At 41.9% G+C, this 61,284-nt stretch overlaps 1 protein-coding gene across 1 annotated transcript; it reads left to right on the top strand.

Annotated features, from left to right (window-relative positions):
• The first annotated feature begins 620 nt into the window (after window positions 1-620).
• Window positions 621-15,157, top strand: LOC108411757 (platelet glycoprotein Ib alpha chain-like). Its single transcript, XM_017683491.1, has 3 exons — window positions 621-638; window positions 5,001-5,166; window positions 15,052-15,157. Coding segments are annotated over exons 1-3 (273 nt in total). The 5' UTR covers window positions 621-637.
• Window positions 15,158-61,284: the final 46,127 nt, after the last annotated feature.

Here is a 61,284-nt window from a genome sequence, read left to right as displayed (position 1 = left end):
TGTTCACAGTGGTGGTGATAGGAACCAGACGTCTACCTCTAAAACCTCCCTCACAGAAAGTGATATATATATATATATATATATATATATATATATATATATATATATATATATATATATATATATATATAAAATTGTTCCATAATTTGAAAATGCCAGCTCCCATGTACACTGTGTCAAAATATCAGGACGTATAGAACAAAATTGGTCCAAATATAAGAATATTATCTTGATTACCTTACATTAAAAGTTTTTTTCCCTTCTGCTTTAAAGTTACTTTTTTGAAAATACATAAAACCTCACAAAGATGGATTTTGGATAGTATAGTAAATAGAATGGCTATATTTGTGTTGTTGTCATGGTGACCCCCAGTTCCCAACACCACCACTGTAAAGACTTCTGAGTCAGTAAGCTTCTCTACAATCAACCATTACACAGACTTTTTCCAAAAATAAAATTTCCCTTTTAAGGTGTTTAAAATCTAGTCTCTTTAAACTTTTTTAATACTTTTTTTCTGTGTTGAGAGTCAGTTTGTTTCATTTTTTAAAAGAGGACTTTTATTTTGACAGAATTTGGAAGTTACTCGAAGTCCAGTGCTCTGAGTGAGAGAGAGAGAGAGAGATGGCCACAGAGGGAAAGTAAGCATGGTCTTCTGCACATTGCAATAGTGATATTTGCATGTAATTATATCTATCAGCCTTAATATTTTAATATTTCAGCTTGTGTGAGTTGTGTTCAGTGAGTTTTCCTCATACAGCTGCTTTGTTTATTCGTCTTGATGCAGTGTGGACTGATTGCCTGAAGGCCAAGTTTGTTGCTCAGCTCTGCGTCCTGTTAGATGGTGAAAGTATCCGTGTCTGTGCTTTCTTATTCCTCACTAACTTCTAAAACAACAAATTTAGAAAGAAATAATGGGATTTTTTGAAAGGTTTGGTGATGCTTACCTTCTAAGTTTGTTAAAATGGCTAAGTGTTGTAAATAAGCTGGTTGTATTTCTTGTCTAAGCAGAATTGGTTCAGTTATTAAACTGTTTCTTTGCATAAACTGATACATATGGGAGCGGCATCTGAATAAGAATGTTTCTACTGAATTCTGCTTTTATTTACAATACTCTTTTCAGTACGTTGCTCTGCAAACATGGGTGAAACCCACAGTAAACCACCTAAATCTAAATATATGTCAGCATTTTTCTCCTGAAGACTTTGTTTTTAGAGAGATTTAGTAAAATAAGTCTACAACCACACATGGTTTTTAGAATATTTATGTAAAAAAAAGTAAAGTTGTCAGGAGCATTTCATCCTTTAAAGGGTGCTTGCACACGTTCTAAGTCTAATTAACTTCTAATACATTTTTTTTATTGCAATGATCAATGTAAATCTGTTATTTGTTGCTAAATCATGTAATCACTGATATACGCCTATATTCTATATTCATTATTTGTGTGCAATTTCAGAAAATGCTTAAATTCCCAAGTGACACTGATGGAGCCAATAAACCCACTGATCCATTTCCTCAAGTCATTTGCCAATAAAGTATTTAATTTAAGCCTAATGTTTATAAGAAAGGCAAGTTGGCTGCTTTTCATGTTCAGAGATTAGGTTGAATGAAAAGGCATTATAGGGAATACATAGTTTGCTGTTTAAAATGTGAACTTAAAATATAACACTATGAAATTTGACCACTGTGGAGTTCTGATCGTGACATCCCTTCCTAATCCAAATAATGTGTGGCCATGACTTAGTACAGTATGGGTACAAGTTAATTAAGTCGTGATTATTAAGTCTTGGCCATGACATAGTAAGCCAAGATTTTATTGACACAATTTGATTATCTTGGATCCAAGCCTTACAAAATTAGTGTCCGTGGGTATTAACTCTCATCAGGACAGGTAACATAACATCTTCAAGCAGGACAGGTAGTGTAAACCTTCCCTCAGGACGGGCAGAGTCCCACCTTTCCCTCAGGACGGGCAGAGTCCCACCTTTCCCTCAGGACGGGCAGAGTCCCACCTTTCCCTCAGGACGGGCAGAGTCCCACCTTTCCCTCAGGACGGGCAGAGTCCCACCTTTCCCTCAGGACGGGCAGAGTCCCACCTTTCCCTCAGGACGGGCAGAGTCCCACCTTTCCCTCAGGACGGGCAGAGTCCCACCTTTCCCTCAGGACGGGCAGAGTCCCACCTTTCCCTCAGGACGGGCAGAGTCCCACCTTTCCCTCAGGACGGGCAGAGTCCCACCTTTCCCTCAGGACGGGCAGAGTCCCACCTTTCCCTCAGGACGGGCAGAGTCCCACCTTTCCCTCAGGACGGGCAGAGTCCCACCTTTCCCTCAGGACGGGCAGAGTCCCACCTTTCCCTCAGAACAGGTAGTGTGAATCTCCCCTCACAACAGGTGGTAGAACTCCACCTCCCCTCAGGAAAGGCAGGGTTCCACCTCCCCTCAGGACAGGGAGAGTAACACCTTCCCATTGGACAAGTAGAGTTCCACCTTCCATCAGGACAGGCAGTGTAAACCTCCCTTCACAACATGAAGTAGAGTCCCATGGTCCCTCTGGACAGGCAGAGTCCCACGGTCCCTCTGGACACGCAGAGTAACACCTTTCCATGGGACAGGCAGAGTAACACCTTTCCTTTGGACAAGTAGAGTTCCACCTTCCATCAAGACAGGTAGTGTAAACCTCCCCTCACAACAGGAGGTAGAGCTCCACCTCCCCTCAGAACAGGTAGAGTAACACCTTCCCTTGGGAGAAGTAGATTGAGATCTCTGTTCAGGAAAGGTAATGTAACACTTCAGAACACGTAGAGGAACACCTCATCTCAGAAAATGTAGAGTACTACATCCACTTAGGACAGGTAGGGTAACACTTTCACTAACAAAACGTAAGGTAATACCCCCCCTCAGAACAGGTAAGTTAACTCCTGCCCTTAGGAGAGAAAGGGCATTCCCTTCCATGAGGACAGGTAGAGTAACAGATAGGTTAACTCATAACTTCGCATCAAGTAGTAAAGTAAGGCAACTGTTAGTCCTCCTTGACTGTAGGTTCCTTGTTTAGATTTTCACTGAGACTTCAGATGATTAAAGCATTCATATTTTATTTATGTTTTTTTCATATTGAATTCAGGGCAGCACACTTTCAAAACTAATTTACTCATAAATAAATGAACACAAGTAATTTCATTCTCTCTAACACATTTGTTTTTTTTTAATGTGTTGATTTCCTCATTTGAATAAAGCGGCCTTCGCCCCGTTTAATTGCAAATTCGTCCGTGATCATTAAGAAGTAGACAGGAGAATAATAGAAAACAAACACAAGGGCAGCAGCCCAGTTATGGAATATATTCTACTTGCTTTGCACAGTCGCTTATGAAACATTACCATATTGAGATAAATCTGGGACAACTTGTGTTATTCATCTGAGAGTGAGAGTGTCAATCAAGGGTCATTTCTGCGATTAAGATCACCATAAGAAAGCCAGATATCTGATCCTAGATCAGTACACCTGCATCAGAATCTTTATCAGTTCAGACACTGTACGCCAGTGGAATTTAAAGTCGATCTGGGTATGGTGTCTTATGCTGTGTGTTGTGAGTCATCGAATGTTGCTGTACCAAAGCAGTTATTTTCAGCAAAGGTAGTTAGCAGTTGACTTGGAAGTAAGTCTTATGTGATGCTCTTTTTATGCCCCAAATATTCCAGTACCTAAATAGCTGGTCAGATCAGTATCCATGAGACAATAAGCTTTGTTTGTTAAGATTGATTTACTGATCCATTGATTTCAATATTTGACTCATCCATTTGATTCATTATCTAAAAGAAGGCCACACAGATATACACTACATGGACAAAAAGTACTGGGACATGTACATGTTACACCCATGGGAAATCCATAGCATTTAATATTGAGTTGGTTCCTCCATTCACAGCTATAACAGCTTCCACTCTTCTGGGAAGCTTTGTACAAGATTTTGGAGAGTGTCTGTGGGATTTTTTGCCTGTTCATCCAGAAGATCGTTTATGTGGTCAGACACAGATGTTCGATGAGAGGTCCTGGCTCACAATCTCAGTTCTAGTTCATCCCAAAGGTATTTAATGTGGTTAAGGTCAGGGCTCTGTGAGGGCCAGTCAAGTTCTTCCACACCAAACTCACCCAGCCAGGTCTTTATGGATCTGGGGCTCAGTCATGCTGGAACAGGAAAGGGTCTTCCTCAAACTGTTCCCACGAAGTTGGAAGCATACAACTGGCCAAAATGTCTTTGTCTGCTAAAGTGTTAAATTCCCCTTCCCTTCCACTAAAGGGTCTAAGCCAACCCCTGAAAAACAACCCCATATCATTATCCCTCCTCCACCAAACTTTATAGTCGGTACAGCGCAGTCATGCTGGTCATGTTGTCCTGGCATTTGCGAAAACCCAGACTCATCCATCAGGCTGTCAGATAGAGAAGTATGAGTCGTCTCTCCACAGAATGAGTTTCCACTGCTCCAGGGGCAGCGCTTTACACCACCCCAGCCAAAGCTTGGCATTGGCATTGTGCATTTTCATCTTTGGCTTGTGTGTAGCTGCTCAGCCATTTAGTGAAGCTCTTAACATACTTTTTTTTTTTTTTTCTGCTAATGTTGCTTCCACAAGTGATTCGTAGTTCTAGTGAGTGATTCATCAGAGGACAGGCATGATGCACTTCAGCACTCAATGGCTCCATTCTATGAGTTTGTGTGGTCTACTGCTTCGTGGCTGAGCTGTTGCTTCTAGACAAGATAATTAATTTGTGATTATTAAGTCTTGGCCGTGACATAGTAAGCCAAGATTTTATTAACACAACTTGATTATCTTGGATCCAAGCCTTACAAAATTAGTGTTGGTGGGTCTCCCCTTAGGACATGTTAAGTCCTCCACTTGCTTCTAGATGCTTCCATTTTGCAATAATAACACTTATAGTTGACAGGAGCAGCTCTGGCAAGACAGAAGTAGTATTTCGTAGTATTTATAAAGTACCCCTTTTGCTTTAGTGACAGAGAGTCCCACCTTCCCTCAGGACGGGCCGAGTCCCACCTTCCCTCAGGACGGGCCGAGTCCCACCTTCCCTCAGGACGGGCCGAGTCCCACCTTCCCTCAGGACGGGCCGAGTCCCACCTTCCCTCAGGACGGGCAGAATGACATCTCTCTTCAGGAAAGGTTTTTTTCAATTTGTCCTAATCACCAGCTTTAAATTCACCAGCTTGGATTAACTTTCTGTTCCGCTTTAAATGAAGCAGCAATACCGCGTAACTGCTTCTCCATTATTTGAGATTTCAAATAACTTCAGATATCCATGAGCCAATAAGCTTTGATTGTTAAGATTGATTTACTGATCCATTGATTCAATATTTGATTCATTATCAAAAAGAAGGCCACACATATTTTCTGTGGTCTGCAGTGATCTAACAATATGCAAATTTCATGATATGATGCATATTGTTTTTGCATCAGGATACAATATGTTTTTGATGCACAATTAGAAAACAAAAGGTAACAACTTCAACATTTACTTCACTGGCACATGGCAAAAAATGATAAACTCTAAGACATGAACTGAGCACTACACGTTAATTTACAATATGTATTGTGTTTTTATAAAAAGTGTGGCTGAAATGAGTGAGACGAGATTGCCTAACATGGATCAATCACTCCCTGCAAGCTGCAGGATCCACAACCAGATAGAGGGCCCCCTTAACTGAATAGAGGTGGACTCTAAAACTAAATAGAGGTGGAATATAAAACTGAATAGAGGTGGAATATAAAACTGAATGGGGTGGACTCTTAATTGAAACAAAGATAGACTCTAAAACCGAATAGAGGTGGATTCTAAATCTGAATACAGGTGGACTCTGAAACTGAACAGAGGTAGACTCTACAACAAAACAGAGGTGCACGTCAGTCTCTCTTAACATCCCTACAAAGCGAGTAATTTGCTTTGCCTGTTCAGAATCAACAATAGCACACGTGTCAGGCTCCAGTCTTCACGGGCCAGAACACTTCGGACTTCAGCACATTACCTCATTAAACAGAACTGGATCAGCTCACCTGCGAGACCTTCATGAACTGAATTCAGAGCGTTTCAGGGTCTGGAAGGTCCCCAGTTGACATGTTTGACTTATTCAGACTTCTTGCTTTTGCGTGGTGTGAGAGATGTGGCAGCATGAGGCTGCGTGAGAAGCAGCAGACACCCTGACCCTGAAGCAGTGCAGTATTCAGAGAACAGTGCTGATCTTTTTCTGCAAAAGGCACTAAAATGATTGAAAATTAAACAGAAAACCACATACAAAGTTAAAAATGCTATTTAATGTAATTCATGATGAAATATTAGAGAAACATTTTGTCACAAGTCAGCATGATGAAAACCAGAGACAGTAACAAACTACAGATTCCAAAAATGAGAACTGACAGGATCCGAAAGTCACCTATTCCTCTCTTTACAAGAATATTAAATAAAGATGTATAGATTTATAGTTTGGTGCACTACACCTCAGACATGCTGGCCTATTATACATACAGCGTTTGAGCTACAAAGCAGAGCAGCGAGAAAGTTAAAAGAAACAGGCAGTCATTTTTACAGATGAATAGGTGGTCATATCAGAGGGACAGTGAAGGTGGAGCAGTTTGGAGATAAAGCCAGAGAGGCCAGGTTGAGATGGTTTGGACATGTGTTGAGGAGGAATAGTGGATAAATTGGGCAAAGAATGTTGGAGATGGAGCTGCCGGGTGGAAGGAGAAGAGGTAGACCTCAGCGAAGGTTTATGGATGTAGTGAAGGTGGACATGGAGATGGTTGGTGTGAAAGTAGAGGAGGCAGTGGATAGGGCAAGATGGAGGCAGATGATCCGCTGTGGCGACCCCTAAAGGGAGCAGCCGCAAGAAGAAGAAGAAGATGGTCAAATCAGTCAATGTGCTCAAAAAAACAGAATTCATGAAAGCGCTAAATTGATATATTGGCTTGTCCTGGACGTCATTCTCCATAGAATTTCTTCTCACGCAGCCTGTATGACCAGTTAACATGGTTGGCTAAATGAAAAGCATTACATTACGCTCATGCCAGACGCAGTAGGTGTGAATCGGGCCTTAGAGACTACTTGAACCCTTGTATCCAGCGTCCGGTGTCAACCAGAGGAGGTTGGGCTCCCCTTCTGAGTCCTGGTTCCTCTCAAGGTTTCTTCCTCTTTTAGGATGTTTTTCCCTGCCACTGTCACCACTGGCGACGCTCATGGGGTCCTGGACCTGGATTTTTCTTTATCTCTCTGTAATTCTGATTGTTCTGTAAAGCTGCTTTGTGACAACACCTGTGGTAAAAAGCACTATATAAATAAACTTTGCTTGCTTGCCTTGTGAAGGAGTAGCTGCTGATGTTGGCTTACTATTGGAGCAGCGGTAACAGGTAACTGCTACTTCATTTAAGGGGGAATGTCTAAATGAAATAACTTCAGCTTTGTGTTTTCCTCTTTGTACGCTGTCACGCTCTCGATACACTCTCACGCTCTCGGTACACTCTCACGCTCTCGATACACTCTCACGCTCTCGATACACTCTCACGCTCTCGGTACACTCTCACGCTCTCGATACACTCTCACGCTCTCTGTACACTCTCACGCTCTCGGTACACTCTCACGCTCTCGATACACTCTCACGCTCTCGATACACTCTCACGCTCTCGGTACACTCTCACGCTCTCGGTACACTCTCACGCTCTCGGTACACTCTCACGCTCTCGGTACACTCTCATGCTCTCGATACACTCTCACGCTCTCAGTACGCTGTCCTTTTCTCATTTTTCTCAACCGAGAACCCTTGCCATTTCAAACAGCTTCAGTAATCAAACATGCAAGATAGGCTAAACAAACCAGTTAACATGATGACCACCTCCTTGTTTCTGCGCTCACTGTCCATTTGATCAGCTCCACTTACTGTATAGCTGCGCTTTATAGTTCTACAGTTACAGACTGTAGTCCATCTGCTTCTCTGATACTCTGTTACCCTGTTCTCCAGTGGTCAGGACCCCCATGGACCCTCACAGAGCAGGTGCTATTTGGGTGGTGGATCTTTTTTTTTTTTTTTTTTTTTTGCAACTTTTAATTTTATCTTCTTAGTCTGGATGAAACGGAGCCTCTACGTGTTTCCCCTCTGGTAGCTGCCTTTTATATACATCTTGATTCATGAGGGTCATTACAGTACTCAATGTATGGATCACATCATATTATACTGCGTTGAAAAAGGCATAGAAATGTAAATGTTTCACATTTTCTCCATTATCCTGTGTTGTATCAGTCATCATACATGTATTGTATTCGGATGTCGATGCTGTAGTGCACTTTCGACACACATCACTCTCTGAATGTCACTGCGGATACACGTATATAATTGAGCCTCTGAATAGCCTGCGCTGCTATAATGAGCCACTATGGAGAGGATGGGAACTGAGAGGAGATCGACTCAGGCAGAGCTTGCTGTCAGCTTTTAAATCAGAGCCATTACCATTCTTACTTTCAAGGTATTGTAGTAAAAACCTCTGCCTTTAATGATAAGAAGCCGAGTCAGTTTAATGCAAGACGTGACAGCTGAGTCGCTCTATTGTACCTGATTAGTTGGTTATGAGGGCTACGAGAATAGAAGAGGCTCATTATTCGCAGGCATAGCAGGTGCATGCGGTTTAAAACAGGCTTAAAGCAGCTGTGCTCAGCATGAAAGTCCAGTGGCATTGCCTTCTGGGAGGGGGGGGGGGGGGTTCTGGAAAAAAATAGATGGAATATTATATAATACAGGTTCCGCAAATTAACTCAATAAGCACATATAAATCAAATAATATGTCAATTAATGTTGTTATGAAATATATGGGTTTGCAAATGCAGCCCATGATGCGATATACAGAAATCCACCTATAGACCACAAGTCATTGTGGTCCCCTACCCCTTGTTTTCGAGTGTCATCTTAACCCCTTGGAACGGAGTTACACAGGGTAGTGGTTGAAATCTTGCGCTACAAAATGGGACCATCACATTTTAAAAAAACTTTCTTCATTATCACGCTTTTAGCTCTGTAGGCGACCTGGCCTGAAGGGTAAAGTTCAGCTCCTCACTACTGGGCATTTAGAGCATCATATGCTTTCAAATTGGGGGGGGGTGGCAATTATTTATTATCACCCAACACTAATTCTCAGATATTCACCAGCTTCTTATTCAGATTTTCCCATTCCACCTTAAATGGTGCAGCAGTTACATTCTGGTGCTTCAGGCATCAACACTGCTGGGCTATTTAAGGTGGAACGGGAAAATGAGCTAGCTTGCTCCCAAGACTTTAGCATGCTATCAGCAATTTTTATGCTTGTAATGAAGAAAACGTCGAAATAATACATTGAACCGACATTAGACAAAGAAAATACAGTGGTTATCATAATTTTTTAAGAGAGAACATTCTCACGTTTGTGGGTTTCTTTGGTCTCCTGCTCAGCCGCCTTGCAGCTTTTTCTTTTTTTTTTTCATAACTGTCTCTGAAAAACCTCCGTTTGGAGAGCCACGTAGCCCCAACACTTCGCCCCTCTATCTCTACAAAAGCACCCTAGATGTGAACGTGCAAAACAGAGGGCTAAAGGCTAAGTGGAAGGGGTAAGGGGTGAAATGGGACTGGACCGTTCTGTAGTCCACGTTATGTCCATATTAGGAACGCCGGGTTTGAGCTCCATTTCTCTGCGGCCAAAATAAAAAACGTTTTTGAAAAATCGCCTCTTTTAGTCCCTGCGTTAAATAAAAACGTTCAGAACTGGATACGTTTAGTCGTGTGTACATTTTTCTCCCAGATATCACTGGATCCTCCGACTTATGAGGTCGTTAAAGAGGCTTAATACTAATATTGCTACATGCAGGCCAAAGCTACTGCGCATCATTTTGGTGTCACTAAGCTGCATGAAACCAAGGTGGGCTGTGGCGGTGCTCTGAGTTGTGCTACCTTATCCAAATGTTCTACCGTAGCACATTTTAATAGGTATGCCCGTAAATATAAGCTCAATGTAGAATGTTTAAAATCTCCTTATCAAAAAATACTACCAGTGTTAAAACTATGAATCTGAGTTTAGCTTATTTTTCACCAACCAACTTGTTCAAATGTTCCAGTTCCACCTTAAATGGTGAAGCAGTTATGATTATCACAAACATTAGCAAACAGGACAAAACAGCACTGACCAGCAAAAATAGGTTAATGATACTAAGCTGTTAAGTGGAAATAGAGAAACCTCCTCATATCATGCCTTTAAACCCTCGATGAAGCTGAAGTCGGCTGCTTTGTCCCTAATGGTTTGCTCGAATTTTCCCTTTCCGTCTTTAAGGTGGAGCAGGGAATTTCATATAAGAAGCTGGAGAATCTCCTGAGAAAATGTCCTTAGAAAATGTTTAGCTGAGTCTGCACTGGAGGGGGCAGTCGTGGGCTGGAGGTTAGGGATCTGGCCCTGTAACCGGAAGGTTGCCGGTTCAATCCCCAGGGCCGACAGTCCATGACTGAGGTGTCCTTGAGCAAGACACCTAACCCCCAACTGCTCCCCGGGTGCCGTGGATAGGGCTGCCCACCGCTCTGGGCAAGTGTGCTCACTGCCCCCTAGTGTGTGTGTGCTCACTAGTGTGTATGTGGTGTTTCACTTCACGGATGGGTTAAATGCGGAGGTGGAATTTCCCCGTTGTGGTATCAAAAAAGTATCACTTCACTTAACCTGAGTTTAAGTACGTTTGGAGAGCTTTTCAACTTCATTTATGTGCAGAACAGAACATTTTATAGCGTTTCTTTGTGGTGACACACATGGAAATACAATAACACACTGATAAAATCTGCATAAGGGGGCTGCCAGTCTAATGACCTCAATTTAGTGCATAGTAGCGTTAGCTTACATGTAGCAATATTCATATTTCAACTGTTTAACGACCTCGTAATTCAGAGGATCCGGTGATATTCGAGAGAAGAATACTCACAGGTTCTGGACATTTTTATCCACCTCAGAACACTATAGAGGCGACTTTTCAAAAACCCTATTCATTCTGGCCGTAAAGAAATCGAGCTTAGCCCCGGATTTCCTAATATGGGCATAAGAGCATGATGCCAGGCACAAAATGACGTCATAACTACAGTGGTCTATTCAGCCTACAGTGGTTTCTCCCCACCCAGTGAAGCTGAGGTTTTAAGTAAGGTTTCAGACTGCTGTTTGACTGAGGCACAATACAGCGTAGCCAATCAGAACACAGCTTGTTTACATGTATCAGTCTTAGGGACACAGTAACAAAAACATGTAAAATATAGAACGTGGGCCCTTTAAGACAACCCACCGCCCACCCCCCACCATCCCCAGTGAAGGAGTTATTTTCCGTACCTTGAGAGTGATGTCACTGATACAGATTTGACCCCTAGGCCTTTTCCAGACGTTCTGAAATGAGGTTAGTTTCCCAAAGGCACCATAGTGCAAAGATCATCATAAAACAGTATAGCCAGTGTCACTTTCAGCACTCTCTAATAGTTAAAATGTGCTTAACACCAGGAGGCTTTGGGGAAATCGGACCTACATTGGGCAAATATTAGGCTAAAAATACCTTAAAGGTACAGTAAGCATAATTTCCCATTAAATGCTGTGACAGAAATACAGATTAGAAAGGGCAGCACCGGAGGCCAGCTGTGTGACCGTAAATGTGCCAGTAATGTTTGAGTTCTATCAAAGCTCACGCTGCTTACTGCACCTTTAATGTGATCTCTGTCCCCTCAGGAGACTCCAGTGGTACAATCCTGTCAGCTGTTCACCGCAACGCATGAAGTTTAGTTTTAAAGTGCCTATAACTGCATTTTTCTTGCAGTTTTTTTTTTGTCCTTTGTGGGGATTGATGCACTAAACACAGTCACAGTTCATTTCTACAGAATCGGTTTCCAAAGTCTCTCTGTCTCCTTAAACTAAACCACTTTTGTTACTGTGCCTTTAAGACTCATTCAAAAAGCATCCCAGGCTGTAAATAAGTTTGCTTTGGTGACATCACAAAAACAGTTAATGCAAAATACGCTGTTTTTGCAGGTTATTTTCGAGCGGTGATGCTAGTCAGCCAAGTAGCAGCAATATTAGACAATTAGCACTCAGTAAAAGCAATACTAGCCAACAAGTCAGTACTCAGTAGTAGTAGTGCTAATTAACCAATCAGCACTTAGTAGCCTTAATGCAAGCCACCCAATCAGCACTCAATAATAGTAATGCTAGCCTAATCAGTTCTCAGTAACAGTAATGCTAACCAACCAATCAGCAATTAATAGCAGTACCGTTAGCCCAATCAGTATTCAGTAGCAGTCATGCTAGCCCAATCAGTATTCAGTAGCAGTAATGTTAGCCATCAGTTGGAGCCCAGCATAGCCATAGTGCTAACAAATCAATCAGTATACCGTAGCATAATGCTAGCCAACCATCAGCAATCAGTAGCCGTTATGCTACCCGAATCAGTACTTATTAGCAGCAATGCCAGCCAACTAATTAGTACTCAGTAGAGATCAAGCTAACCAATGAATCAGTACTCAGTAGAGGTAATGCTCGTCTAATTAATACTCCGTAGCAGTAATTTTAGCCAATTAATCAGTACTCAATAGAAGTAATACTAACCAACAAATCAGTACTCAGTAGCAGTAATGCTAGCCAACCAATCAGTACACGGTAACAGTTATGCTAGCCAACTAGTCAGTACTCAATAGAAATAATGCTAACCAATGAATCAGTACTCAGCAGAGGTAATGCTCGTCTAATTAATACTCAGTAGCAGTAATTTTAGCCAACTAGTCAGTACTCAATAGAAATAATGCTAACCAATGAATCAGTACTCAGCAGAGGTAATGCTCGTCTAATTAATACTCAGTAGCAGTAATTTTAGCCAACTAGTCAGTACTCAATAGAAATAATGCTAACCTAATAAACCACTCATTAGCGGTAATGCCAGCCAATCAATTAGTACTTAATAGAAGTAATGCAAACCAGTGGATCAGTACTCAGTAGAAGTAATTCTAGTGCAGTCAGTAGTCAGGAGCAGTAATGCTAGCCAACCCATCAGTACTCAATAGAAATAACGCCACCCAATCAATTAGTACTCAGTAGCAGTAACGCTACCCCAACAGGCACTAGGCAGAAGTCATGCTAGCCAACCAATCGGCGTTCAGTAGCCATAAGCTCTGCTTACTACAGCTCGAATCCTTCCCTGTAGATAAACGTTAAGATACTGGTAAGTTTTCATTGGTTTCTTTATGTGAATTCTACTTTCTTGCACAAGAAAGACTAGAAAAAAACATTTACTTAACATTTTGAACTGTTAAGCTCATTTTTTACCCCATTAACTGAGATCGCTTTGCTATCATGCTTTTAGTACAGCGGTGTTCAAGTTACAAAGGTTTACACTCGAAATTTCAGGCCACTGCAAGGCTGCAATGGGGACGATTATTGCAGAAAAGAATGTAATTTTGATTTCATAAATTTTGCTGTCAAAAAGCCAGTGAGGCTGGGCCTTTAGTCTTTTTTGAATACATGTCACTCTTTCTCTGAAGCCCGGGAAAGCTGATGGTGACCCTGCTGAAAGCTGTTTTGAAGTTGAAGAGGCAGGAACGAAATTGCGGACAGGTTTGACACTGGCGGGAGAGAGTATCTATTTCACCAGCGGGGGTCCGTCAGCCTGGTTTGTCACACTGGGCATTTAGGCCATAGGCTCTGTGAATTTAAATGGCTTTAATCGGCCTAACTCATGCCCCCGCTACCCAGGAGACCATCCATCTCACGCACGGCTTTGTGCTAATTATGACAGAGCGGCTACTGGATTTATATATTTATATATATTTTTTTCCTTTTTCTACTGGAAGGACCACTGACTCTGTCTCTGTGAGGGCCAGTCAACGGCTTTACATTTTTCAGCAACAATTCTCGTTTCTTAGGCCTTGACACACATGTAGTCAATCATGCCAAGACGTCTTTGAGCTCTGAAGTTTGGTTCCTAAAGAGAAAATCGGATCCTTAAAAACATTCTAAGTAATGAAATGGTTAAGACAACAAAGTCATTCAAAGGGGTTTGATGTGAAATGCTCTGTTCTTGGGAAACATACTGAATTTAAAGTTGTGATGATAGGAACCAGAAGTCTGAGGACCTCAATGCCTTTTAACCTCTTGTTCTCCAGGGTGTATTTTGGTTTGTCCATCTGAATTTACGGTACTAAATCATAAGGCAAATTAAGAAACTGCTTGAAATAAATGTATTTATTTATTTACTTATTTGTAAAAGCCCCTCAAATGAACAGAACGTGTGTTTTATGATCTACACACATCACTATACTCTTACGATTTACTGCTGAAAGCCAAAAATCTCCAACGCTCTTTGTGTTATTTTATTAAAGTGATGTTTCCAGAGCAGATCACTGAAGAGACGTCGTCTGTTTATAGCCCAGATTTGGGGAGAAACGGGTCGACTTTCAGTAGAAAAACAAAGTTCAGCTTCTTTTATTATAAGGGTTTAAAATGACATCACCGTCTATTAGACTGGAGAGAAGAGCTACAGCCTCACACGACGCCCAGCTTCTGAATGGAGCTTATGGAATATGAACGTTATGAAGAACATGACCAAGTGCGTTTTAGAACCACCGGTGGTTCCAAGGAGTTTAAGAGGCTCCAAGCTCCCTCACTGAAAGATGAAATACACTGCCTGATGCCTGATGATAAATTTTTTTAGAAGCTTTGTTTATGTGGTTGCTGGTGCTGTCTGACCCACTGCTGTCTATAAACAGCAAAGACTGGCTGCTGCTACTCCTTTTAGCTACGGGATGCGCTTCTGTCTATATTTAGAGACATACTGTGTTTGTGGTGAGGGGAGCCGTGTAAATGTTTTGCAGAAGACTTGGTGATGCAATTTGGGACAGTGCTTTTGTTTCATCATATTGCAACCTCCCCTCTGTTTGGAGAAAAAGGCGTCCCGAATAGAGTTACAGCACACTCCTGCACATGCTCTCTCAGAGTGGTGCGCTCATTAAAGCTGCTTTTGTCTGTCTGTTTCTTCAGGATCTCCCCCAGAGAACAGTACGCTGTGGATGAAGCGCACTACACCTGCGGTGTGAGTGTTGTTAATAATGAACATGTAAATAAATGTGAATACATCAGCATCTAAAAACATCATCTATATCTATGTACGGCCTGTTAGTAGATCTGGTAGATGCCTGGGCCTTACTGTGATTTTATCACGGTTAAGAGTGTTATTACTCCCTTTAAAACTCCCTTTATAAAGTCAGTGTGAAATATATTAAGATACAAATTTTTCAGAAAATAAGTTATAATTAGTTAGTCGATCATATTAGTTAATAATAAACTAGTATTCTGCTAAGAAATGTAGTTCTTTTAGAGTATGGTGTTGTTGCCAAGCAACCATCGATGGCCGAATGAGAAGACAGTTCAGTCACCCATCGTCTGTCTTTAACCTGAAGTTCTGTGTGAAAGAGTTTATTAAATCTATTCCTAACCCTAAACCTAACCTAAACCTCAAGTCAGGACCTACACCTACTCCATAACCATACTCATCAACTAAATATCACCAGAAAGTTTGTTAGTGATTTAGGTATCTGTAAAGCATCTGTAGGGGACCATCTAAATGAAGTTTGACCATTTTATTATGTTTTTTTCCCCATTTCTGTCACATAACAATGAACATATTGCTGCTGTCGGAACAAAACCTTGTATCTCCATTTTTGTCGTTTTTGAGTTTTTGACATAAGTTGAAAATCTATGTTGTCCTTTACATGGTGTATAAATTTCATGATGAATGGATAAGAAGAAATGGTCTAGAATAACTTGGAAAAATGTCTGGTTCCATTGACTTACATGAAAGTAAAGTATGTTTTTTTTTCTTCTCCTGTAAAATTAGCATTTGGACATACAAGGTTTTGTTCTGACAACAGCGATATGATAATGCTGCACTGTTTAACGCAAAACCTTTGCTTTATAAGCACTTTTAGTTCACTAAATTACCACTGCGAGTCTTATTTAGCACCAATCCAGCGGTGCCCCTCTTCTCACGCTGGGGTTGAATCTTAAATAGCTCCCTCCCCACATAGTGCACTACATAGGAGTTTATACTGGATCCTGCAGCCCAACAGTGAATAATATAGCGAGGATGTAGTCATTTGGGACTCAGACACATCCACACTTGATAAATGATGCACTGTTTGGCTGCAGAGGCTAGAATTTCGAAACCTTCATAGCTAGCACACTATTCAGGGAGTATGGAGCCGTTTGGGATTCAGCCTGGGTTTGAGGCGATTTCTGACCGAAACATGAACATTTGAAGCCTGCAAGACATTCAAGTGACAGTCTTCAGACTTCTATGCTGCTGTTGTACAGTTAATTGTACTGTAACTACTTTAACTCAAGTCTGTATAATATTACTGATGGAGTTGTTTAGCATGTTTGCTAGCTGACCACCTTTGTTCTAGATAAAAACATAAATTATATAATATCCCGGGCAACGTGGATAGGGCTGCCCACCGCTCTGGGCAAGTGTGCTCACTGCCCCCTAGTGTGTCTGTGTGTGTGTGTGGGTGTTTCACTGCATGGATGGGTTTAGTGTGGAGATCTGTGCTAAATCAGTTGGCTGATGGTTCTGAATTCATCCATCCATCCATCCATTGTCTAAGCTGCTTCTCCATCAGGGTCGCGGGGGGGGGGTGCTGGAGCCTATCCCAGCAGTCTTCGGGCGAAAGGCAGGATACACCCTGGACAGGTCGCCAGTCAGACGCAGGGTGTTCTGAATTCAATTCAGTTGAATTCAAACTGAGTTCAGTCACTAAGAGGTGGTCATAGATGTATGTATATCATGGATTTTACAACATCTTCGAAAGCAGCTCAGCCAATCAGATTTAAGGACCAGAATTGTTTTCATAAACGCAAATAATTAGGATTGTGCAAACTAAACTGCAGGACTAAATCACCCCACAGATGTTAAGTAGTCTCTGACAGACTTGCTAGAGATGTGGCGGACACTGAATAACATGCTGCTGTCTATAAAAATGTACAACATTAGCTTCGCTAAAAACAGTAGCAGCAGCCAGAAGCCTGAGCCTTGTGTGGCCTTTATTTTTCTAGTCTATATTTGTTATAAGAGGCAGAGGAATGTACATATTTTTTAAATCTAATTATTCCTTTAAATTGTGGCCTTGAGTCACCTCTATTTTCATTTACTAAAGCAGGACATTCACCTTCACACTGAAAACAAATAGAAGTGAGCGAGACAGCCGTCCTTTAACTTATAAATCTGCAGTCAAATGTGCAATAAGAGAAGAGAAATTCCTATTAAAGCTAAATGAAACGTGTAATAAGGATGAATATTGATGAAGAGTCATCTGTGCGGGATGTGATTTGATGATGGGAAGTCAAAGCCAGGAAGACGTTCCCTCTTCCGCAGCGGTCAGGGTCAGAACTGCAGATTACTGCTGCTGTTATGAAGGGCTTCTGAATGATTCATAAAGAGATGATGAGTTCATATCATTGAATTGAGATATATATACACTATATTTCCAAAAGTTTTCACTCACCCATCCAAATCATTGATTTCAGGTGTTCCAAGCACTTCCATGGCCACAGGTGTATAAAGCCGAGCCCTTAGGCCTGCAGACTGCTTCTACAGACATTAGTGAAAGAATGGGTCGCTCTCAGGAGCTCAGTGAATTCCAGCGTGGTGCCGTGATCGGACGACACCTGTGCAACAAGTCCAGCGATTGGGAATGATAGCAACTCAGCCACGAAGTGGTCAGTCATGTAAAATGACAGAGCGGGGTCAGCGGATGCTGAGGGGCATAGTGAGCAGAGGTCGTCAACTTTCTGCAGAGTCAATCGCTACAGACCTCCAAACTGCATGTGGCCTTCAGATCAGCTCAAGAACAGCGTAGAGAGCTTCATGGAATGGGTTTCCATGGCTGAGCAGCTGCATCCAAGCCTTACATCACCAAGCGCAATGCAAAGCGTGAATGCAGTGGTGTAAAGCGCCGCCACTGGACTCTAGAGCAGTGGAGACATGTTCTCTGGAGTGACCAATCACGCTTCTCCGTCTGGCAATCTGATAGACGAGTCTGGGTTTGGCTGTTGAAGATATGAACGCTACACAGAAAGGACCCTGGTTGCCCGGCTGGGGATTCGAACCTAGGCCCTTCTTGCTGTGAGGTAATAGTGCTTGTGTTAATAACCCTTTCACATAATCACTTTTGTGAGGGAGATTTTAGAGCTGGGGAGTTCAACCCTGGACAGGATATTAGAGCTGTGTGGTGTGCTGGATCTGAACACTTCAGGGTGGTAGATCTCCAGGAGCAGGATTGGGCACCCCAGTTTTAGAGGCATTAAACTCTTCAGATGTCTGGTTCCTATCACCTCCATTGTGAGCAATTCTGACTTGGGACCTTTTATTTTAGGAATTAGGGGAACAATCCTACTTCCCTACAACATAAAGCAGATTGAGGGACAGCGTTAGGGGGTCCTCAGAGTAGGGATGCCAGCTCTGGTCTCTGTGGATATTGAAAACGTAATTAGATTTCCAAAAGCTGTCAACATCACATGCACACAGTCATGAGGACATATGGCATGTTATGATTTAGCAGGCTTTCTGTGTGCCTGTCTCTGAGCTGCTGGCCCTTTTTGAGATGCGTGTGCTGATTTGGCGGGAGAGAGCAGGAGAGATGTAGTGAGAGCTGATGAGATGGACTGTGGCCATCCTCCAAATGAATCAAACAAAGATTTGGAGCAGACATGCACAGTGTTTTTGTCAGGATGGACATTAATCTGACCCCAGTTTACATTCAGAGTGTGGCTCCACAAAAAGAGTGAGGGCCAGATGTGCATCCTGGTGCAGGTCCAGCAGAAAATGTAGCTTGACAGGCCTTAAAAATGTCCATTTAGTTTAAAAAGTGGGGCTTTATACTGTTTTTGTCGATGTTCTGCACTTTGTAGATGGTCCCTTATTGGTGATGTTTCTAAACCGTTGTGTTCAGTGAGATTTAATGAGAGATACTTTGGAAATATTTTCAAAATATATTGCAGTTTGTCCACTGTCTTCTCAGGAGAGAGAAAATGTGGGTTTGATCATTTTTTGAATGTATATTTCACAGGAAATTGAGGAGAGAATGTCGAATATCTAGCAAAATGTCCAATACAGAACCAACTACTACGGACTAAGCCATAAAAATACCCAGGTCTCAGATTCAGCTCAGCTTTTTCAGGACTGTGCCAGATTAACCAGAAGGCTGGAGGAAACGTGAGGAGCTGTTATTTATTTATTTTTTTCTTGGGGCTGCATTTTTCGAATCCTGCATCGAGCTGTGCTCCTCCCAGTTGCTAGGGAACAGCTAGCAATAGCTAATTGGCTAGCTAAAATTAGCCAACCTCCTTATTAATCACAGATAAGGTAACAAAACAGTGAACTTACTTTCTCAAGCGCTGCACTGATACAAGCCCAGCTGTGCTTGCAAGCTATTGTTTCAACATGTCCAGGCAAAGTCAACTACTACTACTAGTTAGCAAATGTGGTGCTGTTAGCAAAGCAAGCTAAAGTAAACTTGATTATGCCAGGGTTTCGATCCATGGCACACCAAAAATCACTATTCCATGCTCAGTACAGCTGTCACTGAATTCCAGCCTTACCACCCACACAAATATCTGATACACGCCCATCTACAGATTCCAAATATATGACAGATTTATCATATATAGTACCAAGTTATGGAAGAAATCCTCGCATTTTTCAGTGCCCTTTACATTGTATGTAAAGAAAAAAAGATCAGAGTAAGACTGTTGAGATGTGGCTGAGGTGTAGATTGTCAATGGAGAACATCATGATGAAGACTGAGAGGTGTAGTGACAGGCCTATAGACCAATACACCAGCACTACTGACTGTTCAGCAGCCTGATGGCCTCGGAGAAGAAAGTGTCTCGGAACTGGCTGTGTATCCACACTATATTGCCAAAATTATTCGCTCGTCTGACTTCACACACATATGATATTGAGTGACATCCCATTCTTAGTCCATAGGGTTTAATATGATGTCGGCCCACCCTTTGCAGCTATAACAGCTTCAACTCTTCTGGGAAGGCTTTCCACAAGGGTTAGGAGTGTTTATGGGAATTTTTGACCGTTCTTCCAGAAGCACATTTGTGAGGTCAGACACTGATGTTGGACGAGAAGGCCTGGCTCACAGTCTCCGCTCTAATTCATCCCAAAGGTGTTCTATCGGGTTGAGGTCAGGACTCTGTGCAGGCCAGTCAAGTTCTTCCACACCAAACTGGCTCATCCGTGTCTTTATGGACCTGCTTTGTGTACTGGTGTTCAGTCATGGTGGAACAGGAAGGGGCCAAACTCCCCAAACTGTTCCCACAGAGTTGGGAGCATGAAATTGTCCAAAATCTCTTGGTGCTGAAGCATTAAGAGTTCCTTTCACTGGAACTAAGGGGCCGAGCCCAGCTCCTGAAAAACAACCCCACACCATGATCCCCCCTCCACCAAACTTTACACTTGGTACAATGCAGTCAGACTAGTACCGTTCTCCTGCCAACCGACAAACCCGGACTCATCCATCGGATTTACAGACAGAGAAGCGTGATTGGTCACTCCAGAGAACTCGTCTCCACTGCTCTAGAGTCCAGTGGTGGCGCTTTACACCACTGCATTCCACGCTTTGCATTGCGCTTGGTGATAGTAAGGCTTGGATGCAGCTGCTTGGCCAAGGAAACCCATTCCATGAAGCTCTCTACGCTGTTCTTGAGCTGATCTGAAGGCCACATGAAGTTTGGAGGTCTGTAGTGATTGACTCTGCAGAAAATTGGCGACCTATACACACTATGCCCCTCAGCATCCGCTGACCCCACACTGTCATTTTACATGGCCTACCGTTCCCAGTTGCTTCCACTTTGTTATAATACCACTGACTGTGGAGTATTTAGTAGTGAAGAAATTTCACGACTGGACTTGCACATGTGGCATCCTATCTTGGTACCACGCTGGAATTCACTGAGCTCCTGAGAGCGACCCATTCTTTCATAAATGTTTGTAGAAGCCTTCCCTTACTTCCCCATTTACGTTCTACAAAGTGGGGTCCACTCGTGGTGGGAAAACCACTGGTGAAAATGCTTCTGTTTTGCATTCCTTTCTGATTTAGTATGGTTTTTGTATTATAAATAATAGTATATCATATTATATAATTTATGTTGAGAAATGTTATTCTTGAGCCTATGTTTTGCCCAGCTTTGTTTATGCTATTATTATAGAAGCGGTTACATGCTGAGAGTGCCATGTTACACAGAGCAAAGCCGCTCAGGTAGATAATCACCCATTAAAGTTCTGTGTTTTCACTGAAAAGCATGCAGCATGCTCGCCAACCGAGCCGGAAAGAGTGTGTAATTACTTCTGAAGAATACGAGCGTTTTGTTAGTGCTCAACTGTGGTTTTTAACTGCTGTAAAATTCTCACACAGAGGCACCATCCAGGACAAGTAATGTTCTCTAAGCATGCAGGGTGGTTTAACCAAAAACCTTTTAAAAAAAATATTGTAATTTCAATGTGGTCTCAGACTTCTGGGCATATAAATGACACATTAGGCCACAGATGCTCATCCTCTCCCTGCTCTCTCGTTCTGTGTGAACTTCATGTAAATGAACTGATTGGTGACCAACCAAGGCTGGGGTTCCTAAAACCATCTCAGCACAAAGACGATTTTCAGATCGTCATATCGCTTATACACAATGTGGACAAAAGTATTGGGACACCGACACATTACACCTACAGGAGCTTTAATGAAATCCCATTTTAAATGCATATGGAGTTGGTCAGTCTTTGCAGTTGTAACAGCTTCCACTTTTCTGAGAAGCTATCTACAACATTTTGCAGTGTGACGGTGGGAGTTTTTGGCCATTCATCCAGAAGAGCATTGATGAGGTCAGACACTAATGCTGGACAAGAGGGCCTGGCTCATGGTCACATCTCTTGGCAAGCCAGTCGAGATCTTCCACACCAAACTCACCCAGTCATGCTTTTATGGACCTTGCTTTGTGCACTGGGGCTCAGTAATGCTGGAACAGGAAAGGTTCTTCCCCAACCTGTTCCCACAAAGTGGGAAGCATACAACTGTCCAAAATGTCTTGGTCTGCTGAAGCTTTAAGATTTCCCTTCACTGGAACTAAGGGTTCTAGACCAACCCCTGGAAAAAAAAACAATATATCATTATCCCTCCTCCACCAAACTTTACAGTCGCCGCAATGCAGTCAAGCAGGTATTGTTCTCCTGGCATTTTCCATCCAAACTCCTCCATCAAACTGTCAGATAGAGAAGCTGAATTGTCACTACACATAATCTGTTACCTCTGCTTGAGCGTCCAGTGGTGGCACTTTACACGTGAAAACAATGTAATAGAGGTTTTGTTTTTCATTTTGACATATTCTGCAGGTTACTATGAGAAAGTATTGCCATGTATTGCGTTTCCATTTTTCCACGATTACTTTTCAATTCGGCATGAATTCCTCTCCATACAGAACTGGCCTACAGCTCCGTACACACTTTCCCTCTTCACGCCTCAACCTGCTTGTGCACACAAAGTGGAGAACAGTTGTAGAGGGATTCAGCAATTTGGCTCGCTGCAGCATTAACTTAAACAGTGCAGCTGCTGTATAACTACAGCATAAAAACACAAAAGTCTCTTTTAGGATAGACACATGGGTCTTGACTATCCTCAAATCATTAGAATGTTCAGGACTTTATTGTTATTGTTTTTAGCAGTTGCAGTCCTGAAAGCTGCAGGTGCTACAGAACCTTTAGCGCCCCCACATCCCTGCGCCCCATAAAACACACAGATGTTATATTTTTAAGATCTTTTAAACTTAGGTTTTAGGAGTTAAAAACAGTGCCTCATGTTTGTTCATTATGTCAGTGAGCTCAAATAGCCAATGAGCTGCACCCGATCGCCAACCAATCAACACTTGGTAGCAGTAATGCTGCGTCCTGCTGTCCAAAACCCGTTTACTGTCAAAAAAAATAAAATAAAAAGAAACACACAGGAATATTTTCTTTGTTTTTTAGTGAAAAACACCCTTCTGCTTATTTAATTAAAGAAAAAGTTCTGGGTGAGTGATTAGAAACTATTTTAACTTTCCGTTTTTAGCCATTAAGCTCCATTTACTCCCATTCATTGCGTGCTTTCTGCTGTTTAGCATTCCTGTTCTTGATATAATGAGGGAAATAAGAAGTGGCCAGGCTCCTCATAAAAACCAGCACTGACGTGTTAACGTAGTTAGCTTGCTAGTGAGATTGAGCGAGCTGGCTTTCTTGCGTGTGTGGACAACTGATGCATTCTGAAAATGATAAAAGCATAAAAAGCAAATGTTTGTGTTTGTAGTGTCATTGTAAGCTTCTGCGTGACGGCAAGTTCTGCGTGGCGGCGTAGCAGTTCACCGCCCCAGATATGTGTAATATGCCTCCCTAAATGGAATATGTAATCAGCCACTAGTGTAATATCTCCAGACAAGTTTTGCAAGCTCCTCCCACAAATGCATTCTCCATTTTTCCATGCACACGGCCATAAACTGCATTTAGGCTTGTGTGGCGGCTTCAAACTGAAAACACAGGCAAAATGTATCTGATTTGCACTTGAAGCTGACAGGAGAGGCCCAGTACTGTGGGGAAAAACAAAGACCAGAATTTTTCAGGAATTTAGAACTTCCTTATTCATGAGATCACGTCAAGGAAAACGTGAAAGCAGGATTATTCATGCTGGCTGCGTTTGACCTGTGTGTGCTGCCTTCGTTGGGGGTGGGGAGTGGGGGTCCTAAAGGCCTGCTGTGCCTCTGTGCTCTCCTGAAGTGCAAGCTGCTGTTACCGAGCTCTCCTGAACACGGTGTGGTGACAGTGCGGCTCTGACAGCTCCTGATCTCTGCAGCTGCTGCTGGAATCTAAAGCACAGAGTCAGACCTGCGGCGGAGAAAGTGCCCTGACTTAGAGTCAGACTCGGAACGCAAACACAGAACTCTCACTTTCGCTCTTTCTCTCTCTCTCTAACTCTCCCTATCTCACTTTTTGCTTCTGTTCTTTCTTTCCCTTCCTTTTTCTCTCACTTGTTCTCATGCTCTCGCTCTCTCTCTCTCGCTCTCTCTCTCTCTCTCGCTCTCTCTCTCTCTCGCTCTCTCTCTCTCTCTCTCTCTCGCTCTCTCTCTCGCTCTCTCTCTCGCTCTCTCGCTCTCTCTCGCTCTCTCTCGCTCTCGCTCTCTCTCTCTCTCTCTCTCTCTCTCTCTCTCTCTCTCTCTCTCTCTCTCTCTCTCTCTCTAATTTCCCTAAATGACCCCTTTATTTCAGAGTGAAATATCTAATCAGGTGGGACCCCCACTGACTCGGAGTCTCTCTCGTGTCTTTTTTTTCCTCTATAATGATGTTGTTCTGATTGGAAGCTCATTGTGCTGCAGGACTTTAGCCCGTTAAGCCTGAGCTGCAGGTCAGGGTGAAAGAGAGGTCTGGCCGAACGCGGTGTTCCCGTCCACTCTGTCAACGGGCAGCTGTAGTGATAGCTGCAGTAATTTCGGATGCTGTGATCTCATCTGAAAGAGGTGTGATGTGTTATGTCAGCGGTCACTAACCCTGGTGGAGAGTTCACTTCTGACCCTGACCAAACACGTCTGATCCAGATCATCAGTCCACTTTAGTAGCTGGATCAGGGGTGTTAGATTTAGGATGGAGCTGAATTCGGTGAGTCGATGACCACTGTATAACGCAGACATTCACTGCATACAGTCTGTGGAAACTAAGCTGCAAACATAGCATGTTTTGATTTCATCGTGCTTGTGATGTCACAACCACAAACATTTTAATGCATTTAAACATTTAATATGCTAATTTGAAGGGTCAGCAGGTTAACTGTGATCTCTTCATAAACGTCATTGTCTGACGTATGCAAAGCAATATCTAGAGGTCTTTTGGAGAGTTTGGTGGACTGATAAAGTAAAATTGGCCCACATTCAGCAAAGTGTTTGAAGAAGAAAGGAGCAGCATCTGATGAAAGGAACACCTTGTCAGCTGTTAAGCCTGAAGATGGATCTATTATGCTTTGAGGCTGTGTGGCAGTGTGTGTCACAGTAAATGTTGTGTGGATGGAAGGAAGAAAGGATTCTCCTAAATATCAGAAAATTCTCAAAGCTAATTCTCCACAGCCTGATTAAACAGGCTTGTACCACATCACTCCAGCATTAGCTCATCTGAAGGGGCAGAATCTGTTGCTAAAATCTCTGCTGGGTCAGGCTCCTTACTGGCAAGTATTCAAAGCAATAGGATTAAGGTTAGTGGCAAATAAACATGATCAGGACATTCTTTACAGTAATGAATGGGCAGTAGACAGCTGCAAAAGTGACCAGTGCTGCGGGACAGAGGACAAAGTGGCTATTAATGTCACACTGACCCCAGCCTGGGTGGACAGGTATTTTTAGCAGAACTCTGCATAACCAAATAATGGGGTTGCTTTGAGTACTTAATGAAGCAGAGAGGTATTTGAAGCTCCTGATGGCTCTCATTCTTGAGGGTTTTGAGAATTCCGTTTTCATCATTTCTTTCTGAGAACGGCAAATTCTTGAAAAATGAAGAGATTTTACAAATGATCAATTCAAATTACTGTCATGCTATAAACCTACTGCTGGAATGCTACTGTCCTGTTCTATTGCATTCTGTCCTTTTCAGGGTCTCTATTCTATTAAGTTTTAAAATTAAGAGACCCTTATTAGTCCCACAACGGGGAAATTTCACCTCCGCATTTAACCCATCCCGTGAAGTGAAACACCATATACACACTAGTGAGCACGCACACACTAGGGGGCAGTGAGCACACTTGCCCGGAGCGGTGGGATGCACCAATCCGCAGCGCCCGGGGAGCAACTGGGGGTTAGGTGTCTTGCTCAAGGACACCTCAGTCATGTGCTGTCAGCTCTGGGGATCAATCCGGCAACCTTCCGGTCACAAGGCTGGTTCCCTAACCTCCAGCCCATGTGACTGACTCCCTATTCAGGGGCTCTATTCTATTCCATTCTATTGTATTTCAGCACTCTATTCTATTTTGTTCTATTTTATTCAGGGGCTCTATTCTATTCCATTCTATTGTATTTCAGCACTCTATTCTATTTTGTTCTATTTTATTCAGGGGCTCTATTCTATTCTATTTCATTTAGGGATTCTATTCTATTCATGGACTCTATTCTGTTCTGTACTGTTTTACTTAGGGACTCGGTTCTATTCTACTTAGGAATTCTATTCTCTTCTATTTAAGATAAGATAAGAAAAACTTTATTGTCCATTAAATTTGCATGAAATGGACCTTCATGTAAATCTAGCTCAGGGTTATTTATTACGTCTTTATTTAGAGCGCTCACAGCAGCGGGCACAAATGATTTTTTGTACCCATTCTTTCTAGCTAGTGGAACCTCAAGTCTCCTGCCCGATGGCAGCAACTGGAATGATGAATGAAGGGGGAGGGTAGGGTCCTTGTAGATCTGGGTTGCCTTGTTGGTTATGGATCGGGGGTATACGTTCTGGAGTGACAGTTGTTTATCTCCAATAATCTTATTGGCCTGGTTGACCACCTGGGCCAGTTTATTTATTTGCCTACATCATGGGCTGGATGTTAGGGAACCAGCCTCGTGACCGGAAGGTCGCCAGTTCGATCCCCAGAGCTGACAGTCCATGACTGAGGTGTCCTTGAGCAAGACACCTAACCCCCAACTGCTCCCCGGGCGCTGCGGATTGGGCTGCCCACCGCTCCGGGCGAGTGTGCTCACTGCCCCCTAGTGTGTGTGTGCTCACTAGTGTGTATGTGGTGTTTCACTTCACGGATGGGTTAAATGTGGAGGTGAAATTTCCCTGTCATGGGATTAATAAGGGTCACTTGATTAATAAATAAATGAATGGATGAATTAATTCATTAAATGAGAGGCTCTCGACACAATACCGAATCTGATAATACTCTATAAGGGACCTGTAGACGATGATCAGAGTGTGTTTGCTTGTTTCGCCTCCTGAGGAGAGAAAGTCTCTGCCTTGCCTTTATGTAAACATAATCTATGTTCAAGGACTCTGTACTATTCTGTTCTGTTCTATTCAGGGACTCTGCTCTCTTCTGTTCTATTGAGTTCTATTTTACTCTATTTTGTTCTGTTCTATTTTATTTTCTTCTTTTTTTTAGGGACACCATTCTATTCTGTTTAGACACTCTTCTGTACTATGGAGGGATTCTATTCTATTCTATTTAGAAACTCTACTCTGTTTTATTTAGGCACTATATTCTGTTCTACTTAGGGATTCTATTCTATTCTATTTAGGAACTCTACTCTGTTTTATTTAGGCTCTATATTCTGTTCTACTTAGAGATTCTATTCTATTTAGAAACTCTACTCTGTTTTATTTAGGCTCTATATTCTGTTCTACTTAGAGATTCTATTCTATTTAGAAACTCTACTCTGTTTTATTTAGGCACTATATTCTGTTCTACTTAGGGATTCTATTCTATTCTATTTAGGCACTCTACTCTGTTTTATTTAGGCTCTATATTCTGTTCTACTTAGAGATTCTATTCTATTTAGAAACTCTACTCTGTTTTATTTAGGCACTATATTCTGTTCTACTTAGGGATTCTATTCTATTTAGGAACTCTACTCTGTTTTATTTAGGCACTATATTCTGTTCTACTTAGGGATTCTATTCTATTCTATTCTATTAAAGCTCATTACAGGCTTCAGACGTCAGAGTTTAAACTAGAGCTCCTTCAGTGTTTTACCCAATGTGGGAAAGTCAATGTACACCACTGTTAATGTGCACCACCGTTAGCCTGGCACTGACTACGAAAAGCATATCGTGGCAGTGATTCTAGGCTTCTGAATATTCGAGCATCTGAATATTCGGGACAGAAGCCCCAAAGATAAAGTGAGAAATTTCAGGGTGTAAATAAACTCTGCATTTGTCTTTACTTCATATTCTCCAACTTGGGACTGACTTCTTTGGCACTGACAGTATAACATGTTATTAACACTAATTATAATGCATTATAGTAACAATTCAGAATGTGTAATACAGATGACTATAAAGTGTAATGCAGTGTAATTCATTTTTAGAAATATTTATAACCATGTTTATAATGCCTTATGAATGCATTATACCATGTTATAAATGTGTTTATAGACGATTACAAATGTGACATTCATAGAAAGGGTTTTTTTCTCTCCAAAATAAGAGTCCTCACTTGCATACAAACACACATGTGTTATGGATTAAACATTTGGAGTCTGCACTTTTCACACAATTCCCTGCTTGAGAAGTAATTGTATGAAGTTATTATGGGCTGTTGTTGCTGATGATGACTGTGACTTAAGCTATAACCCTCATCCAGTGCGGAAAATGAGGCCTAGTGCTTCAATTGATCCTTTTGTGTGGTTTTTTTTCCCCCTTTCTCTTGTGTTTTATTCTATTCTCCGCATTGTTGTGGCTGCTTCAGAGCGTGCTCAGAGCGGCGTCCCCCCTGCAGCCCTCCGGAGGCTGCTCTCGCTCTTATTCAAACAGATCATTTGAAAAGACAAACAGAGCCGCTGCCACACAGAGCAACGCCAATCAGACAATGGGGGATATTGAGAATCTTAGAAAACAAATAAAAGCTCGGAAGCAAACACACACGCGTGTTGTCTAATCCGATGTGCTAACACAGTCTGAGGGGGGCTGTATTACAGCTGGTCTTTATGGAGGGTGAGCTTAGTAATAATAGTGTGCAGAGACCCTTTATCTGTTTTATGATGACATCTATAAAACGTCTTCCTTCATGTCTTATTTTATTGAGTGGTGAAACCTGGCTGTCCAGATCAGAGCCATAAATGTGAATAAAGCTACATCAACAACATTGGTAGCTTTCTTATGGGGTTATTTGGGCCCAGGCACATCAAAAGCGCCACCACTTTGGGGCGGTCCACATTGCTGCTGGACTGCATTCAGTATCATAACAAAACCCCTGTTTAGGAAAGATACTGCCCAAAATGATTCTATTTTCAGAATGTTACTCTCAGAACGCTTTCTAGTATTATGTAATGGAGGGAAGGCAGTGATCCACGCTCATGTCTGTGTGATGTTTATGTGGAGATGTGGCTGTGTGGTTGGTGAAGCACAGAGAACCTGTTGATATGATTGTTTTTCCTCTGGTTTTATATCAAACTTAAATCATTTAATAGTCTGTTTTAACTTTATATAGTAGTTATTTCTTTACAGTGATGGTTAAAGCTTTGTAGCTCGGTAAGTTACAGAATTCCTTAATCCGTGCAGATATTCATGATAGATTAACATCAGCACCTTCTTACATGAAGCTCAAGTTGTTTGCCAGCTTCTTGTTCGAATTTCCCCGTTCCGCCTTCAATGCTGCAGATTCACACACCAGAAAGTGACTGATGCATCATTTAAGGTGGAACGGGAAAACTCGAACAAGAAGCTGGTGAATAGGAAACCAAATTTAGCTCCGCCCTTCTTGCTCTGTGTTTGGGGGGGGGGGGGGGGGGGGGTTATTTTATTTTTATGTGTATTAATATTAGAAGTGATTCACACATTGATGGATTTGCGCTAAACTCGGTTTTTAACATCAGGTGCAGACTGAATACTTTCCTGCTGGTCTGGACGTCTAATTATCGCTATCAGTTAATAAAGAGATAAAAGCTACTGAGCAGTAAGTAAAGCCTACATTAATCTCTGTCTGAGGATTATAACAAAACAAATTTGATGAAAATCAGTTGAGTGATAAGAACGTTGTGGCCGATTTAATCCTGAGACTCATCGTCTCTCAATACAAGTGAATTTGTTTACAAGTGGTTCTTGACCTCTCCAACGTGGCGGATGTGCAGACGTATACAGAGAACAGGAGACAATTGAATGCAGCATCTTGGTACATACACTATATTTTAAAAAAGTATTCGCTCGTCTGGCTTCACACGCATATGAACTTGAGCGACATCCCATTCTTAATCCATAGGGTTTAATATGGTGTCGGCTCACCCTTTGCAGCTATAACAGCTTCAGCTCTTCTGGGAAGGCTTTCCACATTTGGAATTTTGTCATTTTATGTGGCCGACCACTTCGTGGCTGAGTTGGATTTGTGAGGTCAGACACTGATGTTGGACGAGAAGGTCTGGCTCACAGTCTCTGCTCTAATTCATCCCAAAGGTGATCTATCAGGTTGAGGTCAGGACGCTGTGCAGACCAGTCAAATCCTCCCTCCATCAAACTCTACCCTTGGCACAATGCAGTCAGACAAGCACCGTCTCCTAGCAACCACCAAACCCAGACTCGTCCATCGGATTTCCAGACGGAGAAGCGTGATTGGTCACTCCAGAAAACACGTCTCCACTGACGTGGCATTGCGCTTGGTGATGTAGCTTGGATGCAGCTGCTCGGCCATGGAAACCCATTCCATGAAGCTCTCTGCACTGTTCTTGAGCTGATCTGAAGGCCACATGAAGTTTGGAGGTCTGTAGTGATTGACTCTGCAGAAAGTCGGTGACCTCTGCGCACTATGCCCCTCAGCATCCGCTGGCCCTGCTCTGTCACTTCGTGGCTGAGTTGCTGTCGTTCCCAATCACTTCCACTTTGTTATAATCCCACTGACAGTTGACTGTGGAATATTTAGTAGTGAGGAAATTTCACGACTGGACTTGCTGCACAGGTGGCGTCCGATCACGGTACCACGCTGGAATTCACTGAGCTCCTGAGAGCGACCCATTCTTTCACTAATGTCTGTAGAAGCAGTCTGCAGGCCTAGGGGCTCGGCTTTATACACCTGTGGCCATGGAAGTGATTGGAACACCTGAATTCAATGATGGGTGACTGAATACTTTTGGCAGTACAGTGTATGTCTTGTTTTCTATGTTACAGTTTGTTAGCACTGAGCTAATGCTGGTGCACATGGACATTTTTTTGGCTACTCTAGATTAAACAAGGCTAAAGACATTCTCTATTTTATTTGTATTTCAGTTAGGTTCTAACAGATATTGTGTATTTTAATAGAGCATAGACCTGCAGCTGCTGTGTTCCATTCCTAACAGCTGCATGAAACCTGGTTAGTGCACAGCTTGTATCTAGAACTTAAAGAAGGCCTGGAGTGTTTTTTTGTGTGGGGGCAGAATTGGTCCCACTCATTGTAAATCACAGCATGACTGGTTGATTTTACTCTCATTTTCTTATTATATTGCAAATGAATACATACCAAAATAATCATAAACTTGCATCTAACGTCATCAGTCTGAGCCAAAGCAGCTGCCGGCGCACAGTGTAGACATTGGAAGATTGAAAGGTTTCTCAGGGTGTTTCTCCTGCCTTGTTCGGTGCGGACCAATCAAACTATTTTCTTTAGGTCGCTCTGTTTTTACATGTGTACATCAAACAACTGTAACGGTCCGGCAAAACCCACAGTTCTCAATCTGCTTCAAACTGAACCCTGTTCAGTTCATGGCTGTGGGACGTGTTTTATGATTAATGAAGGAATTCACTAACAGAGCTGACTTTCTGTCATACCGTCAGCGTAATCCGCCTGTCTAAGGTCTGACTCTCATTGCTCTCATATCGTTCCAGCTGATAAAAAGACAGACAAGCCATAAAATAGTAGATGTGTGTTTGATTTCTGGCTGAGCATCAGCGACCTGAGTAGTTAAACTGAACTTGACCAAGAAGCAGATATCAAGTAAGGTTTATCATTATTGAAGATTGTGGTGGCAGTAGTCCAGAAGCCACCTGAGTGGAGTGAGGTTTACTTTAAATTAGGCACTAAAACCCTCAAACCTAAAGAGACTCCAGACCAAACAGTTACTGGGAGCCATAAGGGTATTTCAGTGAAAACACGACTGACTGAAGCTCCAAATCTCAGTCCACATCTACATCTACGCCCCCCCCCCCCCCCCCCCCCCCCACCTTTTGGACATCTCTGCATATATATGGTTTCCAAACCTGCTCTTCAACACAACTGCGAATATTGGTTTCTGTGATTGACGAGAAATGGGCGATCTGATCTTTTTCAGGCCCTGATTCACAGGTTTTCAGTGTGAGCAATTAAGAAGAAAATAGATTTGACTTTTTCTGTGGGCTGCTATGCTTTATAGTTATACACAAGTGGGCCAAGGGGTGGAAAAGAGTGAGAACCCTTGCACTACATCACTTCTAAAGTCTTAACAGGTTATAAAAAGACTGGGCATCTCACACTATAAGACTGGATTTTGCAGATTTTTGGGCGAAATATTGGGGATCACACAGCACACAAACTTTCAGATGCTGCGGAACCGAATGGAGCTTACTGAATTCACATGGACTCTCATGTTCTTCTCTTAGAAGGAGACCCGTTTGCACTGACACAGTAAAAAGCAGCAGGTAAACATGTTTAAGTGCGGATCATGGTTTTAAAAAAGTGATCAGTTTGTTTTTTTGTTTTTTTTTTTAGAGTTTTAAATGTACATAAACCTGATTGTGCTTGTGTCTTAAACTCTGCTCACTTTCTTCCACATGTGAGTGACTTTTCACAATTTTTCTTTGTTGACTTGTTGACTTTACTCTTCCTGAGATAATGACTGCCCACCCACCCTGCTGAAGACTGACCATCAGGGCCTCCTCCTCACCATCACCAACCCGCTCTCCTGTTCATTTGTGCTGCAGCACCCTCAAGTACATCACTGTGCCATCCAGATGTACCAGCATTGAGATAGGATGGGACTGTTTCAGCTCACTCCCACTTTTCATAAAGACTTAGTGAGAGACCGCCTCAGTGAGGGACCACCTCAGTCAGAGACCGCCTCTACCAGTGCAGTTTCTAAAGCTTTACCATCCAGTCTTCAAACAGAGATCCTCTTAGTGTCTATTTGGTATTTAACTTATTAAACTGTAAACACTGTTTGACCAGAGGAGGATGGGTCTCCCCTTGTGAGTCTTGGTTCCTCCCCAGGTTTCTTCCTCCAGACTGAGGGAGTTTTTCCTTGCCACCATCGCCTCTGGCTCGCTCACTGGGGGATACATGTTGTAACTGTCTGTTTTCAAACTTCTGTAAAGTTGCTTTGTGACAGGATTGTTGTAAAAAGCGCTTTACAAATAAACTTGACTTACTGTATGTTCTTCTTTCGTGCTCTCTATTTTCATTGGCTGTTGCAGGAATCCATTCAGATTGAGTCATTGACCAGTTTACTCTAGATTACACTAGACCTCTGACTGGTCTGAAACGCGATGGGAAGGCCAAAAATCTGAGTCTGCTACCCTCACACACTGCTTGATTCTCTCTCCAACTGTGGAGTCCAACTGACCCAAAACTCTGCAGACTAGAGCCGACCAGCAGACTCAGAGAATCAGGGCTAAAATCAAGGTAAAAGTCGTGTAGTGTAACCCCGGCTTTAGCTGCATGCATCATAGCTCCAGCGCAAAACAAAAGAAGCAAATTCACAGAATATGTCTTTGTTGCTGAACTATATTTGGAATTAAGGACACAATCGTATATATTTATCACCAAACTATCACTTTCGTCATAACATCTGGTGTTTTTTTGATGTGTCTCTTTGTAATTAGGCCTTCTAATGCAGTCATTCACTCTTTGCTCTGCTTAAAAATATAGTTTTAAAATTATAAAAAAAAAAAAATTCAAGTTTCACAAATAAACCACAAAGATATGTGGGATGCTGTGGATTTATCCATGTTTTAGATACATTTCTGTATATTATTGAAGGTTATGTTGGTGTTATTTGGACACTTCTGTTTACAGTCACTTATAACCTAATTATATTGAATTGTATGTAAAGCTTGCGCTCGCGCTCCTCTCTGCTCGACTCTGTCCTTGTCTGAGTGAGTTCAGTCTGTTGATCTGATCTCATTTGAAGTGGATCTCAGGCTCAATTCTGTAATTACAGCTGCTCGACTCTAACAAAACGCAAACAGCCGCATTCGGATCGTCTTAATGACTATAATTTTCCACTTACGTCGAGATGTGTTGCCGCGTTGGGTGAATCAGAGATGGAAAGTCTATTGATTTGCTTTGCGTGTTTTTTTTTTTGTTTTTTTTTTACTGTCCCCAGGTCATTTTGATTGATTTGTTTGCTCCTGATTGGACAGTTTTCGCATCATTAATCTTGATTAATCAGTAATCTGAGAGTGTAAAATTGGATTAATTAAAGATGCAGGAGTGTCAGTTTCAATTACATCATGATCTGTATAAATATGTGGTGTTTTAAACTTTTGCTTTGGCTGGAAAACTTTTTGAAGTTTGTCATTATTTATGATCTATAAAATCATATAGATCATATATGATTATATATATATAAAATGAGTTTACTGGAAAAATATTAAACTATAAAATGCTCTGTAACTTTGACTTAGGCCACATTCTATGTCTTTTTCTATCATATTAAATTCAGTGTGTGAATTTAATATATGTATATATGCAGATATGTGTTCTCTATGTAATAACTCATTTTCACTAAAACTCTGCTTGATCAATCCTGGCCTAATGAGTTGAAAAGCCTGGTGTAAAATGATTGTCTGAGGATACGTTACGACGGAAATGAAGACAGGGCTTCACTGCGGGTCATTTAAGCGGAATGATGTGATGATGGTTTCTCTCCGTTCATCAGTTTAATTGCCGCTCCATCCTCAGTGAGCAGTAAGTGAGAGAGGTTGTCTGTATGTGTTATTAACTAGGTGTTGGGGAAATCCTGCTGTACATTAATGCTCAGCACAGCTGACCTTTGCTCTCTGTGGCTTATGTACTCTAAGGTGTGCGTAATATGTAGAGTATTAAATGCAGGGATATTATCTCTAATCATCCTCACCCAGTGAAATACATCAAAGACAGAGAAACATTATACATTTGGAACGTACATGTGTGGCCCTTTTACTGGATGATATTATGTGATATTTATCTGTTTCTTATCCTTTTACAATATAAAAGAAAAATGACAGTGTTTGTTTTGCAAGTTTAACCCAGTCAATTATCTGCTGAAAGCTAGTAACAGTTCTGACCTCGGTTGACCTCTAGAGCAAAAGTCTTTAGGACGTGAGAATGAGTAAAGTCTCAAGTGTCTGGGGTGAATGTCAGAGTCGAGTCTCTGGTTCTCTGGGATGCGAGCGTGAGTTTGAGCCTGAAGCCGAGCCTCAAGTCTACGAGGTGCAAGTCTGAATGGAGTCTTGAGTCTGTGAGGCGCAAGTCAGAGTTGAGTCTTCAGTATAGGCGTATGGGTACACATCAAGCCTCAAGTCTCTGGGATTTAGTCTGAGTTGAGTTAAAGAGCCTGGGGTGCGGGCGCATCTTTGAGTCTTGGGTGTCATCTATGAGGTGCAAGTCTGAGTTGAGTCTCTGGTCCCTGTCGCATAAGCCTGAGTGTCTGATGTCCAAGCTCTAGAGTGCAAATCCGAGTCCAGTCTTGAGTCTATGAGGTGCAAGTCAGAGTCAAGTTGCAAGAATCTAGGCACGTTGAATCGAGTCTAAAGTCTCTGGAGTGTGAATCTGAGAATTTTGGTTCTGTTATTAACTACTAAAGTTATGCTACACAAAAGAAAAAGTCTATGCGGTATGAGACAGAGCTGAATCTTGAGTCAGTCAGGTGCAAGTCCAGGTTGGGCTTTGAGTCTATGAGGTGTGAGTCAGAGTCTAGTTTCAAAAGTCTGGGGTTCAAGTCTGAGTCAAGTCTCGAGTCTATGATGTCTAATCTAAGTCAAGTCTTGAGTCTCAGGGGACGTAAGTCCGAGTTGATTCTTGAGGCTCCAATGGGCACATCTAAGTTGAGTCTTGACTCTCTTAGGTGCAAGTCCATGTTCAGTCGAGTCTCTGAGGTGCAAGCCCAAGTCGAGTCACAAATCTGGGTTGCGAGTCTGAGTTGGGTCTTGAGTGTCAAGTCTAAATCAAGTCTTAATTCTTGGTAAGCCTAAGTCAAGTGTCGAGTGTCTGAGGTGAGAGTTGGAGGCCAATCTTGAGTCTACAGGGTGCGAGTTTGAGTAACATCTAGATTCTCTGGGGTGAGAGTCTGAGTCAAGTCTTGAGCCTCTGGGACATGGGGTGCAAGTCAAGCCTTGAGTCTTTGGGATGTGAGTGCGAGTTGAGTCATAAGAGTCTGGGCAGTGGAGTCTCAAGTCTGTGAGGTGCGAGACTCTAGAAGTCTAGAATGCGAGTCGGAATTCAGTCTCAAGTCTCTGGAGTGTGACTGCAGTGTCTGAGATGTGTGTCTGTTTGGGATCGGTCCGACTTGTACCTCATAGATTTGAGACTTGCCTTGTACTTGCATCCAAGACTCAGCACCCCAGACTCTTTTGACTCGACTCAGACAAGTGTCAAATCTTTGAGGTTCAAGTCGGAGTCGAGAATGCAAGTCTTAAGTGTTGAGTGACTGAGTTGAGTCTCTGGTTCATGCAGTGCGAGTTTCTGGGGCCAATCTTCCGAGTCAAGACTGAGAATTTTTATTTCATTATTAGCAGGCGTTACATCGCACTACAGAAACCACTCATAGAAAAACCTGTCAGGTTTGACGTGGCATCAAATCAAGTCTTTCATCACTCATGGATTTATTTATTTACTGCACTAAGTTTGGCCTCCTAATTAGTTTTATTCAACAAATATAAACAGCTTAGCAGAGCTTCCAACACGGGTTCCATCAGGTTTTGTTACTTTTAGCCTTAATTTCCAGGCAGCACTTTTGCCTGGACTTATTACTGAATATCTAACAGTGATCTGCTGTTTCAATAAGTAAGCAGTTTATTCGATAACTGACCCAGACTGACTATAAGTGCTAGATAAGAGGTAGTTGGAGTCCTGGTTAGTGACAGTTGCGATCTTTGTGGGCGATATTAGGGATGTTAAACTGTGATCAGGCCGAGTGCTCTCATTTATGGAAGACTTGGCATCAGGCCAGTGCTTTCTTTGGCCAACCTTTGCCTGAGGCTGTGTTTGGTTGTTCGGTTGCCAGATGTTCACATGGCACTATACATCACATCCCAGAGCTCTAGATCTGTCAGCTTTCCCCTGTCGCCCCGTCACCTGAGTGATTTCTGCTTGTGCTGGTAACCTGGAAATTAGACTAAGAGGGAGTAACTGGCAATGCTTGTTCTTCCTCTTAATTATTAAATGTGTAGAGTTCTTGCTGTTGTTTTTCCATGCAGTCAGGGGAAATGTCCTTGAACCCTAATTAATAAAAGTTTTCTAACAACCATTTAAATGATTAATGAATCATTTAATGATTAAAAATAGAGTATAAGCGCTAAAACTGAGACAGACAGGCCTATAAGCATTTAACTGAGGCAGGCAGACTGGGACCGGAAGAGCAGGCCTAACATTTCCATATATGGAATGGGGTGAACTCCACTCCAGACACAAAGCAGGGTATTGTAATAAAAGGAGCCTTTGTGGTAGGAAAACACCTGGAAGGTCAGAAAGAGTAAGAAAACACTGCTTGTACAGTAGATGCTCACTGGGAATAGGAGGACTAGCTGATAAGGGTTGGTAAGAACCGGTCTTTGAGCCAAATTAATAAGAAAGTGTTGCAAACAACGGATACAGGGAGGACAGGAGGGCCTGATAAAACAAGACAGAGACAATTAATTAAAAAACATCTCAAGTTGGATGAGAAATAATGGTTACCACACATCTCAGGAAAATTAGACATATTGGGAATCAAAACTTGGGTCCAGGGACATTAAAAAAGGAGGGGGCGAAGAAATCCCCAAGGGAGGGGTGATGAGGTCGCTCAGCTTTGGGTAGAAGATGAAATGCGTTTGTATTGTCTGTATATTTGGCTTTCCAGAGGCCATCTTGGAGCTTAATAAATGAAGAAAGGACCTCTTTCTCTCCTCGAAAAAGAACCTGCGGCGGAAGTTTGGTTTTTCATCTGTCTTTGACTTTTTGTAAGAACGCTTTTTCAATCTTTTTTTTTTTAAATCCCACAAATGGGGAAATTCCACCTCGGCATTTAACCCATCCGTGAAGTCAAACTCCACATACACACTAGTGAGCACACACACTTTTTGATTCATTACCCTTTTTTTTCACATTAGAACATACTTTAGTACTTTTTTCTGCATCAGGGAGCAGATTAGATTAGAATGAAAACTTTAACTTAACATGAATTAATTAGTAACATTTTTCCACATCGTCCAGGACTTTGGAGCGGAGGACGGGGTGCTCTTGAGTCCAATACCATTAAATGTAACTATGTAAATACATGGTTACATAATTACATTTAGATTAAATGTACATCTATACAGCTTAAAATCTGTATCTATGACTTTTTATGCTTTGTTTTGAAAGATAAAAAATGTGAAATTTAAAGGTTTTTCTCTGACCACATTTCCAAAAAAGTTGGGATGCTGCGCAAAATCTAAATAAAACAAAATGCAGTGATGTGCAAATCATTTAAACCCTATATTTCACTGAAAATAGTACAAAGACAACAAATCAGATGTTGAAATTGAGAAGTTGTGTTGTTTTTAGAAAGATATATCCCTATCTGATGGGATGGGGACAACAAAAGGCTGGTAAATTTGTGTAATGTTAAAAAAACACACCTGGTGTTTGATTGGCAACAGGTCAGCAGCAAAATTGGGCATAAAATGAGCATCTCAGAGAGGCTGAGTCCTTCAGAATAAAGATGAGGAGGGGTTCACCACTCTGTGAAAGACTGCATGAGCAAATAGTGCAGCAATCCAAGACTGACATTTCTAAATGTAAAACAGCAAAGAAGTTTTGCTTTTCATCATCTACAGTTCACAATATGGAAATATATAAAGAGTAGATAGATAGATAAATAGATAGATAGATAGATAGATAGATAGATAGATAGATAGATAGATAGATAATATATATTTTAAAAAAATATCTCTGTATGCATTGGACAAGGCAAAAAACAATATTTGCTGGCTGTGATCTTCAGGCCCTCTGGTGTCACTGCATTAAAATGGACGTAAAAACAGACATGTTTCTGTAGTGGAAATCACTGAATGAGCTCAGAAACACTTCTGAAAACCACTGTCTATGAAAACAGTACACCTCAGCATTCACAAATGCAAGTTAAAACTCTAAAATGCAAAGAAGAAACCACATATAAACAGGATACAGAAATGCTGCCACCTTCTCTGGGCTCGAAATCATTTAAAAAAGACTGAGGGAAAGTAGAAAAGCGTCCTGTGGTCTGAATTTTTTCAAAATCATGGACACTGTGTCCTCCGGGTTAAAGACCACTCAGCGTGCTATTGGTGCACAGTACAAAGGCCAGCATTCATGATGGTATAGGGGTGCATTAGTGCATATGGCATGGGTGACTTATGTTTTGGCCACATATGCTGCCGTCCAGACGACGTCTTTTTCAGGGAAGGCCTTGATTATTTCAGCATGACAATGTCAAACCATATTCCGCATATATTACAACAGCATGACTCATAATGCATTAAACTGCATTAAAATGATATGCAAGCTACTTATGATGGCGCAGTAATATTTTTATGCATTATTCTGTTCTGTGTACTCCTAATAGACAAAAATGACCTGTACAAGAACTGCCAAAACAAAGTACAGTTTAACAGTGCAATCATTTATGCATAGGTGAATTTGTTTGATTTGTGATTGCCAAAGCAAGGACATAATGAAGTCTTCAATGTCAATCATGCTTGGAGTGCCTCAGGGGTAAATATTAGAACCATCTGAAGTTTCGTTGTAAGCCTCTGATTGATTTGAGGACATGTGATTTGTATGTGCATCAGGCAGCATTATTAATGCATTAAGATGAAGAAGAACCATCTCGCTCAGTGTCTCGGCTCACAAATTTTAAACGGCTTTTGCCAAGTGAACGCTGCACACATCTTTATTCCCTGTTTTGATTTATCGGCTCTTTAAACATGGTCAGAGTGTCGGAGCTTTAGTGTTGTTCCCAGCGTGTTTGTAATTTGTTGGGGCATGGGACATTAAGTACTCATCACCAGGGGTTCGGGTGCCATTAATCTGGTATTGGGGCTGGATTTATTAGCTCCAAAGTGAGCTCCACTGTAGGCCTCATTTGCTTTAACATGTAGCCCCGCTGTTCTGTTTGTCATTTGTTGATGGGCACATCAAAATACTGTTTTCACCGCTCTTTGACTGAAAGGCACAGTGTCAAACCTCCAGCTCTGGAATTATTAATGGAGGCTTGTTTATAGTTGCAAAGAGAGCATCAATGCTGTTTTAGAGGAGCGGATTGTAAAATGGGTATTTCACAAAAATAGTACGCAAAAAACCAAAAGATCAGAAGTTCGTAATGTACACTACTACACACACATCAAAAATGAAAAGATTTCACTGAAGAATATATTTAGAACTGGTGGCCAAATCACCAACAAGATCAATCAGATTTGAACATAATCTAATGCAAATGGTGTAAAAATGGTCATTTAACAAGTATACCAAAAGTATCGGTCTATAATGTCAAATTCTGTACAGGGGTCAACGACCCAAATATTAATAAAAGCCATTTTATCCTTTCAACAAAAATCAAACCACCTTGAGAGCCACAACACCTCATGTCCATTTTTCCATCTGGTCTGTAAATATGTCTCAGAATGTGCTGATATTCTAGTATAGGCTAAAAATATAATATAAACAAAAACACAGGCTTACTTTGCTCTGTTTTAAGCTTTTGCTGAGCTAAAGCTGCTTTTCTCACATCTCCACCAGGAAACTTATCCTCAAAAGTGGAACAATTTCTCGTAAAATGTCTCATCATTGTGCCACTCCTCTAAAGTTACATAGTACTATAGCAGGCATTCTTATCCCAACTCTATTCTCCCTTTTACAAGTCAGTGTACCACTAAAACTGTTTTGAAGCTGCTATTTAAGGTGAAATTGTTACATAATGTTGCTTTAATGATGTATTACTGGATCAGCATCTTTTGATACTGAACAGTATCAATCAGATCGATATCAGCTAATACTGAACATAAAATTATTATTACTCAAATAGGCATTGATTCCTACTGAATGTTGACGGACTTGGAGTTGATTGGTATTGGCCAACACCCAACATTATAGTGAATGAATCAGACAGGTGTCTCTCAATACTCCACACTAGAACTCAGATCACATCCATATCGGCCAATGCTCAACAGTACGGTTCTCTTAAAGGGTTGATACCTGATAATGTTAAAGTACTCGGATCAGGTCAGCAGCCAATATTGAATGTTAAAGTGCTTCTATTGACTTGATATCAGCCCATACTCAACGTTATAGTACATTGAATGGATTGAGAGGCCAAAGAAATGGATGGCACATCCATTCTGGGAATATCTACAACTTTTGGCAGGGGGTGGGTTAACAAAACTCAGAAAAAGGAACGTCTGAGATATAAAGACTGCTTCAATAAGTAGAAATTGATATTGAAGTATCTGCTCTCATCATAAAAGCTTTCAAGCCCTCCGGTTCAGTTTTCGGTTCAGAAATGCTGCCAAAGGCTGGCATCACAGGCCCCAGTGAACCGTATCTTCAGTGCCAGCTATATGCAGCATGACGGGCCTGACAATGTGCTACGACAGACCAAACTGCAGCATCTGGGCCTGGTGACAAGGTTGAATGTCAGCAGGTTTAGACGATCAGAAATCAGGAGTTTCAGGCTGCTGCCTTTAGCACACAAATCCCCAAGCTTTGCAGAAGCATTTGCATAAATCACGAGAAACTTGAGTATTGAAATAGAGTAAGAGGAACAGCAGCAGGATCCAATGTGCTTATTTTACAGTTTTGAAGCTTATCTCTTTCTAGGGAGGAGACGAGCTCTGACTGCTCAGGTGTTCTTCCCAGAATTCTCAGCTCAGATGGGCTGTTTAGGATTCCCGCTGACTCGTGCTCTAATTGCCTGACATTTCAAATGTTCGCAGCTTACAGAGATGGACGGCGAGATGCGCCATTGGATTGACCTTTGATGGGGAAAGTTCATCTCGGTCAATTTGGCTTCAGTATTTGAGAGGTGAAAGTTTGGTGCGCTTTGACAGCAATGTTTTAATTGACTGGACTGTTTGAATGCTAATGAGCGCGACTTGTGTTTTGTTCAGAGATAAAATGTCTGGTCACACAAAAGTCAACTGGAGTGACCAACATTCAATTTTAGCATTTATCAGCAGCTGATTAAGTCTAGGAGGACTTCTCCGATTATTGACCCCCAGCGCTCACCATTATAAGAGAAATAGTTTTTCCAGAGTTTATCCAGCTGAGTCAAAAGCCACATAGTCATTCTGATGGGCTCAGTTTGTGGAATTTTGAGGAGTAGTGACCACTCGTCAACGTCTAATTAAGTAACAGTGTGGATCTGTGAAGTGAGTTTGATCCCCACATTTTAACCAGATGTCTTTTTACAGCAGCGTGGGCAGGTTTAAAACTGCCACGGTGAAAAAGCATCACATATATAATGTCTGCTCATCGGCCAGTTTTATGAAAAACCTCTCACATTTGTTGATGCATAGTTTGCTTTGGCCATTCTCTGGCCAGTGAAAGGAAGTACAAGGTTGGTGTTTCTAATAAAGTGGCCAGTGAGTTTAAGTTCAAGTTTGGTGTTTCCAGTAAAGTGACCAGTAAGTGGAAGTACAAGGTGGGTGTTTCTAAAAAAAGTGGCCAGTAAGTGGACGTTTAAGGTAGATGTTTCCAATAAAGTGGCCAGTGTGTGGAGGTACAAGGTAGGTGTTTCTAATAAAGTGGCCAGTGAGTGGAAGTCCCTGGTAGGTGTTTCTAATAAAGCGGCCAATACAATACAAAATAGCGGTTTAGCAAAAACGTAATACTGATCTTTTTTGCTGTGCCACTTTTATCTTTTTCATTTGTGTGGTTTTAAATGAAGCCCCTCTGATGATTGACAGGCCGTCTCAAAGGATATTGTAACTGTTATCTCTCTGAATAAAAGTCCAATTAACAAAATGAGAAGACGTTTGGAAACGAATCAGACGAGGAAGTTTCTCAGGCCTGTTTAAAGCTTTGATAAGAGATGAAATGGACGGCGCTTATCACTGTTTCTTGGCGAACCGTCAGCAGAAGTTCTTTGATCTGAGATGCTGATGGGTCGTATCGTCTGTCGCAGTGATCAGTGTTATTTTCTGATCGGTCTGGTTTCCTCAGCTGCTCAAGTCTTTGAATGCTACAGCAGAGCCTTTGTGACAGAACGCTGATTGTTTTTACTCTGTGGTTCTGAAAGCTGCTTCTGTAATGTTTGTTTGTGGAGATGTTTGTGCTGTGTTAGAGATTTTATGTTGTTTCAGGCGTGGAAATGAACTTCTATGAGCAGCCAAATCACTGCTACACAGCGAAGCTTCAGATCGTGTTAATGTTCTGCGAAAATTAGGCTTCGCTGAAGAGCCTCAGACGCCAACGTGAAATCATGTTTTTTCATGACTCTATAAACACCCTCTGATTTCCTTCAGAGCTAAATGAAAGTGAACCCACTCACTTCCAGCCTCTCCTCTGTTCTCCTCTCCTCACTTCTCCTTTCCTCTCTTATCTCCTCACGTCATCTCTCTTCTCCTCTCCACCCCTTTCCTTTCCTCCCCTCCCTTTTTGACTCAATTCTCCTCTACTCTCTTCCTCTCACTTCTTCTCTTCTCTTCAGTTCTCATCTCCTCCATTTACTTCTCTCCTCTTCTGTCCTCACATCTCCTCTACTCTACTCTCCTCTCATCTGCTCTTTTCTCCTCACTTCTCCACACGTTTTGTCCCCTCACTTCTCCTCTACCATCCTCTCACCTCTTCTAGTCTCTTCTACTCTCCTCACTTCTGCTCTCCTCTCCTGTCCTTTCATCACATTTTATCTCCTATGCTCAGTTCTCCTCCTCTCCTATCGCTTCTCATTTGTCCTCACCTCACGTCTCCCTTTTCTTTTCTTCTCCTCAACAATCCTGTCCTCACTTCTCCTCCTCCTCCTCCTCCTCCCTTTTCCTATCTTCTCGATTCTTCAGTTATCCACTCATCACTTATCAGTTCCTCTCCTCTCTTCTGTCCTCTCTTCTCCTCTTTTCACTTCCTTTCCTCTCCTCTCTGTTCCACACTTCTCCTATTTTCTCCTCCCCCCTCTACTCCTCATGCCTCCTCTCCTTTTCTATCTACTCCTTTCCTTTCTTTCCCTTCTCTATACTCCTCTCCTCTCCTTTCCCCTTCTCTATACTCCTCTCCTTTACCTTCTCTATAGTCCTCTCCTCTCATTTCCCCTTCTCTATACTCCTCTCCTCTCCCCTTCTCTTTGCTCCTCTCCTCTCCCCTTCTCTTTGCTCCTCTCCTCTCCCCTTCTCTTTGCTCCTCTCCTCTCCTTTCCCTTCTCTATACTCCTCTCCTTTACCTTCTCTATAGTCTTCTCCTCTCCTTTCCCCTTCTCTGTGCTCCTCTCCTCTCCTTTCCCCTTCTCTATACTCCTCTCCTTTCTCTTCTCTATACTCCTCTTCTTTACCTTCTCTATAGTCCTCTCCTCTCCTTTTCCCTTCTCTGTGCTCCTCTCCTCTCCTTTCCCCTTCTCTATGCTCCTCTCCTTTACCTTCTCTATAGTCCTCTCCTCTCCTTTCCCCTTCTCTGTGCTCCTCTCCTCTCCTTTCCCCTTCTCTATACTCCTCTCCTTTCCCCTTCTCTATACTCCTCTCCTTTACCTTCTCTATACTCCTCTCCTTTCCCCTTCTCTATACTCCTCTCCTTTACCTTCTCTATACTCCTCTCCTTTCCCATTCTCTATACTCCTCTCCTTTATCTTCTCTATACTCCTCTCCTTTACCTTCTCTATACTCCTCTCCTTTACCTTCTCTATACTCCTCTCCTTTACCTTCTCTATACTCCTCTCCTTTACCTTCTCTATACTCCTCTCCTTTCTCTTCTCTATACTCCTCTCCTTTCCCCTTCTCTATAGTCCTCTCCTCTCATTTTCCCTTCTCTATGCTCCTCTCCTCTCCTTTCCCCTTCTCTATACTATACTATTTCTTCTGCTCTATACTCAACACTTCTGCTCTCTTCTCCTTTCCTTAATGATCCCTCTATTAATTTCTCCCTTCCTCTCTCCTCTCCTCTCTTCTCCTCTCCTCTCCTCTCCTGGAAGAGTCATCAAGCAGCAAAACCCTCTCAGCCTCCCCACATAATTCTGCACAAGCTTTCTCAGGCAGGATTCTCTCGCTTTCTGTCTCTCTTTTTTCTTTCTAGCTTTCTCTCTTTCTCTACCTCTTCCCCACCCTCTCTCTCTGTAATGGACTGCGTGCCTCTCTTGCTGTGTTCTATATTACGGTCTCTCTGCTCTGTTCTGTGCAGTGGAGCTTCATTACTGCTGCCTCTCTCTCACCACATTACACCCCCCCACTCAAATTATCCCCCCATCCCCCCACCTCCTCCCAGATTACCACAGAGACATCCACAGCCATCACACTGACGCCTCACACGTACCAGAGCGTCTCATGTGACAGAAGCGTTCCCCTCCTGCGCTGAACAGCTCTGGTTTATTTGGAGATGATTATTAATGTTTGTGTTTCTCTCTCGGCTGCTGTTCCCGTCATTCACCAGTGTGCTCAGGCCTGAAACCTTCATCAGTTAAAAAAATCATCATCACTGTGAAAGCATGAATGCGGTGCTATTCCTGGTGCCCTTATTAGTGTGTTGTGGCAGGTTTGAGTCACGCGAGGTGCCGCCCGCTCACCCGCTCACTCGCTCATATGCTCAGAGTAAATGGAGAGAGAGAGAGAGCAGAAATAGAAACACCTGACTAACAAGTTTGCATAAGCTAATTATGCCGACAGCTCTGTGTGCGTGTGTGTGTGTGTGTGTGTGTGTGTGTGAGTGAGTGCACGTGTGTGTGTGGTTTATATGCTGTTGATTAACAAACTGTGGTCAAAATGCAGTCCTATGCAAAAATAAGAGAGTTTCAACGTCCATAAACCATCATTATGTACAAGTTGTTAACTTCTCTGGACTTATTTCTGAGGAGACTAGATACAAGATGACCAACTAGCCTGAGGAACACTGTTAGAAATAAAGGAACCATTTTCATTCATCAAGGTTCAGTCAATGTAAATGTTCCCTCAAAGTCACAGAAGTGGTTTTAAGGTGAACATGTTTGTATCTTTTCATATCCTAATGTTTTAATGAAGGACAGTAAAATAAAAGTCCTGGAGGCGAGACGGGGTGTGGAGTCCATACAGCTTAGAAAATATAGTTTCAGTGGATTATGGTTCAGTTATGTTCCCTGACTAAAAGTACTGAGCTGGACCCTTGAGGGGACCACCCCAGTGACAAGAGGGGAACTGCCCCACTGACAAAATACTGAAAGTGAGTCTCCTGAAAAGAATGGAAGCTGTAATAAAGGTGAAGAGTGGACACATTTACAGCTTTAAGCAGACGCTCTTGTCCAGAGTGACTTACGAGAAGTGCTTTGTCTATCTAGAGAAAGTGTCTTGGCTAGTTACCAGTAGGTTAGAGAGAAAGCCGGTCCTGAGCTCAGATACTGCTAGAAACAAAACGTCACTGTTGATATCCAGAGAAAAAGGAACAGCGACCAGTGCAGTACATGAGAATCAGTACCTCATTCAGTGCTGATTTAAGTGCTGTATAAAGAGACGGTCTTCAGTCTTCATTTGAAGGCCATGAGAGACTCTGCTGTACGGACAGCCAGTAGAAGTTTGTTCCACCTCCTGGGAGCCAGTACAGAGAACATTCTTGATGCTTGTCTTCCACGCACCTTGAAGGATGGCGGGGCAAGCCAAGCTGTACTCAAGGCTCGAAGGGCTCGTGGTACAGTTTGAGATATCACCATTGCCATCAAGTCGGTAGGGGCTGGTCCATTTCTGGCTCTGTAGGCCAGCATTAGGGTTTAAATCTGATGTGTGCAGCTACAGGAAGCCAGTGAAGGGAGCGCAGCAGTGGGAGGACGTGGCTGAACTTGGGCAGATTGAAGACGAGCCATGCTGCTGCAATCTGGATGAGTTGCAGAGGCTTGATGGCCTGCATGGGAAGACCAGCCCAGAGCGAGTTGCAGTAGTCAAACCTTGAGATGACCAGAGACTGCAGTAGCACCTGGGTGGCCTCTCGGGTGAGGAAGGGTCGGATCCTCCACATGTACAGGAGAAATCTGCATGACCGAGTCAGGTTCACGATGTGAGTCGAGATCGAAAACTGGCCATCCAGAATCACACCAAGGCTTCTTGCCTCTATAGATGGAACAGTCAGAGAGTTCTCGAATGAGATGGCAAGATCATGATGAGGACTTGTAGTTGCAGGGATGAGCAGCAGCTCAGACTTGCTAGGATTGAGCTTCAGGTGGAGAGCTGCCATCCATGAAGAGATGTCAGACAGACACGCCAAGACGCGACTGGAAACCTGTGTGTCAGAGGGTGAGAAAGAAAGCATTAGTTGAGTGTCATCAGCACAACAGTGATAAGAGAAGCCATGAGATGATATTACATCACCAAGAGAGCTAGTGTAAAGAGAAAAGAGAAGAGGACCCAGCACCGAGCCTTGTGGGACACCAGCGGAGAGCCTGCATGGAGAGGATGTGGACCATCTCCTGTTACCTGATAAGAGCGATCCTCCAGATCGGACTTGAACCACTTCCAGGCATAGCCAGTGATTCTAAGGTTGGTGAGGACATCCAGAAAGATTGTAGGACAGGATAGTAGGACACCTAATTCCATTTCTTATTTTTACCCCTTGTTTTTGAGTGTCACCTTGCCCTCGACCTTGGAACTGAGTTACAAGGGGTAGTCATTGAAATCTTCACCCATGAAATGGGACCCTCAAAAAAAAGGGCATTACTTCATTAACATGCCCCTCTGCAGTGACAGCAGAGAAGGGTAAAGTTCAGCTCCTCACACACACATTTTCTAAGCCGCTTCTCCCTCAGGGACGCGGCGGGCGGGGTGCTGGAGTCCATTGCAGGGCAGACAGACATACACAATCACTCACACACACAAAGGGGCAATGTAGCGTGTCCAATTGGCCTGACTGCATGTCTTTGGACTAGGGGGGGGGGGGTGCGGAGAACCTGGAGGAAACCCACGCAGACACAGGGAGGACCCTCGTCCTATTTATTATCATCCACCCATAATTCTTCAGGGATATGGATCTGAACTCTTCTATTCACCAGGTTCTCATTCGAATTTTTCCGTTCCACCCTCTTGGAAATTTATCAAGCTAGCTAACGAGACATCAGCACACTACTAGCAATTTTTTATGCTTGTTATGAAGAACAGGACCAAAATATATTAAACGAAAAAGAAATTAAGACAATTCGATGGTTATTGTCATTTTTTAGCAGAGAAAATTCTCACATTAGTGTGTTTCTTTGGTTGTTTGTGCCGGCATCTGGCTTTTTTTGTTTTTTTTTTTTTCTTTTCTCATAACACTCCATTTGGACTGTGCCCCTGAACATCTGGGCCCCTTGGTTTGGAGGGCCATGTAGCCCTATCACTTCTCCCTACCCCTCTTTCTCAACAAAAATCAGGACACCCGACCCCTAGACGTGCAAGCGCAGAATGAATGGGTAAAGGATAAGTGCTAGGGGGCGAGGGGTGAAATGGGATTGGGCCTAAATACTGAAAAATCTAACGTTATATTTAGTTGTTGAGGCTTCTGTTCTCTCTCTCTCTCTGATTCTTCACGCTGTAGCTCAGGGTGTTTATTATTCCTGTGGAATATAAAGATGGCCATCCACACCCCACCGCAAAATGACAGTTAAAATCTTCTACCTCTGTGCATGTAAAACACCAACGTCCTCCGCATTCAAGCTCAGCTCTTACACTGCCAGATATTTTTACAGCATCACCACCACACTGAGAGTTACAGCAGCCGCCTCTCCCTGAAGATCAATCAGGTGATTTCATATCAGAAGATTTAAAGGTGCCATAGAACGCATGTATCCAGCATTTTAAGTTCTCTGATGTCTACAGGTTTGTGACTTTGGTCGGACTGAAAAAGGCCCAGATGTGGTTTTACACGCCTTTTACAGCCCTATAATTTGGTCCAATAATTAGCTGTTTTCCATTTTATGGGGGGCTCGTGAATAATCTGATGAGCTCTGCTCTGACTGGCTGGTTTATGGTGAAGCAACCTGTTGAAATGAACTACTGTGTCAATAAGCTGGGTCATCATAACTTTACCTACACTAGCTACTTTGGATCTCAACACCACCACCAAGTAAATTAAAATTTGTAAGCTCACTATGAAACTTTCATATGAAACTTGTGATCTGGCTTTAAATAAGTGATAAAATCACAAAGCATGGCTGTGAATTACAGGTTGTTGATGGGGTTGTGATGCTAATAAAGTTGGAACTGCCCTCTCTTCAGTAACGCTGAACAAAGCTGCTTGATATTGTCCAACTGTTTGAGAAACCGGAGTGAAACGTGCAGGTCGTCCAGGATCTTTAGATGTTGATGCTAAAGTTAGCCTCCTATTTGCCAGCTTGTTTTGAAAATTTCCGTTCTACCTTAAATGGTGCTGCAGTTACATACTCGTGCTGCACAAGCTGAAGTATTTAAGGTGGAACTGATCATTTGGCTAAGAAGCTGGTGAATAGGACACTAACTTCACCCTCATTTATAGATGAACATCAATCATGTCCGCTGACAGTTTGATTCCTTGGGAAGGTTATACAAAATTACACGAATAATGAATTGGTGATTGCCAGTCGGTGATTGGTGAACAATTGTTTAAACTCAGACCCCAACTGTCAGTGGGATTATAACAAAGTGGAAGTGATTGAGAACGACAGCAACTCAGCCACGAAGTGACAGAGCAGGGCCAGCGGATGCTGAGGGGCATAGTGAGCAGAGGTCACCAACTTTCTGCAGAGTCAATCACTATAGACCTCCAAACTTCATGTGGCCTTCAGATCAGCTCAAGAACAGCGTAGAGAGCTTCATGGAATGGGTTTCCATGGCTGAGCAGCTGCATCCAGCAGCTGAACAGCATAATTGCTCTAGCGACAAAGATCTCCTGGGTCTAATATAGAATAAACTGTAAAAGTCATAGTCATACTGTCATTGTAATTACTGAGTAATTCATAATATTTACCAATACTACTGAACTACCTCTAGTATCTAGTAGTTGCTAGATAATTTATGTTAGATTAATTTTTCATAGTGGTTACTGAATAACGTATAGGAGATGCTGATTAATTCATAGTACATGCTGAATAATCTGTAGTTATAACCAAGCAATTCATAGTAGTTAGTGAGTAATTAATAATAACCATTGCATAAATTGCAGCGGTTGCTAAATAATTTATGTTAGATTGGTATTTTCTAGTGGTTACTTTATAATTTGTAGTAGATACGGAATAGTTCATCGTACATATTGAGTAATCCGAAATAATTACTGAGTAATTCATAACACTTAGTGAATATTTCATTATAGTTATTGAATAATTGACAGTAGCTACTGAATAATTCATAGCTGTTAATTCATAATTTATAGTAGTTATATATGTATGAGATTGGCCAAAAGATTTAGGGCCTGTTTTTCTGAGCATACACCAAATCTTGGACTAAATTACTGTCGTTGGGAATTGTCATGATTGATATGTGGCAGTGAATCACCACAAAGTGACATTAAGGTTCAGTCAGTTACAACAAGCTCCATATGGAGCAGCTCTGAATCAGAATTTTCATGCCCTCCATTCTGTAACCTTCAGTTAGCGGAGTTGGAGGTTCTGTGCTATACTAGCTGCATTTCCACTGAAGCTCACAAGCAGTTAAAAATTGTGTGAGTGTTGAGGTTTATTTGGGCTGGGGGGATCAACCCCAAACACTCATTACCCCAGCGAGGTGGTCTGGTCATTGCATGACACTTCACATTTTCTGGCACATGATATTTAGAGCACCTCTGGCCACGATAAGAAGTAAGACTTTAATGCTCCAACTCAGCTGTCGGTCACTCCCACCGCTTTCTGCAGGGCTGTCAGTGCCGTGCACTTCAAAGAGTGACACATTTAACACACTATTTCACATCTGGGGGCTTCAGACCACTCACATGAGCAGAATTCATTGGCATCCCTCTCTCTCCATTTGGAGCAAGGCCACATGTCCATGTCAATTTTCCAGTGATTCATGTTTTTTCCTCACAAGCAGTTCCCTTGTGAGTTAAAGCCTAAGAACACACACAGCAGCAGTGTGTGTGTGAGCTGTAAGGGTTTCGCAATATTTAAAAGTTTCTCCACTATATCACATTTTATTTTTCTGAAATGCAAACCCTGCAAGTTTCAAAAATGTTGGGGCAGTGTGTGGAACGTACTAGTAAGACTGGGCAGTCGTAGGCTGAGGTTAGGGAACTGGCCCTGTGACCGGAAGGTCGCCTGGCTCGATCCCCAGAGCTGACCGTACATGCTGAGGTGTCCTTGTGCAAGACACCTAACCCCCAACTGCTCCCCAGGCACTGTGGATAGGGCTGCCCACCGCCCCGGGCAAGTGTGCTCACTGCCCCCTGGTGTGTGTGTGTGGTGTTTCACTGCACAGATGGGTTAAATGCGGAGGTTAAAGGTTAATGGTTCCTAACACTACCTCTTGCAAGTCCTTCTTCTAGAACGTCACATTTCCTACCAAAACACTCTGAATGACTTTGTTGCTTTGCTTTGTTGTGGAATCATGCAGAGATTTCCAGCCACGGATGGCTGTGGCATCGCTTTTGAAATTTTGATATTGCCAAAGATTAATTGGCCCTTCTGTACTCATTGGCATGCATTGCCTCTACACTCCTATAACAAAGGGTTCTTCAAGGGTTCTTTAGTAAAAAGAACCGCCAACACTCAAAGAAGCATTTGAATGCTTTAGTTGTTCTTTGCATCATGAAAGTGCTCTTCAAGTCTTCCAAGTCATATCTGCACTCTTAAAGATGTTTCAGCAAGGGCTCTTTAGTAGAGGCAATGGTTGTATGGTTCTAATGGTTATACCAAAAAAAAGGGTTCTGCGATTGTTGTAATGTCAAGATTGTAACAACAGAAAAACATTTTGGGTGCTATATAGAACCATTGGCAAAAAAGTTCTATATAGATCCATATACAACATATTCTCTCTCCATTAATCTGAAGAACCATTTTACCATGTCAAGAACCCTTTAAGCATGCAAACGGTTCTTTGAGTGTTCATGGTTCTATACACAGCTGTATACTGCTGCTGTGTAGTCGTGCAAAAGTTTTAGTCCTCTTGGTTTTGAGTCTGACATTATCCAGCCGACTCTAAACAACTCCGCATAAAGGTTAAAGGGACATTCTTTAAAGCTTGTCCAACCTCGTATTTATGACAGAAAGCATTTGTGGGTGGAGCATGGACAGGACAGCCGTGGGTGGTTGGTCAGCCCCCCAAAATTAACAGGAGTTACTGGTGCCTTTTGTGAGTGTATGCTAACTAAATTCAAGCCTGCGTTTACTGTCGGCTCGTGTAGCCGTTCTAGCTGACCTCTGCTAGCTTTCTCATATTCTCAGCCAAATGTTTTTGGATGGATTGTCCCTTTAATCCTGGCTGGCAGTGGGCAGTGTTTAGTGTGCCAGTGGAGGTAGACAGGTTCTGTAATTGAGCTGTGGAGTCTGTATGGAGTCAAGCTCAGCGCTACTCTGGCTCTAGCAGCTCTGAGCCGGCTGCTCCTGCCTCAGACTCTGCAGGCTGGTGTTTAACCCATGGCACCTCCAGTGGAGAGAAGGCCTGTAATCTGACACTCTGGGTTTTAGACTCCTAATGAAAATAGTACATAGTGAATTGCAGCTTGGGCTGCACAATCCATTGTTGGTTAATTATTGTTGTATTATTTTTAATATAAATGCAAAATTGAGGCCTACAATACACGAAAGAGGGTTTCGGTGCTGGTTTTGATGAGCTGAGGTATTCGCTTGATGTAGAACACTACCAAAATGCTGTAGAGTCATTCAGAGAGACTTGTTGTGAAATGGTTGATTGCAGAGCCTCAGATTTATTTACAGTGGTGGTGAGGGGAACCAGGGGTCACCATGACTGCAACACAAATATGGCCATTTCATTTACTATTAAAACCACCAGTGAACCTGCATGTGTCCTCTGAGTTCATATATATATGTAACGTTTAATGACGTTAATGACTATTTCACCTTAGAACGCCCTGCATGTATCCCTCCACCATGACCAGCTCTCAAAAATGTTTTAATGTCAAAACATTCTCAAAACAGGCAGTGTATTCATAACCGTTTCATGTCATAACTTTCTGTGAGGGAGCTTCCAGAGCGTTCAGACGTCTGGTTCCTATCACCACCACAGTGAACAATTCTGAGCCAGTAAGTTGCTCAGACCAAACTACTCTGAATGAGTTTGTTTACGTCTGAGTGGTTTCATTTTGCAGAAATTTAGAAAAAATCATTGGATTTTTTTAGATATACTGTATAATATATATCAGAAGGCATATCATAGTTTTAGGTTGTAGGTTACAAGCAATGTGATCACAATGTATCTGATAGCCCCAGGTGTTCTGGAATAAATTAAATCAATACACTTAAACACTGCAGAAGAAATACACTCTCAGAAATAAAGGTACTAAACTGTCAGTGGGGCAGTTCCCCTCTTATCACTGGGGTGGGACCCTCAAGATTACATCTCTTACCTTTAGTCAGGGAACATAACTGAACCATAAACCACTGAAATGATATTTCCTAAGCTTTACACTCCACACACCCCGCCTCGCCTCCAGGCTTTCCATTTTAAAACATTCGGTTATGAAAAGGTACAAATACGAACTTTTCACCTGGAAAAACTCATTTAAGGTGCACAATTGAACCTTAAAACCACTGTAGAACCTTTGAGGGAACATTTACATTGTTTACACCTTGATGAATGTAAAATGTACCTGTTTTTACAACTTTCCTGAAAAGCACATCCAATTATGGCATAACTGTCATTAAGAAATTAATGTATACAAATAGTCACAGTAATAGTAGTACTGGTTGCTATATTCTGCAATTTCCCCCTGAGATCAATAAAGGAATCTGAATCTGAATTGCATCTTATTACAGTGCTCTGCAAAAGAGGCCTCACTTTAATTTATTTAATTTCCAGTCAAAACAGCAATTACGTACAAGTTGTTCATTTTTCAGGACATTTGTCCAAGAAGATTAGTTATAAAGTAATCCACTAGCACAAGGAAGGAGAAATCAAAGTGAAAAAAACAGCTGCAGGGAAAATGGAACTCCAAATGGAACAACCACCTGGAAGACCTGGTACACAGCAGAACTGCCCCCATCAGATAAACAGCACTTAAAGCTTTCATCTCTGAGAGAGAGGAGAACATCAAGCTGCTTCAGATCTGAAAACATCCACAGGTGTTTCTGTCCATCCTTCCACTGTGAGAAGACCACTCAGCGCTGTGGGTCTGAAAGGATGTGTAGCTGATCAAGAAGAACCTCTCTGAGAAAAGGAGACGGACACATCAAATAAAAAAGCTGAATGATGGGCTGACCACCCCAGAGTCCAGACCTCAGCTGAATGTGTTTGATTACTTCAGAAAATGATCAGCCAACTTCTAAGACTGAGCTTTGGAGGCATGTCTGCAGATTCTTTGAGGAACTGAAAGTGAGTCTCCTGAAAAGAATGGAAGCTGGAATAAAGGTGAAGAGTGGACAGTCTTTGACCCAATCCCATTCCTTATTTTCACTCCTACCCCTTGGTTTCAGGTGTATTCTTGCCCTTTGGAACCAAGTTACAAGTGTTAGTGGTTCAAATTTTCCACTATGAAATAAGACCCTCAAATAAAGAAGAACATTTTTTCATTAACAGCTACTAGCGCTGCTCTGTAGGCGACCCTGCCAGTCTGCAGTGACAGCAGAGGAGGATACAGTTCAGCAACCAGAAGGCAAAATGCAGTCAACGTCTAAGATTGAACTTGGGAGGTGTGGAAAAATATCTCTCATGCTTGTACTGAGTGGTCATTTATTGTTATTTTTAACTTTCTTATTTATATGCGCATACATTTATCTGCATAATGAGTAGAACTCCAGGAAACTCATCTGATCAAGCTGCTCTAGAGCCTTAGTAATTCGCAGTGTCCTCAGTCTGTTGGTTCTGCAGTGTTGCTGAGAGTCTCTGTGGATTTGGAGGACAGCATTAAGACGAGATGATGTTCTTACTGCCCATGTTGAGCCTGTGTCTTCCTGCTGGGCACAGAGTTAAAATAATATTTATTTTCCTGTTAATTAATGCAGTGTTTCTGCAAGCATTCCAATCCTATATGTTCAAAATCTTCTAAGTTAGTTACTCCTGTTTTAGAGAAAGCCATCCAGCCGTGTACTGGTCAGTTCATTCCGGTCTGCCTCATATTAAACACTGAAAGGTTTCTATGTGCAAAATCAGCCAAGCAGCAAAACTGCAATAAGCCTAGAGAGCTTTAGAGTAATTGAATAATCCAGATTGATGGTCACAGAGTAGAACATGAGGAAATAATTGCCAGTCATGTCTATAAATAAATAAATACATTAAATATATATATAAAAATGAAAGTAATGTTCATTTTAATATGCTTGTTTATAGTCTGTTGAAATATACTGAATAACTTTTTGGTAGATCAGTCATAATAATAATAATTGATTGGGCTGTTTGAAAAAAAGAGTTTGTCTTCACTAAAGAGTTTAGATCAGAATCAAGAAATCCCTTTAACTCGTTTTCAAAGTAGAAACAAAGTCCAATTACCGCTTGTTTGGGAGATGGTTCTTCAAGGGTTCTTTAGTCCAGGGTTTTGTTCCATGTCAGAGAAGTGTTTCTGTACAGCTGTAAGTAAAGTATGTTTCATAGTTTTGATCCTTGTCAGTCTCTGAACGCTTCTTCAAAGGTTCTTTAGTCAAGAAAATGTTTTTATCTGTAGAACCCAGAATGCTATGCATGACTAAAAGGTTATTTACATCATAAAATGGTTGTTTAAATTGATGTAGAATGTGCTTTTTGGAAAGGGTTCTATATAGCATAAGATGTCAAGCTTGTAATAATTGAAGAACCCTTTTTGGTGCTATACAGAGCCCTTTTCAAAAAAGGTCCTATGTAGCAACCATCTACAGCACGCATCCATCAATTTCTTGGGTTCTTTGAATGTTTGTGGTTCTATACAGCATCATTTTTTTTAGCTAAAATACACATGAAGAACTTTTTTAGTGTGTAGCACAGAAGGAATCACATTTAAGGCTAATCCACACAGCTCACCAGTCGAAAGCGTTCTTCAGATTGATGGAGATGTTGTTCTATACAGAACCCTTTTTGTTAAGAGCATATGGTTTTTTTTCTTTAATCTTTTTGATTAAATATAGTTTAATGGGTATGATCTACTAAAGAACAGTGAACTGGATGTTTGGATGTTTTAGCAAGTAAACAGTTATAAAAGTGATTTTTTCATTGTGAGAGTATCAAGAAAGATCCTCTCATTGCTCACCAGCAGCTCAACATTTCAGACAGAGAACCAATAGTGTCCTACACGTTTAAAAATGATGTGTTTTCAAGGGTTTTTTGGTCAGTAAAATGGTTCTATATTAATGCAATAAGCCAAGAGAGGCTGGACATTGCTGCAGTTTTACCATGGGAAGGCGTTCTGTTCCTTGTGATGCCATTACAGTAATGCTCAACCTCAAGTGGCTTATTTCTTCCATAAAACGGTGGCCAATGATCAAATACACAATCTTTCAGAAAAAAAATAGATTATTATTCATAATAATTTTAATTTTCATTTTAAGTATTCCACCAGGAAATGTAATTCCCTTAGAGTATGATATCGTTACCAAGCAAACACAGGCCATTGCATGAAGACAATGTTCGATCACCCATTGCTGCGGTCATTTCATGAATTTTTTCAACTTTTTATCGTATAATAATGAACATACGATTACACATCACTGTTTAATGCAAAACATTTGCTTCATAAGTACTTTTTGATCACTAAATTACCACCACAAATCTTATTTAGCACCAATCCAGTGACACCCTCTTCTTGTACTGGGGATGAATCTCAAATGTCTCCCTGCTCCCTACATAGTGCACTACGTAGGAATTTAAGTACTGGTTCCTGCTCCCCAACCGAACATTATACAGCTAAGAAACAGTCATTTGGGACTTGGACACATCCATACTCAACAAATGAAACACCATTTAGCTGCAGAGGCTAGAATGTCTAAACTTTCATAGCTAGAACACTAGACTCCCTAGTGTTCTAGCTATGAAGGTTTAGACAGAGCCATTTGGGATTCAATTTTGGGTTTGACACGACTTCCGCCTAAAACACATATATTTGAATCGCGAAATCCATTCAAGTGACATGTTGTAGACATTTATGCTGCTGTTTTATGGTAAATCATACTGTAAGTACTAGAATTCAAGCCTGATATTAATGATGGAGTTGCTTAGGCTGTTACTCATCCTTTAGGCTGTTAGCTAACTGACCAGCCTAGTTCTAGTAAAGAACCAGTTCTCAGCCCCTCAGTTTAAACAAAAATGGGTTCTTACTCCATCAGTACACTCAGTGGTCCATGTGTGCAGCATGACAGCCAAAGATTATTCCACTAACAGCATTTTTATTTGTGCCGTGGTGCAGTGATATGAAATTCAAGTCCCTCTGAGGTGGTCATAGGTGTGTGTATAGTGTGGATATTACAACGCCAGTCAGACTTTAAAACCATAACTATCCATTTCATGAAGAACCACAAACACTCAAAGAACCCTTAGCATGATTTAAGGGTTCTTTGTTTCATGAAAGTGTTCTTCAGACTGATGAAGATTGATGGAGTGTGCTGTAGATGGTTCTATATTGAACCTTTTTGAAAAGGGTTCTATATGGCATCAAAACACTTCCACTATTGGGTTCCACTATTGTTACAAGCCAAAGAACCCTTTTTTTGGTGTTAAATAGAACCCTATTAGCTTTATTTAGCTTCATAGCTCCAGTGCAAAACTAAGGAAGCAAACCTCAGACCTTAAACGTGTCCTGGCGGTTTGACTTTTTTCACCAAATTGTTCAATTAAAATGCATATTTACACCCAGATAAAAACATCTTTGTCTTATAATGGGATACTGACCTTTCTGACCGGGTGAGTCGATGTGAACAGGCAGGGCTGATTGTCCTCTCAGCTTGGCCAACCTTGGAAAAGGCCTGAGGGGCCTCGTCCTCTTTGTGCTCCCGTCTTCACCAATAAAAGCTCACCTTGTATTAAAGGCCGTAGGTCTTCATAACTGCCACTTCTCCCCGCGGCTCATCAAGACAAACGCCTCGGCCTCTCCTGCACCCCCCACTGCTATTATCGGATATTCATTTTGGAGAAGAGCGGAGGCTCCTGACACCACAGCCCAGCTTCAGTTAATGCACTGTGAATGCGAAAAGGGGTCAAATGAGGTGGGAGAAAGCAGAAGCTTTGATCTATTAGTTCTGTATCACATTTTGACATTTTATTTATAGAGAAAATAGGACTACTAACAACCACCTGCAAGGCCTGTTAGACCACCAAAACTGTCCCATCAGATAAACAGCACACACGGTTCTTTAATAAAGACAATGGTTCTATATAGAACTATAAACATTCAAAGAACCATTTGCATGCTTAAATGTGTCTTTGCATGGTGAAAATGTTTCTTCTGATTAATGGAGATTATATAGAGTCTTTTGAAAAGGGTTCTGCTGTTGTTACCATACAAGCTTGTAAAGATAGCAGAACCCTTTATGGTGCTTTACAGAGCCCTTTTCAAAAAGGTCCTATATAGAACCATCTACAGCACATTCTCCATCTCCTGAAGAAACATCTCATCATGCAAAGAACTCTAATAAGGGTTCTTTACGTGTTCATGGGTATAGTTAGAACCACTTTCTTCACTAAGGAACCCTTGAAGAACTGTCTTATTTAAGCGTGTGCTGTTTATCTGATGGGACAGTTTTGGTGGTCTAACAGGCCTTGCAGGTGGTTGTTAGTAGTCGCATTTTCTCTATAAATAAAGATCAAGGGCTCTTTAGTACATACACGGTTCTATTTAGAAGCTCTGTATAGGACCACCTTATGCCTATGTTTCTTTGCACGGGAGAATTGGGGTCCAGTCACAGGTAGAGTGAATAAAAACAAATCATAAAGCCAAAAATAAATACAACTTGCCATGACAAGATAACACAACCTGGGATATTACAGCAGCCTTAACTACAAGTTTTTATATAATTAAATGTGTTTTATTAAATGTTCTTCAGACTGATGTCAGAATGTGTGTATATGGTTCTATATAGAACCTTTTTTAAGATTAAGTGACCCTTATTAGTCCCACAACAGGGAAATTTCACCTCTGCATTTAACCCATCCGTGAAGTGAAACACCACATACACACTAGTGAACACACACACACTAGGGGGCAGTGAGCACACTTGCCCGGAGTGGTGGGCAGCCCAATCCGCAGCGCCCGGGGAGCAATTAGGGGTTAGGTGTCTTGCTCAAGGACACCTCATGTGCTGTCGGCTTTGGGGATCAAACCGGAGACCTTCCGGTCACGAGGCTGGTTCCCTAACATCCAGCCCAGGACTGCTCCCTTTGAAAAGGGTATTAAATTCTATAGTACCAAAAGGGGTTCTGTCGGTGGTATATCGAGCCATTTTGGTGCTACAGAGAACCATTTCCATGACGCATGACCTCCAAGCCATCTTTCAGTAAAACTGTCCGCCTAAGAAAAGCTAAATATGAAACAGTGCTGCTAACCAAGACAGCTGAGCTGTTATCATTAGCTCAGCTAGCACAATAACAGCTCTACTCACCACAGAACATGTTGGATTGTGGTTATAAAGCACACGTTTGGGAGATAATTCAAATCTGAGGCAGTGAAATTGGGCAAAGGAGAAATCTCTATTTGGAGCTGATCAGCTTAATGTCAGCTTAGCGGCCAGGCTACAGACTCGAACAGCACCGCACGCCGCAGTACAGTTTTCATTCTGACTAACTCGCCCTGCGAAAACAAACACAGGTGATTCCCAAAAAACTCTGAGAGAGTCAAAGTTGAGTGACTTTAAAAGTGGGACTGAAATCAAACCTATGGTATTTGCGATTGTAGCGATTTGGCTAAGCTAACGGTAGCTTAGTTAGCTGCAGCCGTTCCCCTGCTCTGAAGTGTGGCATGTTTGGCTATGCTAACTAAGCTATCGTTAGCATAGTCAAATCCCTACAGCCTCAAATACCACAGAATAGCTTCTGACGAACTGTTGCTCTGCTGAAACGTGTGTGGATGATGAACGTGTAGGAGTAAAGAGTAAAAGTTGAGTGATTTTAAAAGTGTGGCTAAAATCAAACCTGTGGTATTTGGCTAAGCTAACAAAAGCTTAACTAGCAGGCCAAACATGCCACACCCCACAGAGCAGGCTTGCTTTCAGCTAACTGATGCTGAAGCGACACCCATTTGAGGTTTTTCCTGGTTTTAACAATATAAACAAGTGTCATTAATTAATTTCATTTTATTTATTTATTTATTTTTATGTGCCCCAACCTAGAAATTTGCATTGAGCTAATTATACACATGACGTGTGTTTATTTGGCTGTTCAGATGTGAAATAGAAGTTTGACACTTTCATTTTTAAAATTACAGCATCCTGATTTTAATATGGTTCATTTTTAATGACTTTTTTTATTCACCTTGTCTTTAATTGCTGTTATAAGGCCCAACCTTTGCTGCCAAAACCAATAATATTCTCATTAAAGATTACCATTACAGATTATCATCATGTCGCCCTCCCCTACCTTGTCCGAGAGTGAAGATTCGGCGCATGACGGTCCGGAAGACCTCTGTAAAGTGGGTCATGCAGTTGTGTTGGTACCGTTTAGACAGTGCTGGTCAGAGCACATCAGTGGAACACTGTATACTTAATGCACCGATGGGCAGAAAGCGAAATCCAAGCCTGCGCTGCTTAATATGTTGAGTCATATTATTTTTGCCAACATTATATCTGTCCCTCCTAATGCACGTCATTAATTAAGTTTTTTTTTTTTGATGTTGCCGCAGCCTTTAAATTTATTTTGCGCTTAATTACATGCATGACCTGAAAGCCTCGTCTGGTTGATTTAGCACACGAGTGTTTGGGGGATGTAACGAAGCCAGACAGTCTGGCTAACAGTGTTACAGCAGAGGCGGCTACTGCACGGCTCTGCCGCGTTCCTCCAATCACCTTCTTTTGGTGCCAATTCACTTATTTTTATGTTTAACTAATAGCAAAACACTCAGAAGATCAATAGCTGACTTTTTATGTATATAAATAGCTTATATGTATGAATATTCCTTACTGGTCATAACAGCTAACTGAATGGACGTTTGT

This window comes from Pygocentrus nattereri, chromosome 7, assembly GCF_015220715.1.
Source record: "Pygocentrus nattereri isolate fPygNat1 chromosome 7, fPygNat1.pri, whole genome shotgun sequence".
In the NCBI taxonomy this organism is placed as follows: Eukaryota; Metazoa; Chordata; class Actinopteri; order Characiformes; family Serrasalmidae; genus Pygocentrus; species Pygocentrus nattereri.
The sequence above is the reverse complement of the archived record's forward strand: the minus strand, read 5'-3'. Positions and strand labels throughout refer to the sequence as shown.

What these genes read in the sequence shown, in the direction of transcription:
- LOC108411757 (XM_017683491.1), top strand. An exon ending in GACATCTCTCTTCAGGAAAG is followed by an intron (nt 5,167 to 15,051) that starts GTTTTTTTCAAT and finishes CTGTTTCTTCAG; the next exon opens with GATCTCCCCCAGAGAACAGT.